The sequence below is a fragment of the Arachis stenosperma genome, chromosome 3 (genome assembly GCF_014773155.1).
Source record: "Arachis stenosperma cultivar V10309 chromosome 3, arast.V10309.gnm1.PFL2, whole genome shotgun sequence".
NCBI classification, from domain to species: domain Eukaryota; kingdom Viridiplantae; phylum Streptophyta; class Magnoliopsida; order Fabales; family Fabaceae; genus Arachis; species Arachis stenosperma.
In genome coordinates, this window is record NC_080379.1 from 95,759,691 (window position 1) to 95,831,779 (window position 72,089).

The window sequence follows — 72,089 nt, forward strand, 5'->3', positions numbered from 1 at the left end:
TATACACCATCTCCATATCCATCAATCCAAGAGCACTATGATCATACTTATGATAGCCGAGCGCAACAAGAATCAAGGGATCGTCTCAAGGAAACAGTGAAAAAATTTCATGCAACCCTTCGCCAACTGGATCAAGCGATAAATCGATTACCTTCCCGACGTTCGGACATTCAAGGAATTCCCATGGCTTCATGTGGAGAATCTACTGAAGAACGTGGCATGAAGGAGAAGTTAGAAACTCCGGTGGACAGTGAGCAGCACAATTTGGTATTGGAACAATTGGAAGAAGCTACGCCTGCCATTGAAGAGGAAGAAGTGGTTGAAGACTTAGGAGATGCGGAACCTCCATGGGAAACTCAAGTCACAGATCCCCCTTCTAAGGAGTTTGAATTTGATGTTGAGGAGGGTGTACAACCTCCAAGGCATATCATGGTTGAAGACTTTGAAGGGGACGATCAAGAGATGGATTCGATCATTGATGAATTCTTATCTACATTTGAATCCTCTCCCATTGGACTTGACATGGAGTCGAAAGAAAAAGCACAACCTCCCATGCCCTTGGTGAACAATGAAGAAGAGATTGAATTGGAAGAAAGCTACCAAGAGGAAGAGGTTGATATTGAAGAAGCTTGCAAAGAGTGGTAGTTGTCAAAGAAGAACACAAAGGAGTGGAGCTTGCATGTTCATTAGAAACCCCTCCCCCTAAGTTGCCATCATCCTTCACAACATTCAAGTGGGTAAAATTCATATCCCGTAGCTTTCTAATTCCACTTGAATATGGGCTACTGGAGATGGATGGTCAACTTAGAGCTCTTTGTGGCATTAAGAGTAAGAAGAAGATAGTCAGTGGTAAGAATTGTCAAGAAAGGTTCAACATGGTTGTGTGCTCAAAGTTTAAAGGTAAAGGTTGGTGTAGCACTCAGCTGAATGGGTCTAGGAAGTTATTTGGCAGCTCCCCTGAGGATTCTAGGAAGTTATTTGACAGCTCCCCTAAGGATTTAGATTGCTTGCTACCTGGATGGAATCATCAGAATCCACTTGAAGACGGGTATAGAAACAAGGTTTGGGATTCTGGAATCTATTCTGACATTCAACACTCCGGGAGCCTTAAAGCCTGTTTGAACTTACTTAAGGGCTTTATATGCCTTGTTTAGGACCCTGGCGACTGTTAGCATTCCAAACATTGGTGGAGATTCTTGGATGAATACAAGCACAAGCCACCATAACAAGGAGCTCACTAAAATGTCCAACTTAAGCACTTTAACTAAAAGTGCTAGGTGCGAGACAACTCACCATGGTATGATCGTTCCTTTTTCAGTTTAAATTTTATTCTGTTTTTGATTTTTGATTGAACCTGGAATTTTGCATAACATTCATTGCATTCTGCATAATGCATCAAAAAAGATTTCGCACGCGACGCGACAGCATCGCCGACTCGTGCGCGTCATAAATAAGTTGGGAAGAAAACAAAATTGAACAAAGAGTCACGTGAAAGCTTGGCTGGAGGCGTGCCTTTGGCACAATTTGACCCATGCGACTGCGTCACTGACGCATCCGCGTCACATGGGAAAAACGCCTCCCATGCGTCTGTGTCACCCACGCGAACGCGTGCCTCAAAATCGACGTAAAAAGGGTGTATGGCCAAAAGTTGAGCTGGAATTGGGCCGAACTCATGCTAGAAGCACAAACCCTACCACGCGAACTCGTGCCCCACGCGTCCGCGCAATTTTTCAAAACAAGGCCAACCACGCGATCGCGTCACCCAAAGTTTTGGCAAAATAAGCTTTTCACCAGAGAGTTGCGCGGCCACGAGGCTGCACTCGCGCTGAAGACACGAATCACTTCACGCGAGCGCGTGACCCACGCGTTCGCGTCACTTCATCGAAGCGCTATCCACGCGAACGCGTCACTCACGCGTCCGCGTCACAAGCGGTGCACAGCTTATCCAAATCAGCGAAATATCTTATCTTTTTCTTCCCCATATCTAAATCTTTTCTTTTCCTCTTATTTCTTTCTTCCTCCTTTCTTACTTTCTTTTTCTTTTTCATTGGTGTTAAAATTCTCTTCTTCAACTATTGCATCTTTTCTTGAATTATTCTGGTGCTTCATGACTTATTTTATTCTAATTGAGTATTATTATTCATAAGTCAATGCTAATTTTTATAATACTGATATTCCTTTTGCATTGATATGCACTTACACTATCTTGCATTACCCACACTTTCTTTTCCATTGTTGCAACTTTTGCACTATTGATATGCCATTGCTTCCACTATTTTCTCACTTGCATGTTGTAGCTACCATGTAATTGAGACCTTTATTATTTGGCATTAACACCCATATATTATTTATGTTCTTATCTTTATTTTTGGGTTGCTTTCCTTCCTTTTTCTCTTCTTTCAGGATGGCCACAACGAAGAGAGAGAAAAAGCTTCTTAATGTGGAGACAGGCAAGTCAATCTGCACGATCTATAGAGAAAGACATCAGTTGGAGCAGCCCATCCACTTGTACATCTTAGCATGCACCGAGAACGGTGCAATCTTTAAGTGTGGGGAGGTCGATACCGATCTCCACGGGTTAGTTATTCTCTTCTCAACACCAATATTATATTTTTTGTTTGTTTATTATTGCATTGCATAATAGATTGCATGTGTAGTTGATTGTTTGCATTTAAATACTACTTGGTTGAAAAATAATAAGTTTCTTTTTAAGACCCTATTTTTGAAAAATTTCACTAATTTAAAATCAAAATTTTTTGTGTTAAACCTGTTTGAAGTTGTATTTAGAACATGGTTTTTGAGCCAAAGAATACACAATCCGTAAGATTTTGAGCTTATTTACATGGTTACACTATTTAAACCACGAATTTTATTCTTGTGTGTTCTCTTCTTTATGATTGCAATCTTTACTTTGTTCCATTCTATATGTCCATTATTTAGTGTATTTACATGCTTGCATATGATTGAGGCCATTATTTGTATTTGTGCTCACTTGTCCCAAATAAACCTACCTTTTATGCCATCCTTGTTAGCCCCCTTGAGTCTTTTGACCCCCTCTTTGGTTCTATAACCACATTACTAGCCTTAAGCAGAAAAACAAAATAAAAATTCCAAGTTGAATCCTTGGTTAGCTTAAGATAGATATTATGTAAAATTTAAGTGCGGGAAATTTTATGGGAACATGTGATGATAGAAAAAAAAGTAGGAAATTAAATTGAATAAGTTATCTCAAAAATTTGGGAGCATGCTCATGTGAAATCAAAATAAATTAAATTACCATGTGCATTGAAAAAAAATTTAAATAAAGGGATACAAAAATTATCCCAATGCAAAATAAAAAGAACCAATGCACATGGGACAAAATTCAAAAATAAATTTGGTGCATGAGCATGTAATACAAAAGTGAAAAAATTTGGGTAACTAGGTAAAGAACCTTGAAATTATATAAAGTATGTATGTTAAGTGAGATCTTAGACTAATTAAGGATTCACATTATTAGCTCACTTAGTCATATATATATATCCTTACCTTTACCTCAGCCCCATTACAACCCTGAAAAGACCTCATGATGTTTACATTGGTATGCTAAATATTTGTTGATTGGTTAGATGAAGAACAAGGTTTAGAAAGCATGACTAGGGAAGAGTAGAGTGATTGACCCTAGACACTTGAGCGATTAGAGTGATATACACTACCAGTGAGGGTTCAATACTTGATTCTATGTTCCCTGCTTTCATGAGCTATCTTCTTACAAGTTTACTTGCTTTTTATTGTACGATTTGAATTAGTGGAATTTGATTTATATTTGTCTTGGAGAACTTATTTACTTTTAACTAAGTAGGTAGAAACATTTTGCATGTAGTTGCATTCACATAGATAGGTTGCATTGCATACTCTCTATCATTCCTCTTCACTCCGTTATAACTTCTCTTGAGCTTAGCATGAGGACATGCTAATGTTTAAGTGTGGAGAGGTTGATAAACCACTATTTTATGGTTTATCTTGTGCTTAATTGAGTGGTTTTTATCAAGCCTTTGCACACTAATTCATACTATTTGCATGGTTTTACAATTCCTTCCCAGAATTTGTTCTATGATTGAAAACTTGCTTCCTAGAGTCTTTAATTTGTGTATTTTAATCATCTCTTGTTACCATTCGATATCTTGATATGTGTGTTAAGTGATTTCAGAGTTTACAGGGCAGAAATGGCTTATAGGATGGAAAGGAAGCATGCAAAACTGAAAGGAATACAAGGAACCGAAGGAACTGCTAAAGCTGTCCAGACTGACCTCTTGGTACTAAATTGACCATAACTTGAGCTACAGAGATCCAAATGACGCGGTTCCAGTTGCGTTGGAAAGCTAACATCCAGGGCTTCGCAACGATAATATAATTTGCCATAACTGCCCCAAAGATAGACGACACGAACGCGTGGATGACGCACCCGCATCGCATTTGCAAATTTCAATCCACGCAAACGCGTGGACGAGGCCTCCACGTCACTTTCCCGCGAGCTGTACGTATCAGAAAATGCTGGGGGCGATTCTGGGCTGTTTCTAACCCAATTTTCGGCCCAAAAAGCACATATTAGAGGCTATAAAATGAAAGAATCCATTCATTCATGAGAGAGATGATACAACATACATTCATACATAATTTTAGGTTTAGATGTAGCTTTAGAGAGAGAGGCTCTCTCCTCTCTCTTAGGATTAGGATTAAGACTCCTCTTAAAGGACTTAGGAATATTTTCATCTTCTTCAATCACAGGTTCAATGTTCTTTTCATTTATTTTCTCTTTTATTTGTTTCTGAACTTTTTATATTAGGATTTTCTTAATTAATATAATTTGAGGTGTTTCAGACTTATGATTGCTTTCTTTTATTTATTATATAAATAATTTGAATTTTTTCCTTTTGGCTTTGGTTGAGTAATTGGTGACACTTGATTTATCAAACTCAGCAGTTGATTAATATTTGAAGTTTGCTGGTTGATTTGGATCCCTCTAAAGCTAGTCTTTCTTTAGGAGTTGACTAGGATTTGAGGAATCAAATTAATTGGTCCACTTGACTTTCCCTTATTTAGTAAGGGTTAACTAAGTGGGAGCAACGGATAATACTCATCACACCTGATAAGGATAACTAGGATAGAATTTCCAATTCTCATACCTTGCCAAGAGATTTTCAAATTATTAATTTATTTTTCTTATCAATTAAATTATTTGTTCAAACCTTTTCAAAACCCCAAAATATACCTTTGCATAACCAATAATAAATTATACTTCCCTGCAATTCCTTGAGAAGACGACCCGAGGTTTAAATACTTCAGTTATGAATTCCAAAGGGGTTTGTTGCTTGTGACAACCAAACGGTTGTACGAAAGAATTTTCTGTTGGTTTAGAAACTATACTTACAATGCGGTCATATTTTTATATTTCTTTACCGATAGAAAATTTCGATCGTCACATGCTCCCCAAACCGAGGTTGGGAGATTTGTTCTCATAAGCAAGGGTCTATCAATTAATTGGAGGCGCTTAATAAGTGATTCTGCTAACCCATTTTGTGTGTGAACATAAGCTACTGGATGTTCAACACTTATTCCATTAGCCATACAATAAGTATCAAAAGCTTGGGAAATAAATTCACTAGCATTATCAAGACGAATTGCTTTGATTGGATTTTCTGGAAATTGTGCTTTTAATCGAATAATTTGAGTCAATAATCTCGCAAACGCCAGGTTGCGAGAAGATAATAAGCACACATGTGACCATCTCGAAGATGCGTCTATCAGGACCATAAAATATCTAAAGATCCACATGGTGGATGAATAGGTCCACACATATCACCTTGAATCCTTTCTAGAAATTCAGGGGACTCAAATCCAATCTTTACTGATGATGGCCTTAAAATTAACTTTTCCTGAAAACATGCAGCACAACAAAATTCACTAGTTTTAAAAATCTTTTGGCTCTTTAGTGAATGTCCATGGGAGTTTTCAATAATTCTCCGCATAATGATTGTTCCCAGATGACCCAATCAATCGTGCCAAGTTATGAATTCATTTGAGTTAGTAAACTTCTGATTTACAATAGCATGTGATTCAATTGTACTAATCTTGGCATAATACAATCCAGATGAAAGTGAGGGTAACTTTTCTAATATAACTTTTTATTTAAATCATGAGTTGTGATATATAAATACTCATGATTTTCCTCGTTCATTGTTTCAATATGATATCCATTTCGGCGAATGTCTTTAAAACTCAACAAGTTCCTCAGAGACTTAGTAGATAATAGTGCATTATTTATTATAAATTTTGTTCCTCCAGGAAACAAAATTATAGCTCTTCCGGAGCCTTCTATCACATTGTCTGAGCCAATAATAGTATTAACATACTCTTCTTTTGGCACAAGATGGGTAAAATATATATCACTTTTAAGAATAGTGTGCGAACTTGCAATATCTGCAAGGCAAATATCTTCAGAATATATCTTTGTCATTTTTCTTCAAAAACAAATGATAATAATAATAAAATGAGTAAAAGTACATGCACAGTAAAATTATTCACATGAATACTTAATAAACACACATATTAAACTATTTTATCATTGATCAAATAGCCAATATTTCCTTCAGAATTCTTAAAGAAATTAGATACATCATAATGAGTGGTGAAATTTTTATCATTTGAAACAAAATTTGTTTCATTTCCTTTGTCATCCTTTTCAAGGACGCTTGATAAAGATCAACTAGGTGCCTTGGGGTATGACAGGTACGCGACCAATGGCCCTTTCCACCACAACGAAACCATTTATCCTCAATTGATTTATATTACCCATTGTTCCTTTCTTTATCCCACTTCTGGTGAAATCCTTTCTTGTGAACATAATTCCTTTTCATTCCATAATTTTTCTTGTTATCAAAATCTTGCCATTTACCTCTTCTAGAGTTATAATTTGCCACATTTACTTCAGGAAATGGAGCGGCACCAGATGGGCGCGCTTCATGATTTCTCAAAAGTAACTTATTGTTGCATTCAGCAACAAAAATGCAAGAAATTAAACTCAGAATATTTTTTAAATTCTTTTTCTCGATACTGCTGCTGCCGGAGCACATTCGAGGTATGAAAAGTCGAGAAAATTTTCTCTAACATATTAGGTTTGAGGAAATATCACCGTCTTTTGATGATTGTACCATTCTTCAAGGTCTTTCCACAGATCTGCAGGATCTTTTAATTTGGGATATTCATTTTTCAATTATACGTCAAGATGACGACGAAGGAAAACTATGGCTTTGACTTTATCCTTCTGGGATGTATTATTTTCAACCTTAATGGTATCTCCAAGATCTATTAAATCAAGATGGATTTTAACATCTAGTATCCATGATAAATAATTATTTTTTAGATATATCAAAAGCATTATATTCAAGATGAAAGAGATTTGACATAATAAAAATTTGTTACCTGAAGTCTTCCTAAAATTTCGTTAGAGCTTCATGCTGCTAACATGTTGTAAAATAAATAAGGAATATGTAATAGATATAAAATAAAGATGTGTAAATGAACAACTTTAATAATAATAATCACCACTTCAATATCTCATACTAATAAAAATATATTAATATTATATATTAATACTTATATACTAACACAGAGAGAGAAAGAAGAAAATAGAATTTATAATATTATAGTGCATGAAAGAAGAGAGATAAGAATGTTTTGTTATTACTTGTGTATATTTTCTTTGCCTCAATACATGTATTTATAAGCACATAAAGTTTACGTTTCAAACTTCTTCATTCTAAGAATTTATTTCTTTTAACATAGGGAAAATGTGCCACTCATAAATGGGCATTCATCATCCTTATCTATCCATATCATAACAATCTTCTCTATTTTTTTTTAATTGTTTGGTAAACTGTAATCTCTCACCTTTCAATATTTTCACTCACGTTTTTTTTTTTTTTTGTCCCACTTGAAAAATTTAAAATGAGAAATCACACTTTATCTAACAATTAAGAGAAAAAAAATTAAGATCTATTCCCTTGAATTTCCAAGCTTATCCACCAAAATACATGTATGTTAGGAGAGGAAGTTAAGAACCAAAAGAAAATCTACACGAAAAAACATACAAGAGTCAGCGTCCATGTCCAAGTATCAGAGACATTGGCTAGGTGATGAATGAGATTAAACAAAGAAAGAAAGACCCCTAATTCATTTTTGTATTATTTTTTACATATTAATGTGTTTTGAAAACAAAACAATGCTTGCGCAAACCGATAAAAAATTGGCCGAGAAAGGTTCTGAGTTGTTTCAGACTAATCATGTATCTCATCTTTCACCGACTCCAGATTGGAGCATTCTCCTAAAACAAAGACAGACAGAAAGAAACAATGCATGTCTAAAGTATAACCAGCAACTATATGAAAATTTACTCATCTTGAATATGCCAAGTTCTCAACTCCTGTGAACCCCCAACTTGGAGCATTAATTTCGACTAAACATTGAATCGAAAAAGCATCACATCTCCTTCTTGTACAATGTAGTCTTTACCTTCGGATCTCAGCTGCAAACAAAGTAATTCCTCAAAAAAAGTAATATTCCCACAAAAAAGAAAAGAAAAGAAAATATTATAGTAATATTCAATAAAAATCTCTCTTGGAACCCTATCATATATCTTTCCAAATCTTTGTAAACCACATGCAATTCTCTTTGTTACCTTTAATATCTATCCATCAATTTCCACAAGTGGTTTGCAGCCATGATTGATTTCTTGTTAATTAATAGTTGATTGCTAAACCACTTGATTTAAGGCATATTGAACAAAAACCAGACTGGTAAATTAATAAATAACATTTGTAATATTGTGCCTTTATAGTAATCAAACAGAATATAATATGGTATGTGCATTTCTTAATAAATCTGAAGTGATGTGCATGTATGTAAATCAAAACCTACTAAAATAAGCAACTCACAAGTCCTTTCTCTCTTGCAGCAGCTAGTGAACCAGCAGCAACAAAATCATCATAAGCCACCTAATTAAAGTAAAAATTATGAAGGTTAATGCAGTACAACAAAATAGAGAAAACTGATTGTTGGTGTGAAATCTAATTTCATATGTGCAATGAATAGATATAATTGGTTGTTGTTTAAAACAATACATACTCACATCCTCATCATACACGAGTTTTCCTCCAACAACAAATTTTAATTGGTCTTCACAATACTGAATTCAGTTCATGTTACATGCGTTTTGAGCCATATAAAAACACTCCTAAATAAAATATGGAAAGGATCTTGCTGTGCATTCTGGACGCAGCAACAAGAATAAAAATGCTAAATGTGTTGCTGATTCTTAACTAATTAGGAGCTCATTCCTCTTATAGTTAATACTGTGTATTCATGGTTAGGTAGACACACTAGACTCACATTTTACTCCATATAGTTAGTATCTGTATGTATGAAATTAGTTATTTACATCAAATTAATACAAACAAGATTACATAGATTAGAGGTTGTTCTGCCTTACATCCAAAGTTCAAAACGGAAAGTTTAGACAATAATTTAAGAATCTTATTATTAAAGTTTGTCAAATTTAATCCATTCAAGTAGCATACTACGTTTTTAGAAAAAGTCTAGGGAGCCAACATTATTTCAGCCAACTAATTTTAAAAATCCGCCAAAAAGAAACGAACATAAAGAAAGGAATTTCCAAAACTAGTCAGGATAAAAACATTCGAAACTCACGTAAAAAAACATTTGAAAGTGAACAAAATAAAACTAATCTAAGGTATAGAATTTAGGAGTTAGGCTAAGAATATAGAATTTAGGGTTTAGGGTTTAAAATGTAAGGATTAGAATTTAGGTTTCCGAATTTAGGATTTAGGATTTAAGGTTTAGAGTTTAGGATTTAGGGTGATCAGAGGCAGTGGCAGCCAGTGGCGGCAGAGGGGCTGCAGCAAAGGTGGTGGTTCTGGGTGATTTTGTGGTGTTGGAAAGGAGAAGAAGTGAGAACGGGTAAAAAAAGAGAAAGAAAAAACAGAAAAGAGTAGCCTAATGTACAAGCATTTTGCGTTAATGCAGGATCAAGGAAGGGCCGCTCCCAAATTTCAAAAAAAAAAGGAGTGTCAATGAGTTGGTTGGTTTGTTTGTTGGTTGAAATTGGTTGATAGGATATTGGCTCCCTAGTTGGATTGTTTTAATATATATATTTTTTAAGCTCAAAATAGTTTCTATGCCAAGTCATATGCTATTATATTATATGAACAGAAGTTAAATATTACATCCTTGATGCTTACTGTTTCTGCTCGAATGAAGCCCTTCTCAAAGTCGGAATGAATTACTCCAGCAGCTTGAGGTGCAGTCATTCCTATTACAACAAAAGCTTAGAACTCAGAACAGACAAATCTAAGTATAATATAGTTGTTTTTTTCTTTCCTTTTTTTTTTACTATTATTGGTCAATCAATCTTACTATGTCACAAATATGGATGGGTCATGAATCTTAAAAAAGAATGGGCATAAACAATAATATGCAGGCATCACACCCGGGAAGACGACATCTGTTCATTACCCATCAAAAGATCAAAAATTCCATGCTAATAATAATAACCTACTTAAGTTAATATACAGCCAATCTCCTAAGCATGTTTTCAGAAAAGGATGAAATCCAATGAGGAAATAATTAACTACTGAACAATGTAAAAGCCAAATTACAGCGAAACTAACCTGCAAGTATTGTCCATGCTTTTGTCTCCTGTATAGGCATCAGATAAACAAGATCATTTTTGACAATAAAATATGATGTGATACGTAATCAAATCTTTCACCGACACTTCATCGAGTGAAGAAAGTTGTTAAACCCTAAACTCCATGTACTATAAATGTTAAGAATGTATAATAGAAATTGTTAGATCAAATCTTGTTAAAGTTCAATTTTTATAAATTTTGGCACAAATAATCTTCATAATATGCAAATATATTAAACCGTAGAAAACTTTGGAATGAAAAATCTATTTATGTAATTATTCAATAGTGTATCTAGTGGATAAGCAGTGGAAAAAGGACGTAGTGGATGTCAAGAGGGTGGAAGATCGGATCATCTCTATCAAATTTGTGGTGGAGGGAGGTGCTTTCCATGTGATTAGCGCCTATGCACCGCAAGTGAGTTCGGACGAACAACACAAGATAAGGTTTTGGAAGGATATAAAGAGTTTGGTTCAAGGCATACCTTTGGAAAATAAGATTTTCTTAGGAGGAGATTTAAATGGCCATGTTGGGAGAGAAGTGACTGGATATGGGAGTATTCACGGAGGCCATGGTTTCGGGGTGATCAATGACGAGGGTAAAAACTATTTTGCACTTTTCTTCAACCTTTGATCTTCTCATCGCAAATACATGTTTTAAAAAGAGAGACGAACATCTTATAATCTTATAATCTATAAGAGTGGCATGACAAGCTCTCAAATCGACTTCTTCTTGTTGAGGAGAGTCGACCGGAAATTTTGCATTAACTGTAAAATTATCCCGGGAGAGAATTTGACAACACAACATAGGGCTCGTAATGGATTTTTGCGTTGAACAAAAGTTGAGGAAAAGACATCATACGGAGAACCCAAGGACGAGGTGGTGGCGGATGAAAGGTGAGGAACAAAGAAGCTTCTTAAGACGGGTAGGAGAAGAAGCAAAGTGGGATGAGAATGGAAGCGCGGAAGAGATGTGGAGGAAGATGGTAGAAGTTATTAGAAGAACAGTAAAAGAAAATTTTGGTGAATCTAAAAGAATAGGACCAAGAGACAAGGAGTCCTGGTGGTGGAATGCGAATATACAAGAAAAGATAAAGATAAAAAAGGAATACTTTAAAGAGTGGTCTTTATGCCGCAATGCAGATAACTGAGAAAAATATAAGGCGGCTAAGAAAGAGACAAAAGTGGCTGTAAGTGAAGCAAGAACAAGAGCATATGAAGGTCTCTACCAGTCTTTGGGCACGAAAGAAGGAAAAAAATGTATATATAGAATCGCAAAGAGTCGGGAAAGAAGAACGAGAGATTTAGATCAGGTTAAGTGCATAAAGGATAAGAATGGAGAGGTGTTGGCTCAAAAAGAGAAGATTAATGAAAGGTGGAAGAGCTACTTCTACGAGTTATTTAATGAGGGACAGAAGACTCTTCCGAGCCTTGGTCGATTATGCACAAGGGAAGAAGATCAAAACTTTGACGACTATCGAAGGATTCGAGACTTCGAGGTATAAGAGGCTCTAAAGCAGATGAAAAATGGCAGGACAGTAGGACCTGATAATATCCCGATTGAAGTTTGGAAGGATCTTGGAGAAAAAGACATCAATTGGTTAACCAAGCTTTTTAATGAGATTTTAAAGTCAAAGAAGATGCCTGATGAGTGAAAAAAGAGCACTTTGGTACCTATCTACAAGAATAAGGGTGGTATACAAAGTTGCGAAAATTATAGAGGAATTAAACTTATGAGTTATACTATGAAGTTATGGGAAAGGGTGATAGAACGGAGGTTGAAAAAAGAGACACAAGTAATAGAGAACCAATTTGGATTTATGCCGGGCAGATCTACCACTGAAGCGATATACCTATTAAAAAGGATGATGGAGATGTATCGTAATAATAAAAGAGATCTACATATGATGTTTATTGATTTGGAAAAAGCGTATGATAGGGTACCAAGGGAGGTCTTATGGAAGGTTTTAGAAAAGAGGAGAGTAAGGATAGCATATATTCGGGCAATTAAAGACATGTATGATGAGGCTACAAATAGTATTAAGACTCAAGATGGTGTGATAGAGAAATTCCCTATTGGTATAGGATTGCACCAGGGATCATCCTTAAGTCCATACCTTTTCACATTAGTCTTGGAAGTACTCAGAGCACATCCAAGAGCCTGTGCCATGGTGCATGCTTTTTGCCGATGATATCGTCCTTATGAGAAAATCAAGGGAAGACCTAAATAAGAAGTTAGAGTTATGGAGAGAAGCTTTAGAAGTGTATGGTCTGCGCATAAGCCGTAGCAAGACGGAATATATGGAATGTAAGTTCAGTTTGAGAAGGGAAAACTCTAATATAGAAGTGAAGATTGGAGAAAATATCCTACAAAAAGTTAAAAGTTTTAAGTATCTTGGGTGCATCATACAGGATAATGGAGAGATCGAACAGGATGTAAATCATAGAATCCAAGCAGGTTGGTCAAAATGGCGGAACGCATCTGGTTTTATATGCGACAAAAAAGTGCCTCTAAAACTTAAAGATAAATTCTATCACACCGCTATAAGACCGACTATGCTGTATGGTACGGAGTGTTTGGCGGCTAAAGAGGAGCACGAACATAAGCTGAGTGTGGCAGAGATGAAAATGTTGAGATGGATGAGTGGTCATACGCAATTGGATAAAATAAGGAATGAAGATATAAAGGAGAGAGTTGGAGTAGCACCCATTGTGGAAAAGATGGTTGAATCGCGTCTCAGGTGGTTTGGACATGTGAGAAGAAGACCGATAGAACATCCAGTCAGAAGGGTGGATGAGATGGAAGATGGACAAAGGACGAAAGGCAGAGGAAGACAAAAAAAAATCATCCATGAGGTGGTCAAACGAGATCTACATGTAAACGGTCTCTTTGTAGACATGATACATGACAGAGCACAATGACGTCGTTTGATTCATGTAGCCGATCCCACTTAGTGGGACAAGGCTTTGTTGTTGTATTCAATAGTGTATCTATATCATGCAGCGCACATGCGCACACACCGATATCATTTACTAGGATAATCAATACTATAATTCTCTTTAAAACTTTTTGACCTTTCCTCGTACCTTTTCACCAGAAGTAAAATAAGTTCGTAACCCCAGCAGACCATAAGTTGCCCTAATTAGGTTCCCAAGACCACTTCCACTAACACCGAGCGAATTCAAATATTCTTGTCTTTCTTCCATTGGTAGTTCAGTCAGCTCGGCCTCAACCTGAAAGAACAAGTAATGTACTTTGGTATATGTGGTGATAACAAGAACAGCAACAACTGTCTTTCAATATAAGGAATTACAACCTACACAAACCACAACTCTAGAAAATGTATATTATACGAAGTCCCATGAAAACCACAAGGAAAGTTGCCTTTCCAAAGGTGTATGTATACCTGTGCCGAAACAGTTACGATTCCCGACTGCAGCTCAGATGCAACTTTTGTGACTTCCTTCACATAATTATTGTCTGCAGCATCAGATAGATCAGATTCTGCAACATTTGCTACATATATAACAGGTTTCATGGTGAGCAAGCAGAGATGCTTTACAGCATCCCTTTCATAATCCGTTAAGGTCACAGATCGTGCAGGTTTTCCATCCAAGAGTGCCTCACGAATCTTTTCCAGTGCAGACTTTTCTGCCTCTTCCTATATCAAGAATTTAAAAATCAGCTAGATTTTACTTCAAGTCTTCAACAGAGAAATAAAACAACTAAGGAGAGATGATAGTACCTTAACTTTAGATTGTGAATCCTTTGCCTTGCCTTTCTTTAGTTTCTCCAATCTTTTATCAATCTGCATTTCTCTCCCCCCCCCCCCCCCCCCCCAAAAAAAAAATCGTTAGTAGACCAGTAAAACAATATGCCTATGTTGGGAGAAAAACAAGGGTGGGGGTACTGTGGGCCAATTTGAGGGTGGGACAGGCTTAACATAAACTGTTAGTCACAAGGTAGTTAGTAGGAAACATAAATAGAAGGGAGACAAAGAAGCAAGGAATTCAATTGGAAAATATTACAGAGTAGTTAGAATCTCTTTTGAGTTTTCCTCAATCATTGTATTCAGGTTATCAGAATCCGGTTGATCTAAGAAACATCCCAAAATACACCATTTCTTATTTTCTTTTGTTTATTTTTCACTATAATCCAAGCCAGTTTCTTCAGGACATCTTAGTTAAATCAGTGGAATCCATCAATTAAATAAATAAAATCCGAAGCAACTGTGCATGGATGAGCATATGAACTGCCAGAAACAAAGCATTGACAATAGCAACCATCCCAAAGGAAAATAATATAATAATTTCATCTAAAAAAAAAGAAGTTATTATGAGAACTCATATTATACGGGACATTGTAACTACATATCCATATCTACCATTGAATAGGATTTAGATGAAGTCCACATTCTATCTGATAGTGGACCATAGATGAGCTGGCATGGTGTTCCATGTTAAATGAGCACAAGGGACATTTCTTCAACAATGTTTAACACAACAAAGCCATTTTCCACTATACTTCAATGTTCTTGTACTACTAACAAAATCAAGATAATAATCCTGAATTGTACCTTCCAAATGCAATGAAAAGGGGAACATATCACAATCAAATATTTTTTTTTATCGAAAAAGGAACACATTCAAAGGAAGGCAGTATAATTGGGCAGAATGATAGCTAGTCAGCTGACCTGGTCCAAATCTGCAAAAACAAGCTCCAAGTTGATAACATCAATATCAGATTTTGGATCAACTTTACCATTCACATGAACTATATCATTGTCTTCAAAACATCGAACAACCTAATGTAACAATCAATAGATCCATGATAATATAAGAAACAAGGGAATCAAGATTGTGATAGCAAGTCTGTAACTACAAATATATATACCAGGGAGGGGACGGGGAATCCTCGTTTCATAACAGTTTCAACAGAAATACAAAGAAACTAGGAGACAGAAATGAGTTTGGAGAAGTAGATACCAAGTTGGAAAAAATGCCTCTAGGGACAAAATTTCCCATTTTCTGTTGACCCAAAAACTAGGGACAGTAGGAATAAGACAGAGAAAACTTCTTTATTTTGTCTATATCTTAGTGTTTCATATATTTTCTTTCTTAAGACACTTACCAAACATGGTATAAGGGATCATACTTCAAATGAAAAGGGCAGCCAGGTAAAAAGCATCACATGATATGCAGGATTTTAGAGGGTTGCAGGATATAGAAAAGGATCGCACCCAAAGTGTGTAGTGCAGGTAGCCTAAACTGATGCAAGCTATTACATACCATGAGATTTTATGTGCACACTTAATCATATGTATTAAATGGTTCAAAGCTTGTATATCATTTTAATTCGTAGAAGCGAAAATCATTGGTTACTATGTAAAGGTTCAACTAATGAGATACCTTTACTGAAGGCAAAAGATTTCTGGGACAATAAGAGCAGAAAGAAATTTTGAAAATGGTGGAGGATTGTGAGATATATTTTCAAAATATATGAAAAGTCATGTTCAAAAAATTGCATCTGTTCATGAGGTTGTAACTCATTAAAAGAGTTGTATTTTCTCAAAGGGATGTTTCTCTTCATGAATATGCATCCGTATTCATACATGTACTTAAGCATATGTGCCTCTAAATAGGACGTCAACATATTTTTTATGCGCAGAGAGAGGAAAAAAATTATCATTCTATAGAATATCATTGGTATAAAGCTTGATTGCATGAGTACCAAAACAAATCAAGTGCTCTTCCTTGTTATCTTGCACGAGTTTGCCAGAAACTCATTTTGCACCCTCGGTTTGGATTGGCGAGAGGTGAATTAAGTCTAAAGAAAAATGTGTGTAATACATGCCTTGAAGAGTTGCATTATTCTCTTACTTAATCTTCCTATTGCAGATTATGTACCACCATTCTCATCTTCAAGGCTCATAGCCGAAGGGTAAAAACTGCCATCAGGTTATGACGGGGTGGTGTTGAAGTAAATGATCTAAATGGCAGATACATTAAAAAACTATAAATTGTATACAAATAAAAACTAAGATAATCTACAAGATATAAATAAAACTACTAAAAATTATATCTAACTACTAACAACTAATACTTTATCAAGAATAATATGAAACTATATATCCACATTATAACAATCAATATTAAAGATTAAAACTACTATCAATTATCAAAATAAGAATGTTAATATAAACGAAGCAGCAGAAACAAATTGAGGATTTAGAATACAGAAAAAAATTGAGCAGTTAGAACAAAAAAAAAAGGAGATTTGAATGGAAAAACAAAAACTTGAGGGGTTCAAAATATAAAGAGAAGGAAGCATCTTGGATATGCAGATTCACGAACAACGTTTAACGTTGTTGCCATCCTGCACAGGTCATGGAGCCATCATCATCAATGTTTCGTGCCACTATTGCGTTCTTTTGCTTCGTCACCATGGTCTTCCTTTTTAGAACACTTGATACATGTTCAAGAGAGCATTTTCGTCATTTTAGAGACAAGGTGCAGAATGATGTTAGAAGAATTACACTAATGCCGGTCTTGAACGTCAAGAAAACCAAGAGTTCGTATAAAAAACAGTGGTGCTGAAATTGCAGCACTCATAAAGCCCATTAGGCTAAGAACAGGTTTCTTAGAGGCCTAATAGGAAAATATTTATCTATCTTTTCGTGTTTCCGTTGTGTCTTTTCTTGTTCATTCATATTCATTCTTATTTTTCTTACAAGTTTCTTAGTTGTTACTTCTCCAATAATCGCCAAATTGACTAAATCCTCATTTGAATAATGGTGAAGTTCAACCTCATCTACAATTTCTTGGTTTAATCCAATCAAAAATCGCCCCATAAGAACTTTGAAACCCTTTTCAAAATTAATCTTGCACATTGAATACAGCAACTCTTTGTGGCACTCCTTTACTGATTTTGAACCTTGTTTCAATTTACAAAACTTTTCAAGAAACTCGTGGTATGATGATGACACAAATTGGTTCCTCATGATTTTCTTCATCTTCTCCCAGGTGCAAATTGGTCTACCATACCTTTTTATAGATCTTCCTAACTCATTCCACTTAGCTTCTACCAATCTAACGTTCTTTTCCTCTGAGAGAATGCAATACGTAAAAATTGACTATATCTTCCTTTCCCATTTGAAATATGTGTCAGCATCATTTTTCCTTTACAAGCAGGGATTTGCATCTTAAAAACCTTTCTCACATATGAGATTCCTTCATCATCACTAATACCATCCTCAGTCCTCATTGATTCTGATTTGGAAACCTATAAAAATAATAATAAAGACCTCACAATACTATTCTCACGTGTATCGTGTTTGCACTTAATCCATGGCTTTGTCCATCATTTGAGCTAACCTCTCGTCTATTTCCACTCTTATATTGCTTTAACAAGTTGTACTTCAGAAATCAAGAAAAAAAAGAGACCAAACTAAGATAATCGTAATGATAAAAACTTTCATTTTGACAAAAAAAAATTCAGATTATGTGACAAACAAATTTGAAAAATACTAGAAAATTTTCTAAACCCAATTGATACCGCAAAAGAATTTGAAACAAATCTGAAATTTGGATACTTGGAAATTGAAAATCAACAACCTTTTAATTGTATGACATTCTTCCCTTCTTTTTTCCTTTTTTTTTGTACTGCACTTTTCATAAACAACACCTCTTCTTTTTTTTTTATTTACGATCTTTTTAATTCTCCTTTTTCTTCCCATGCTTTTTTTCTTTGAATTTTCGAGATTTTTTTCGCTGAATATAACTCTAAAGTAAAATTGCAAAAATAAAAGATAAAATAAAGAAACTAGACACCGACCCTAGAACGTGTAGATAAATAAGATCATAGCTACGCCCTATAACTGATACTAAATGATAATGAACAAATATAAATGAACAAGAAAAGACACAGTGGAAACACAAAAAGATAAATAAAGATTTTTCTATTAGGCCTCTAAAAAACCCGTTCTTAACAACTTAGGTCACCGGAAGGATTTTTTTTCTACTAGACCTTCAAAAAACTTGTTTGACAACCTAGATCAAAGGGCTACAATTGAAAGAACGAACACTAAGAATTACCTTAGAGTGGATCCTTCAAATTTCTTCATGCAACAAGCAAGCAAATCACTCACTTCACTTGATTACACAATGCAAAACGTGCATAACGAACTCAGAAATTTTTATTCATCAAAAGTGATCAGATTGCTTCACAAAAGTGCTTAAATAGATCCCTAGCATATTAACTTAAAAGTGGATCAAATCTTCCTGGAATAAAACAATAAAATCTGAAAAAAAAAATAAAAGATATGACTCCAAAAGTAACTCTACCTAATTTAAATCAGATAAGATCTTATTTGATTAGATCATATTTGATTTAGATATTAAACAATTTTGATTTATGCCATGCAGATCTACCACTGAAGCGATATAACTATTAAGAAGGATGATAGAGAAGTATTGTAGTAATAAAAGAGATCTACATATGGTGTTTATTGATTTAAAAAAAGCATATGATAGAGTACCTTGAGAGGTCTTATGGAAGGTTTTAGAAAAAAGAAGAGTAAGGATCGCATATATTTGTGTAATTAAAGACATGTATGATGAGGCCACAACTAGTGTGAAGACTTAAGATGGTGACAGAGGAATTTATCATTGGTATATGATTACACCAGGAATCATCCTTAAGTCCATACCTTTTAACATCAGTCTTGGAAGTACTCACAGAGCAAATTCAAGAGCCTGTGCCATGGTGCAAGCTTTTTGCCGATGATATCGTCCTTATGGAGAGTCAAGGAAAGACCTAAATAAGAAGTTAGAGTTATGGAGAGAAGCCCTAGAAGTGTATGGTCTACAAATAAGCCGTAACAAGACGGAATATATGGAATGTAAGTTCAGTCTGAGAATGGAAAACCCTAATATAGAGGTGAAGATTGGAAAAAACATCCTACGAAAAGTTAAAAGTTTTAAGTATCTTGGGTGCATCATACAGGATAATGGAGAGATTGAACAGGATGTAAATCATAGGATCCAAGCAGGTTGGTCAAAATGACAGAGTACATCTGATTTTATATGCGACAAAAAAGTACCTTTAAAACTTAAAAGGTAAATTTTATCGTACCGCTATAAGACCGGCTATGCTTTATGGTACGAAGTGTTGGGCGGCTAAAGGGGAGCACGAACATAAGCTGAGTGTGGCAGATATCAAGATGTTGAGATGGATGAGTGGTCATACGCGATTAGATAAAATAAGGAACGAAGATATAAGGGAAAGAGTTGGAGTAGCACACATTGTGGAAAAGATGGTTGAATTGCATCTCAAGTGATTTGGACATGTGAGAAGAAGACCGATAGAACATCCAGTCAGGAGGGTGAATGAAATGTAAGATGGACAAGGGGCGAAAGACAGAGGAAGACCTAAGAAAACCATCCATGAGATGGTCAAACGAAATCTACATGTAAACGGTCTTTCTGTAGACATGACACATGACAGAGCACAATGGCGTCGTTTGATTCATGTAGCCGATCCCACATAATGGGACAAGGCTTTGTTGTTGTTGTTGTATTAAACACCTAATATATGATAATTAATTTAAAGCAGATTTGATATATAAAGATTAGATCAGATTTGATTTAAATTTTAAACACCAAAAATACTACTAAACAAATCAAAACCAAATCAAATCTTTTAACATCCCTAACAATAAATCAAATTTAAATATAACTAGATAATTTCGAATTTAATACCAAGTTTATGCTTCCCAATGAATTTTAAAAGAACTCTTGGGCTTCTTGATGTCTTCATTTAGTCCAATGAGCCTTATGAGTACTGCAATTTCAGCTCCACTGTTTTTGAGACGGACTATTGGTCTCCTTGATATCCAATATCGACATAGTGTTATTTTTCTAGTACTTAGATTCTTGAACATGACAAGATTACCATTCTGCACCTTTGTCACTAAATGACAAAAATACCCTCCTAAACACATATCAACAATTGCATGTTGTCGACAATGATGTTGTTGGCATCACAAGTCTTCGTCTTTCTCAAGCAACAGAGAGGGAGAGTGAAAGTAGAGAGGGTATGAAGAGGGAGAATATGAGCCAAAGAAAACTTTTCTTATAAAGGTTAGGCTTAGGTTTATTAAATGAAAAGACCCGGTAATTTAAAAAAAATCCTAAAAAAAAACCCGCCATACTTGTATTAGACCGTCATGACACCACCACCAATGTGGCCACCATTTGCCAAACACCTTTTCTGCAACACCACATGCTTAAGATGGCAGCTAACCCAAAAACCGCCATGCTGTAACACCATGGCAACAATTTTAAAACCCTACTTGCCGCCTTGTTAACATCAAGATTGGGAACTTAAAGGCTCAACCTGAAGAAGAACTCAGCAAGTTTGCAACAGCCGCATCAAGTGGCAAGATCTTCCAAACTTCAAGAATTTATGGAATTTGTAACATCCAAGAGCTGTTTTCTTAATTCTTCCTTAGGAAAAAGGTGTATTATTTAAATAGTTTGCATTGATAGGAACCTAAAATTGCTTAAGTCTACATTAGGAGGGGAACAGGGAAAGGTCAGGCCCAATGAATTGGTTTTGACGAGACCTAACTAGCGGTTGCTAAGTTGGCAGGAGGAATTGCAAGGAGAGGAGGATTTTGTGGAATCTAGATCATATTTCTATGAGTTTGAAAGAGCAAGGATCTTAAGTGTCAGATAATAAAGCTAAACTGGTGGTGGAACCTTGGCAGTGAGGTACTACAGCTACTAAGCTCAATTGTATTCCACTAACATTAGTCCAACTGTGGTACTACAGCACTATCTTTTTATTGTATTAACTGTTTTGCCTTCTCTAATACCAATTCCTATCAATTTCAATGGAAAGATCCCTTAAGCTGCTTAGGGGAAGCTGCAAGGCAGAAAAATTGTAATTTAGTAGGTTGTGGGGAATTACATAACTTCATTTCCATAAGGTGGTGTATGAACTCAAGTTACAGGTAGTAGAGATGCATCGATTTCAGAAGCAGTCATGAGAGGGAATCAAAGGCAACAGCAGAACCAGTTCAATTAATATATACACTTGGGAATCAAACCGTCCTTTACAACTACCAGCAAGAAAATGAATGATCCGGTCTAGTCAACCTAGAACATAAGTGAGAATACTGTGTACAGCTAACTAACCGTTTCATTAAAAACAGAATATAAAACAAAAATAAAATTACAAAAGTACTGATGTAACAAAATTATGTGAAAAGATGATAGATAAACAAAACTAAGCGAGCAGACAAGAGATAAACACCTGAAGTATAGAGTCGACCTCACGAATATGCGACAGAAACTTATTACCCAGTCCCTGCAACAATTAAAGGTGCAGAAGAAATTAAACAATACAACTGTGTAATGAGGAGAGAGAGAAAGAATAAAAGAGAATGTGTTTACTAGCACCAAAACTAAATAAGAAGAAAAAATATAAATACCTCGCCTTGACTTGCACCCTTTACAAGCCCCGCAATATCCACAAATTCTATAGATGCAGGTACTGCTCGAACAGATTTACTAAGATTAGAAAGTACCTGGAGACGAGAATCTGGAACTGCAACAATCCCTACATTTGGCTCTATTGTACAAAAAGGAAAATTAGCAGCTTGAGCCTTTCCATTTTCAACCTAGACATACAAGAAGGATTGTATATTAAAATTTAAAATCGATATAAACTGACATTATTGCAGCACTAGGAAGTAGAGCTATATGCATGCAAAACATCACCACCACAATCAACCTAACATTAACCATAAATTAGAGAAAATAAAAGAGAAAGACCCAACGATATTTACCAACGATTTTCATCTATAAAAGGCATAGTAATGATGAAGTTATTCCAAAAGTCCTTCTTTTTCAATAAAATGGAAACAAAGAAAAGAAACAGAAACAAGGTAACACAAATAAACATTTCACAAGACATCCGCCAGAAGGAGAGCAGCAGTAGCAGAGGGCTGTTGGAGGGATCTCTAATGGAGTCATTCTATTTGACACCAATCGTAGCCAATCATCAGCCCATATGTTCGTAAATCAAATAAAGCTAGGACAGTTCATATCATTAGGAAAGCCCATCACAGAGTTAACTGTTATTAATCAAAAACCGTCATTCAATTCCTAGAAATGAACACTAAAGAAAATTCATATATGTTCTTTACTTCAACAGAAAAATATCCGTCTCTATCTCTCTCTGTCTATCTGGCTCACGAACGTTATCAAAATGAGAATGTGGCACATAGAGGCTTACAACAGCATTGAATAGAGTGGACTTGCCAACGTTGGGGAGGCCAACGATGCCGGCTCTAAGGCTCATACTTATCCTCGATGAAAAAGACGAGAACCTTCGTTGAGTCCCATAGAAGTGAGCGGTTCGGAGAAGAGTTTGATTTCGCAAGAAGTTTGACTTGAGTGGATGCAATAGAGTGGGAACAAGGTAAAGGTGACTGCAAGCCGCTCTTGCCATTGCTTGCGTTGCAGTTGCCGGAGGGAACGCACATTCAACGGATATGGATGCGGTGGATACATGCGCAGCTTCAACAGATAAATTCCAAGCTGGGACCCGAACAACCCACGAGTTGTGCCTTACCCCAGCAGGCCAGGTTAATAACCGGTTTGGTTTGGGTACAATATAAAGCCGCATTTAACCCGTCATAATTGTTTGGACTTTGGAGTGATGGATAGCCACCCACTAATTCGGGTCATATTTTTTACGTTGCCCGGCCCAACCTGGATCCGGGTCATATTTTGTCGGATTTGTGCCCGTCTATTTTTATTGTTATGTTTCGAGTTGAGTTTGGATCTTGTTTAGCTTTGCCTTTTTTAAATAAAATATATATTTTAGGATAAAGTTATAATAAAATATGATATTTTTATATTTTAATTAATATTTTTATATTCTATAAAATTATTTTTATTTTAAAATAATCTATTTTGATATAAATATGATATAACATATTAACATTTATTAAGTAAAATTTTATTAATTTATTATATAAGATTTATAAAATTAATTGATTTATTTTGGATTAATTTATGGTCAAGTCAAAATAGATTCAATAAAATATTAGAGTCTAGTATCAGTCTAATTAAATCCAACTTATATATATTCTTAAATTTTGTTCATAGTTATTAGGTCTGAATCAATAATCGATTCAGTCAAGATATTGAATTATTGAGTCAATAATTCAATCAGTAGAGTATTAAACCATTTAAATAATAATTAATAAATATAATTATTAAAATATAATTTAATTTTAGATATATTATATATTTAAAAGATTCATATGCTAACAAATCTATTTATAAAATAAAAGAACTAATATTATACTTATAAAAGATAGATTTTAATTGATTGAAATATTCAAACTTTAAAAAATTATTTAAATTTTTTAAACTATTCTTATTATTTTATGTCTCTACTCTCTATTATTTTCTCTCCCCTCTTTTTCTCTCCAACAATTGAAACTGAAAATAGAAAAATAAATAAATATTTTCTCTCCCCTCTTTTCCTCCCCCAATAATTGAAACTGAAAAGAGAAAAATATATAAATAAATAAATAGGACGGATATTATAGTAGTTTCAAGTTATTTGGTAAATCAGTAGTCAGTGACGGACCCAAAAAAAATTTAGTAGTGGGGACAAAAATATAATAAAATTTAGATATAAATATTTTTTTACTTTTCACAATACTCAAAAGTTAAGGACTAATCCATTGTGAATTTGAGTTCTATTTAAAAGTTTACAATTGCTCAGTAATGAGTTACTACACATACAGATACGGAATTCGAACCCCCAATACTTACTTAAATGACCAATTCAAATTAGTTTAGATATATTTAAAATTTTAAATTAGAACTATTTATACATATTAATAAGAACTAAAAATATATACACAATTACTTATTGTAATATTTAAAATAAAAAAATATAATTTCATACACACAGTATAAAATTCAAAATAATGAAAAAAATTATAATGACTTTTTTTTTATTTTTAACATGACTAAATATTATTTTTCTATATATGTTCTTAAACAATTATTTTACTTTTTATTATCTCATATTTAATTGTTAAATTTATTTATTATAATTTTTATAGTATAAATAAATTTTTTAACCAAAATAATTACAGTATATTAAGATATAGATATAATATTTTTTATCTTAAATAATTTTTAAAAAATACTAATAATTTTAAGTTATATTTAATTAGAAAATTAAATTTCAATTTAAAATTATTAATTAATTAACTAATACAATAAAATTAATTATCACTATTTTTTAAGTTTATTTATTTATTTTTATACTAAGTCAAACTTAACAATATAATTATTATTATGTGTTAAGTTTAACAAAATATTTTTTAACAAAATGTAACACCCTACCACACTAAACTTTACGCTTAAGTCGTAAAATAGAGGTGATGTGGTATTACGACCTCTAAAATGAAATGCGTACATATAATAGCAGAAGAATTATAATATGCTAGGAGCCTTGAAGAATAGAGGAAATAAAAAATCGCGACATAAAAGCGTAACACTCAAGAAACAAGTTAACTTGCGTGCTAAGAAAGCTATAGCTGTTAAGTGTAAAGTAACCCAAAACAAGAATAGAGAGTCAAAGATACAAAGTAACAAGTTTCTAACTCAGCCTGCAAAGTCAAAACTGGCCAGAGAAGACACACACACACACACATAAACAAAATTCTGCCTCTCCATAAACTTCTAGGAGGATAAAAAAAAGAATGAGTTATGCGGAGAGAAAGCTAAGTACATATATATACATTTCTGTACAACAAAATAACCCAGTAACCACTTCGCTTCAGGAGCCCAGACGCCTAACGAGATGCCTTTCGACCTGCATCTGAAAAATAACAACATAGTACGGAATGAGAACCGGAGGTTCTCAGTATAGTAAAGGTGCCACACACATAATATATATGGTCCTGCGAATGCCAGAGGCAATCCTAGAACGCCGATACTCAGATTATAGAGCTTAAAGTATTAAACAGAAACCATAAAAGGTAGTTTTCTAAAAGTATCTAAGCTTAACTTAACTTTAAATCTAAGTCCCATACTACCATTCCTCCATACCTCCATCTCCGTCAGCATTTCATAGACAAATAGACAGATAAAGACAAGCACAAGAAGGTTACGAGTACTGCAGGTAACAAGTATACATTTAGCATGGCAAGTACACTTAGGCACACCCAGTTAATGCATAAACAAGTAATTCAAGTAGTATGCATATGATGCATGCAGGTCCTATGGCTGATGAGGCTCATCTGTCAATTATCCAGCCAACCCGACAAGTCCAAAAACCTTAGATTGTCCCTCGACGTGCATCCCCAAAAGTCTATGCATAGCTTTTTCTCAAATAATCAATATTACTTAATATGGGTTAACATTCCCGGGAATTTATAAGTGGCCGGTCACCCTTACGTCGTAGGGTCAACAGAGTATCGAGTTTTCAACCTGGTACACATGGTGGCAAGCCACGGTACTTTACCCAGGGAATCTTGTATCTCAGATCTTTTAATCATTCAAGCCAAGTATCATACATGATCTTGTAACATTTCAGAATCAGTTCATCACTTGTCAGCTTTACTTCACCTCCAAGTTATCCCCATTTCCTATCTTCATCTGATTATCAAGTTTAATACTACTATTTATGACTAAAGGAATGAAAATAGAGGTTTAGAAGTTTGAATTAGGTTTTAAAACTTCAAAAATCATGTTTGCTGGAATAGGTGCCACGCGTACGCATGGGAGTGTAAAAGTGCATCTCGCGCTCGCATCCCTTGTCATGCATGCGCGTGGGTGAAAACTTCCTGTCACGCGTGCGCGCAGGTCATGCGTACGCGTGGACATGCTTGCTAACCCCTTACGCGTGCGCATAGGACCAGTCGCATACGCATCGCCAAAATTCCATGCCATGCGTACACATGGACATGTGTTCTTAAAAAAATGATCAACAGAGAGCTTCACAATCAGGGAAACCACCTGCATATTTACATATTCCTCACCAAATCTTCCGACGGGCATAACTCAAACGTTTTAAATCATTTTTCTTCTGTTCTTCGAACGACATAAACTTTACGAACCTAGTTTTCATTTAAAACAAGTTATAATCAATTTGGGGTTTCATAAGCCAAGTTATAACCCGCCGAAGTTCAGCCCAAAACCAAAATTTTGCAAACAATTTCACACCTCATTTTCATTCAATAATTCCATTCTATTCATTTCCAAACCTATCCATACCAACTCGAAATGCCAACATCAATACTCAATAAACTCTACATCATTTCATCAACCACCATTCCATAACATTACACAATTTCTTATTTCATCAAATCCATCATGCTTTCCTTTATTATACTTGTAACCATATAATCAATAATTCAATAATGTATCCTTCTATCAATCATTTAGCAACAATTTCCACCATATAACCCAATCACCAAACCAAACCAAACATATCCACCAATCAAATTACTAACCATTATATATACACCTGCATTCCAGTTTATCCTATGGTCATCTAGCCTAAGTTTTCACAGAACATTATATATTAAATACAAGAAACCTAAACCATACCTTGGCCGATTTTTCCACGTAGCGACCAAAGCAATTTAATTTAAACCAAGACAGCCCCTTTTAGCTCAATAAACTCTAAGCTCAGCTTCCTCCAAGTTCCAATATTCACAATTTCAAACTCCAATTATTTATTCACAACCTAATACACATTTATAACACATATATACACAATTTAATACTCAAAGCTCAAATTCAATAAAATTAAAATAGAATTAAGGTATCCTCACCTTACCCAGACTTCACATAAGCAAGAGTGAATATTTTTTTCTCAAGCTAATTGGATCCTAAAACATCAGAAATTAAAGAAACTCAACATTCCTATTCAATTTTCAAAAATTTGGGGGAATAAGAGGCTGAGAGTGATTAAACAAGTTACCAATGAAATTGTTCCATAGAAATATAGAGCTCAACACGGTGGATGCATGGTCGTAAACGGTGCGACGATCAGAGCTCGGACGGAGAAGTTACGGCGAGTTGAAGGTTGCCATAAAGGTTTGGCGCTCTTTTCCCTTCCCTGGAGCTGAATGCTTTCAACTTGCTTCAGCTGAAATGAGGAGAAGAAGAAGCTTGGGTCCATTTAAAGCCCGGTTGGAACCACGGCCCGGTTTGGGCTCGGTTCAACCGGTTCGGCCCGTTTGGTCCAATCTTGGGCCGATTTCTTCGAAATTGGTGTCAAAATTCTCGTTTCGATAAGCTCTATCCTAATTTAATATAATATTCACATTTCTAATATTCTTTATTAAAAACTAATTTATTGACAAATTATCTACTAATTTAACGGAATTTACATCCTACCCACCTAACAAAGAATTTTGCCCTCAAAATTCAGATGTAGTTACCTGAAAAGAAATGCGAGTAGTTCTTCCGCATATCTGATTCGAGTTTCCAAGTGTGTTCCTCAAAACCAGCTCGACTCCAGGCTACTTTTACCTGTGATACTTCCTTCCTACGCAATCGTTTAACACTAGTGTCATCAATTCTCACCGAAATTACTGGAAGTGTTAGGCCTTCTCTCACTTGAATCGGTTCCGGTTTTAGGACATGGCTTGCGTTAGGAGTATACTTCCGAAGCTGTGACACATGAAATACGTCGTGTAAGTTCAAAAGATATGGCGGTAAGACAATCCTATAAGCCATCGGCCCAACTCTTCTCAGGATCTCAAACGGTCCAATATAACGGGGATTCCGTTTCTTAGTCTTAATAGCTCTTTCCACTCCAGTATTTGGTGTAACCTTTAGAAAGACATGCTCTCATTCTTAAAATTCCAAAGACTTTCGCCTTTGATCAGCATAACTTTTCTGACGGCTCTGGGCTATAAGCATTCGGTTACGAATCTTCTTTATCTGCTCAGTAGTTTCAGCTATCATCTCAGGCCCTAATAAGTTTTTTTTTAATTTTATACCAACATAGCGAAGATTGGCATTTCATGCCATACAGAGCCTCATATGAAGCCATTCCGATGCTCGCATGGTAGCTATTATTATAAGCGAACTCTACTAATGGCATATACCGGTCCCAGCTCGTCGGCTGGTCCAAAACACAAGCCCTTAACATTCCCTCCAAGGTTTGAATAGTTCTCTCTAATTGACCATCTGTTTGAGAGTGATACGCAGTACTCAAACTCAACTGAATTTTAAAAGCACGCTGAAAAGCTCCATAGAACCTTAATATTAAACAAGGATCTATGCCAGATATAATGGTAGAAGGCACGCCATATAATCTGACAATCTCTTGGATGTACATTCGGTCCAATTCCTCCACTGTACAACTTATTCAGATGGTGAGAAAATAAGCTGATTTTGTCAGTCGGTCCACAACCGCCCAAATAGCATCACATCCAGTCCAGGTCCTAGGCAACCCCATCACAAAATCCATTGTGATACTTTTCCATTTCTATTGTGGAATCTCTAAAGGCTGGAGGGTTCCTGATGATCTCTGATGCTCAGTCTTAACCTTTTGACACGTTAAACATTTAGATATATGCAATATCACATCATTTTTCATCCCTGGCCACCAGAACATCGCTTTCAGATCTTGATACATTTTAGTGCTTCCTGGATGAATTGAAAACACACTCTTATGAGCTCCCGCCAAAATACTTTGTCGCAAATCTCTGACATCTGGTATAATAATCCGGTTATTAAACCTCCACAAACCATCCTTACCTTTTAACACTCTCTATTGTCTTCCATGTTCAATTGCTGGCAATACCTTATGTAATGCTTCACCATCTGGATGAGCCATCAGAAGGTCAGATTTAAAATCACTTGAAATCTGTAACTGACTCAAACACATAATTCCAGATTCTTTTCTAACTCCGAAGTTTAAATCTTGAAATGCCTTTAATAACTCTTCTTCTCACAACATCATCCAAGCTGCATATAAAAACTTCCGATTTAAGGCATCTGTCACAACGTTCGCTTTTCTTGGATGGTAATTTAATTCAAAATCATAGTCCTTTGGAAGCTCTATTCACGTCCTCTGACGCATATTTAACTCTTTACTGCTCAAAGAGATACTTCAAACTATTATGGTCTGAGAAGACATGAAACTTAACGCCATAGAGATAATGCCTCCAGGTTTTCAGAGCAAACACAACGGCAGTAAATTCTAAATCATGAGTCGAATAGTTCATCTCATGCGGTCTTAATTGCCGTGAGGCATATGTTACAACATTTCGGTGCTGCATCAGAGTGCACCCCAAACTCTTTTATGATGGATCATAGTACACTTCAAACGGTTCACTTGGCTAAGGCATTTTCAACATGGGTGCAGTGATCAACCTTTGCTTCAATGCGTGAAAACTCTCTTCGCACTCCGGATTCCAGAAAAAAGGCGTATCCTTCCTAGTCAGCTTAGTTAAAGGTAAGGTGAGCTGTGAAAATCCCTTAATGAATCTCCGATAATACCCCGCCAAACCTAGAAAACTTCTTATCTCTGTCACTAAAGTTGGTCGCTCCCATTTCATCACTGCTTCTACCTTAGCAGGATCCATGGCTATTCCCTACTTGCTCACTATGTGACCGAGAAACTTTACCTCACTCTTCCAAAACTCGCATTTAGATAACTTAGCGTACAACTTCATGTCTTTCAAAATTTGTAGTACAGTTTGCAAGTGATCAGCATGCTCTTCCTTAGTTTTAGAGTAAACAAAAATATCATCAATGAAGACCATGACAAATTTGTCCAGGTACGGCTGGATGATCTTGTTCATATAATCCATGAGTACTATCGGAGCATTGGTCAATCCAAAAGACATCACCGTATACTCATAATAGCCATAACGTGTCCTGAAAGCAGTTTCCGAAATATCTTCATCTCTAACCCTTATCTATTTTAAACCTACATCACTCCAAACCGATCCACCCTTCTAAGTTAACTAAATATTACTCCGTCTTAACAGCTAATAGCCTTCAACCAGTCATCGACTTGGGCTTTACAACTATCAACACGCGTCATATATTACGACTGAATATCATATATTAATGATATACAAGGATGTCCAAAATTAAATTGCCAATTTATGGTTACCTCAGGTCTGAGAATTGGATTCAGTTGCATCCCAGCATTTCCTGTGTGAACAGTCTCGAGCCATATGCCCCGACTTCCCGCACTTGTAGTATTCACCTAGCCCGGCTCTATGCGGCTCATCTAGAGCAGTCTCTCCATAGCCTTCCTGTAGCATCGCCCACTTCATGGAGTAATTTTCTGCGAATTGACTCTTCTTAACCAGTTCAGTGAAATTCGTTAACCTTTGTGGATACACATAGTTAAAGATGTCTCTTCTAAGTCCTTTCTCACACTGGACACACTTTCACTCCTCATAGTCGGTGAGATTTTCCTAACAAACTTTTGAGAGACGGCACAGGTTATCGAATTCACGGGTATAGTCAGCAACAGACATATTCTTTTGCTTCAGTTGCATTAACTCCAACAGAAATATTTCTGATAAAATTTTGTCTTGAATCTATTCCAAGGGACATATGTTAACTCCATTTGTAAGGTATGACATAACTCCTGCTACTATTTCTGAGTATCTCCCTTCAACATGTGGGTCACTATTTCCACTAACTGTACTTCAGGAATGTGTTAAGTGTACGAAAACCTCTCCACGTCTTGAAAGCATCAATCAGCCTCCAATGCATTGGCATTTCCATTAAATTGAGCTGGACCACTCTTGAGAAAATCAGTAAGGGTCATGGACCTATAGTATTGACCTATATTGCTTTTACCAGCACCCGAGGTTCCATCTCGAGGTCCTAGCATCGGTTCGGTCCTAGGATCTTCCCTCTAGGCACCTCGCTCGGATCCGCGAGATGACATTTGGTTCCAATTCACACCAAACAATTGATATTAAGGTGAGCAGTCTCAATATCTCAAGTTTAATGCTTTAAAGTCCAAAATGCATGCTCACGAACATGTATGCTATACATACCATTCTGATATCCTAGGTAGCACATAGTCACACACAGATTATGCACAGAAGCATAATCAGTCCGTCTCTCAGGCTCTATAGGAACGAACTGCTTTGATACCATAATGTAATACCTTACTACACCGAGCTTTACCCTTAAGTCGTAAAACAGAGGTGGTGTGGTATTACGACCTCTAAAATAAAATCCGCACATATAATAGCAGAAGGATTATAATATGCTAGGAGCTTTGAAGAGTAGAGGAAATAAAAAATCGTGACATAAAAGCACAACGCTCAAGAAACGAGCTAACTTACGTACTAAGAAAGCTATAACTGTTAAATGTAAAGTAACCCAAAACAGGAATAGAGAGTCAAAGAAACAAAGTAACAAGCTCCTAACTCAGTAATGCACGGAAACTTGTCTCTCAACAAATTTCCCTTCGGCAAATATACCGAATTATCGTCAAGTAAAAACTCACAATAGAGTGAGGTCGAATCCCACAGGGATTGATTGGTCGAGCAACTTTAATTAGAGGAATGTTCTAGTTGAGCTAAGCAAAGTTGAGTTGAGAATTGCAGAAAATTAAATGGCGGGAAAGATAAATGACAGGGAATGTAAGTGCTAAAAGTAAATGGTGGAATATAAATTGCAAAAAAGTAAATTACAAAATCTTAAATGGGAAGTTGGGGAGATGAGCATCAAAGTAAATAGCAGAAATTAAAGATAATGGGTAAGATTAGAAATGGGAAAATTCATTGGGTTCAGGAGATGTTGCATTCTCCGGATCAAGTTCATTTTCATCTCTTCCTCAATCAATGCATTCATTGATCTCCTTGGCAATCTTAAGTGATTGGATCCCAATTCCTTGGTAACCCAATCTCTCTAAGCTTGAACAATTGTCCAATTCCTTGATTTAATTGCTCATGGGAAGAGATGAAGTATGGTCACTGATTATACCACATGCATTCTCAAATCAAAGTGTTGGTAGGATTATATATCACTATATCCATCCAAATCCCAATTTGGTCCAGCATGAGAAAGTGTTTCTAGCATGATTTCTTCATTCCTCTTCCAAGGTTCCGAGGAGATCCAATTATGGAGAGCTTCTTTTCCAAGATAACTAACCAATTGGATGAAGATCGAAAGCTTTCTAGTAAAATCAAGAGAAAAGAAAGAGGAAGAAGAATGAAAACTACAATTGATCTATCAAATTACAACAGAGCTCCCTAACCCAATGAAAAGGGGTCTAGTTGTTCATAGCTCTGGGAATGGAAAGCAAAAATGAGAAGTGCATTGTAAAGTAAACAAAATTGCAGAGAAAGTAAATATATAGAGTGTTTAAAATTTTGGATCCTCTAGATCCTTCCAATCCCCTTTTAGTTCAAAACTACTCCTATATATACTACTCCTCTAATCTTTTATTAGCTCTGTAAGTCTTGGATATGGGCCTTTGACCTTCAGATGAAGCAGTTACAGACTTTAGTGGGTTTAGCTTTGCTTGCAAAAAGAAGTTGAGTCAGGCATGGTTCACGTTTAGTCAAGGTGTTAGAAGTGTTAACGTTAAGTATAAATCCTGGTTTGAAGACGTTAGTGACACTAACTTTGTCACTAACGTCCCAACCCATTTGAGCTACGTTAACTCACACGTTAGTGGCACTAATGTGACCACTAACGTAGCCTTTCCTATCCTTCGCTAGCGTTATTGGCGCTAACTTTGCCAATAACGTTGCAGCCTTGCCTTTCTCCCACGTTAATGGTCCACGTTAGTGTTACTAACGTGGCTATTAACGTGGGAATGCCATGACATGAAGACATTAGTGACACTAACTTTGTCACTAATGTTACAAAACTTCCTCCCTTCCACGTTAGTGCTCACGTTATTGGCATTAACGTGGGCATATTGGCCATTTCCAATGTTAGTGACAAAGTTAGTGTCACTAACGTTGGCTTCTTATCCTTGCTCCACGTTACCTCCTATGTTAGTGGCACTAACGTGGGTAAACTTGGCTTGTTCCAACGTTAGTGACAAAGTTAGTGTCACTAATGTTGGCGATCCTTTTTGCTCCATGTTAGAGCTCACGTTAGTGGTGTTAACTTGACTCTTAACGTGGTGTTCATGGCCTTTGTAACGTTAGTGGTATTAACTTCACCACTAACGTTGGAGCTTCTTCTTTCTTCCACATTAGTCCCCACGTTAGTGCATCTAACGTGGCAACTAATGTAGGCTAAGTTGGCCTTTGAAGACGTTAGTGGTGTTAACTTTACCACTAACATTGCAAGCTTGCTCCCTTTCCACGTTAGTGACCACTAACATGGTCACTAACGTGGCTACTAACGTGGCTCTTCTATGCTTCATTTGGCCTGAAATCAAACAAACAAATTGCATCAAAGCTTTGTTCTAGATTATGAGATCCTACATCACCTAAATTGACATTCAGTTTGTGCATTATTCTCTTGAAATCATGTAAAGTTCACAATGTTTGTTTGAATCAAGATGTAAGTGTATATTCACTCAAAAACTTGCTTATTACCTAAGAAAATGCATGAAACTACCTAAAATATGTAAAGAAAAGGCTAGTGAAACTGGCCAAGATGTCCTAACATTACAACACCAAACTTAAACCTTGCTTGTCCCCAAGCAAGTACTAAAACATAAGAAGAAAGAATGAATGTACAAGATAAACAAGTCCTTATTTATAGAAGTTAAGTCCTTGGTTCATGGGGTTTCATGCATAGCAACTTAGGTTCATGCCTTTACCGGTTTCTAGGCCCTTAACATGCCCTTGAACACTCACTTGGTTATATTCTATGAGACTCCTATTTACTGATCCCCTCCTTTTTTTGCATTGCTTTCTTAGGCTAAGTGCTCTGTGTTGAGGCAACTCTTTATGATGAGCTTTCAGCCAGCACCCCTGAACCAGTTGGTTCAAGGTACTAGGTGTTGAAGCACCCCTAAGGACCTACTCCCTCAAGTCTCTCCTCCACACATACACACCACAGGCATATGGTTTGTTATTTTCTTCCTTGAGACCTTGGTGTCCAACACCTCTTTGGGTTACTAAATGCTTTGTAGCAAGGTTGCTCTTGATAGTGGACTTTCAGTTGATAATTCCGGGTTAGTTAACCCAAGTTACCAAGTGATGAAGCACTCCTAAGAACTTATTCATCCAAGCAGATCCTTTGCACAAAAACACCACAGACACATGTCTCAAGATTCAAACTCTTGGTGCCTAGCCTTATTTCATGTTCTTTTCTTTCTCTTCTCTTCTTTCTTTCTTTTCCTTTTCATACCTTATCATTTGTTTCTTATTGGGGTCTTGTTATTCAGCTAGTCTCATAGGATGCATTTTCAAGCATATAGTTCAGGACACATAATTGCCCTTGTACCTTATTGATGAACCAACTTAGCAAACTAGTTACCACCACAAACATTGGGACTTTATTCTATAACATGGACTCCACTCTTATTTTTCCTAACATTCTCTTTTATTTAATCCAAGGGACAAGCATACATTTAAGTAAGATAGAGTGGAAGCAGTGAACTGGCTAGTAAAACACCAACTTAAGAAATGAAATTTGAAGACAGAATTAAAAGCCCTAAGCTATCATGGAAGCATATTCTATTTCATACATGATTTTTCTTATTTTAGACTTGCAAAAGAAGAAAAGAAACTCCACCACCTTTTTCTGGTGTGCCCACATCCTCTTGTTCCCTTCTTTTTCTTGGTTTTCTTCTTGATTGCTTGAATCTCCACCTTCCTTGTGTTTTTCAGTCAACTTTTTCCAAAAGCCAGCCTTCTCCACCTTCTTCTTCAATGTTTCCTTTTAATGTCTTACCTTCCCCTTCTCTTGCTCCTTTAGATCCTTGTAGACTGCATTATATCTTGGGATGGTTGAGTGTAAATTATGTAGATGCCCAGCCACATAAGTCAGCTTAGTTTGGGTGTTTACATCATATTCTTCCCTGTTTAATTGCCTTCCTTCATTAAGCACAGTGAACTCATTGAATGCTTTTATTTGAGAGATTTGGCATTGGTTGAGTTCTTGAAGGCTCTTTTCATGACGCTATTGTCTTTCGGATACTTGGTTGATGGATTGAGCAAGCTGGGAGTAATGCTCCTGTTGTTGCTCCATTTGTTGTTTGTGCAACTCCTTCTGGTGATTCAGCAATTGTAACCGGAAGTTCCTTTGTTGCTCTTGCCCCTCTATGTATCTCTTTGTTAGATCCGCAATGGCTCATTGGATGTGACTCATATTCATGTCAACTGGATCATGTTGCTCTTCTTGCTGGTGCTCTACTTGTTGAGGCTCTTCGTATTGAGGCTCTTCTTGTGATATTTTCCTCCTTCTCCGAGGTCTTCTTTGTTGTTGAGCAGGTGCCACATAAGTTATGCGCTGGAGTGTGATTGACCTCCCTGGGTTTAGCCATATTGGATTGCTATCTTCAAAGACCACCTTGGCTCTCATGCATAGTTTTAGGATGGTACTGGGATAGCCAAGCCAAGCGTCTGGATCATTTTTCTCAGTGGTCTCTTGGATTTCTTCGGCGATGATCTCATGCACATTGATGTCTCCATCCTTCATTATGCAGTGTACCATAGTAGCTCGAGTAATGTTGACCTCAGAATTATTGGAAGCTGGGAGGATGGACCTTTTCACGAGCTCAAACCATCCCTTGGCTTCCGGGATGAGGTCTCCCCTCCTAATAAACCATGGCCTCCTGTCCGAGTACCTTACCCAGTCGGATCCTACAACACATATGTCATTCACAATCTCTTCAATTTCTTCAGAGTCGGGGCCATTGCTCATTCTTGATTGATAGTTGGGCTCGTCAAAAGGCCTTGATCTTAATTGAAAAGTTTTCATTATAGCATTGGGGCTGAAATCAACTTCGGTTCCTCTTACATAGCTTTTGAAGATAGGAGTTTTGATAATGTTCTCTCTTGCTACATTAGCATAGAACTCCTTGATAAAATTTACATTTATCTTTGTGATTGGGTTCGTGAGATCTTGCCATCTTCTCCATTCAATCTTCTCTCTAATCTCCGGGCACTCATCATCGTTGAACTGAAATGCAAGCTCTGGCAATATTTTCTTTTGTTCCACCCATCCGAATTGGAACTCATGGAACGCGGTTTTGAACCTCCCTTCATCAAAAGGAATGCTCTCCACCGGTTCCTTACCTTTTCGCCTCTTAGACCTTGATGATGCCATGAGTGATCTTTGTTTTAGGAAGTGTATAGGTATGGACGGTTGTGATGTTGAAAGGTGTAGCTAGAGGAGTGGGTGAGAGTGCTTTTGATGGAGGAAGAAGTGTTGACTGCGTGTTCCGAGATTAAGAAGTGTGAAGGGAAAGGATTTAGAATGTGGAGAGTTATGGAAATAGAGCCACTTATATGGAAGAGTGATGTGTAAATGGAGAGTGTGGATTGATTTTATAGGCTAGGAATGGACGGTTGGGGTTTGAAATGGGATGGGCACAAGGATCACCATTTTTATGATGTGGTTGATTCGGTCTCCAAGGGCATTCTTCCTTCAATGTTGCATGGCGACACTTCCCCAGGATCACCATTTAAGGACATGTGCCTAATCCTCTTTGTGAAGTGGCCGAACCCCTCTTCTTGATTTGTCCCATCAATTCCATCTAATCCCTTCTTCATTTCCTATGCAAGATAATAAAAGAAGAGCAAAAGTTAGGTCTAATTGTGGTGGCAAAAATAAAAACTGGAACTAACTACTTTTTGAATTTTTTATTTTAGACAAACTAAATGCTATTCATGAATTTAAATCAACGGACTCCCTAGGATGCATGTATGCAACATTAGTGACACCAAACTTAGTTTGTGACCATGTAGTGCAAGAAGAGTTGATCAAGGCTCCTAAGATGGGTATGATATGATCTTTACATATATCCTCTTAGTGTGCCTTGAACACCAAACTTGTTGTTCACTATATGTTACATACAAGGATTCACTTTAAGTGTTTGTCAAAATTGAGTTGAAATTCATGAACCTTGCTTTATTACTACTATTAAAGACATGAACAAATTAAAAGAAAGGATGTAAACATGGGTTGCCTCCCATGAAGCGCTTCTTTAACGTCATTAGCTTGACGGTTGGCCTTTATCAGGGTGGTTGGTAATGCCTCACGTCTTTCCCTCCCACAGTAAATCTGTCTCCAATGGCTTCCTTGAGAATCTCCACATGTTCCAAGGAGAGGATTCTACTAATGGTATATACCTGAGGTAGCTGAGATGGAATGGTAGGGAGGTGAGGTGGGATCAGTGGGTGATGAATAGATATCACTTTATCTCCTGGAGAGAAATTCTCTGTTGGTATCTTTTTGTTCCTCCACCTTCTTGGCATATTTTTTCTCCCTTCCTCTGGTGATGCCTTACTCCTGCTGGCTTTTCTTCTAAGGGACACCTCGTTGCTGGTCTCATATAGCTCTTGTGGGTTCATCTCCCCCTAGATTTTCCTTGGCTGTTGTACCATCTGCCTATTCTGTTTTTTAACCAAAGGGGTTCCCATGTGTTCTATTTGTGATTCCTTGCTTGTTTCTTCCAGGAGTGTCTTATTGTGATCATCCCTTAGTTCCTTGTTTTCTTGCTCTGCTTCTTGTGAGGGTCTGAAGACGTGAAAGGTAAGTTGTTCATCGTGTATCCTTAGTATTAACTTTCCTTGCTCAACATCTATGAGCACTCCGGCTGTGGCTAAGAATGGTCTTCCCAAAATAATTGGGTAGAGATAGCTTTCTGCCATTTCAAGGACAACAAAGTCTGTGGGAAGGAAGTAATTTCCAACTTTTACCAGCATGTTTTCGACTACTCCTATTGCTTGTTTTTGAGTTTTGTTAGCCAGTTGCAGGATCACATCTGTTGGTTTTGGCTCATTAATTTGTAGCTTCTTCATGAGGGATAAAGGCATTAAGTTAATGCTAGCTCCCAGGTCAAAAAGCCCCCTATCAATCTTTGTTTCTCCTATGGCACAAGGAATGTGAAAACTCCCTGGGTCCTTCTTCTTTGTAGGAAAATCCTCTTGAATGAGGACACTGCACTCTTTACTCATCACTATTGTTTGTCCCCCCTTCAGTGAATTCTTCTTGGTCAGCAGCTCCTTCATGCACTTGATATATGAAGGCATCTGTTGGAGAGCCTCGATGAATGGTATATTTACATGGAGCGATGCAAACATGTCTAGGAACCTCGAGTATGACTTCCCCTTTACACCACCCCTGAGTCTCTAGGGGAATGGGGCCTTAGGTACATATGGTTCCAAAACCTCCTTCTCCATTGGCTCATTTCCTTGTGTAGAATCAGTTTTTTTATCCTTCTCCTCTTGATTCTCTTTTGGAACGCCTTGAGGGTGTCCTGATAGGTTGTTCACTTCTTTCAAACTTTCCTCATCTCGTATAGTGATCACCTTGCATTCTTTCCATCTTACCTTCTTTGTCTCTCTTCTAGGATTCTTCTCAGTATCACTTGGGAAGCTGTCAGTAGGCTTAGGAATCTGCTGAGAAAGATATCCTACTTGAGATTTAAGCCTCTTGATGGTGTCTCCCTGATTCTTTATATTAGCTCGTACTTCATCTTTGAACACTCTATTGTCCTGAACCTCCTTGCATATGCCTTCCAGCAGAGTCTCAATCCTAGAGAGTCTATCTTCAGATGATGATGGTGAGTTGAGGTTAGAGGGTTGAGAATGGCCGTTTTGGGTCTGATATGGATGTTGAGAAGAGTTGTTGGGTGGATGTTGATATGGCCTTTGAGATGAGTGTTGATAGGCTGCATTGTTGTGTTGGTTGGGGTTGTGACGCCTCTGATCTTGGCCTTGGTCTTGCTGGTTTTCCCACCCAAAATTTGGGTGATTCTTCAAACCAGGGTTGTAAGTCTTGGAGTATGAATCATAAGATTGCCTGGACAAGTTTCCAATATAATTGGCTTCTTCCTAGTCACCTCCTTCCTCTGTATTCACTCCTTCTTGAGCTGGTGGTAGGGTGGTGACTGCTGATAAGCGAAATTTAGCATGCCGATATAGAATTCAATAATGGATATAATCGTGAGTATAGTCTAATCGACATTCAAACTTCGCATCAAACAATCCTACAATCTATAACCGAGAGTACTAGTCTCCCGAGTCATCCTCCCTTGGAATTGCTAGAGAATGCATATTATTGATTAGGAAGCCTTGTTATGATTCTTTTAGAGTTTAGCGAAAGTAGATGACAAACAATCAATATTAGAAGACTTGGCCTAGGGTTGGCATTAGAAATTCTATCATTATAGTTTTCTTCAATGATGATAACAATTAAGCTTTGCTTCACTTAGTTAACCCCTAGGTATAGAGGAAAGTCAAATAAGAGTAACTAACTTGAGTCACAAGTCCTAGTTTTACCCTAGGGAAATCTAGCTTTAGTGCACTCCAAGTCAATTAGCAATTCCTAATTTCCAATCAACAATTGACATTAACTATTCAACTTTTTCTAATGGTCCAAACCCTATGCCAAGTAAGAAACTTTTACTCCATAACTAGTATTGGCATTTTATCAAACAATTGATGAGCAAGGATGAAAGACATAGTAAGAATGAGAAGAAATTAGAATTAAAAGTACTTCAACACAAGAAATTAACAACAATCAACAAAAAACAATAATAGAAATGAACTTTTCAAGGAATTGATAGAATCCAAAACTACAAAGTTGAATCTAGGATCTATGAGAATTGAACAATTACAAGCACTAATTGAGATTAGAGAAGATGATCTATAACATGAACAAAGTAAATTGAGAGTTACACTAGATCTCACCAAGGAATGGTTGAGAATTGAGAAATTGAAGAAGATGAACCCTAATCAGAGGTTGGAATCTCTCTCTCTACCCAAGAGTGTAACTACCACTAGGAAAATATCTAGAACAATGTAAAAATGAGCAAAAGTCCCCTAACCCTTCAACCCTTGGTCTTTTTAAGCTTTTCCGGCAAAGGCACTTTCCCAAAACGGGATCTCCAACTGTCTCCACGCCCAGGTCACGTGACCTTTTAAAAAAATCATATTCGAGCATCGGCGCACACGCGCAGAGTACGCGTGCGCGCCACTGGGGCATCTTGCAATTTGCGCGGAAGCGTGACGTACGCGGATGCGCCCATGAGGGTCATGGCTTAGCCGCTACACGTGCCGGCTCGTAGCTTGGCTCCTGACTTTGGCTTCTGGCTGCGCAATCCATGCGGGTGCGCCAAGTACGCAAACGCGCCCTTGCTGAAGTTTCCAAAGCTCAATTTCTCATGCTCCTTTCCTTTGCACCCACTTTCTTTCTCTCCTCTGGGTCATCCCTGCCCTATATTCTGAAACCACTTAACACACAGGTCACGGCATCGAATGGCACCAAGAGAGGATTAGAAATGTATCTAGTTTAGTGCAAAATAACCATGTTTTCATCCGTGAGGCAAAAATTAGGAAAGGAACAAAAAGTCATGTATTTTCATATGAAAAGCGTGTGGAATCATTGATAAAACCCTTGAAATCAATGCAAGATAAACCCTAAAAGTGGGGTTTAGAATTTTTGATGATTGGATTTTTGACGGTTTAGAATTTCACTAATGAAATCTCGTTGTAAAGTATAGTTTCTAAACCAAACAATAATCCTTTCATACAAAAAGTTGTTTGTCACCAGTACAAACCCCTAAAATTTATAAACCGAAGTATTGGACCTCGGGTCATTCTCCCTAGGAATTACAATAAAGTGTCTTGTTATTGGTTGTGAGTTATTTTGGGGTTTTTGAGATTTTAGACAAGAAATATAAATGGCAAAGAAAATAAACTAACAACTAACAAAGCTCTTGGCAAGATATGAGAACTAGAAGTCCTATCCTAGTTATCCTCCTCAATTGTGATAACAAATTGTCCATTACTCCCACTTAGTTAACCTCTAACCATGGAGGAAAGTCAAGTGGATGAATCAATTTGATTCCTCAAGTCCTAATCAACTCCTAAAGGAAAGACTAGCTTTAGAGGCATTCAAATCAATTAGCAACTTCTAACTATCAATCAACAAAGGAATTAGATAACTCAAGGGTCACTAATTACTCTGCCTAGGCCAAGAGGAACAAAACCTACACTAAAATCCAACCAAGCATTTCATCAAATACTTGGAAGGCACAAAAGAAAAGCATAGTAAATTAACAACAAGAATGTAATCTAACAACAATTATTGAAAGGAATTAACAACAACAATTAAAAGAAACACAATTATTATGAATTATCTCAAATTGCATTATTGAAAGAAAACAAAGAAACAACAATCTATCCATAACAAGATGAAGAATTGCAAGAATTAAAGTACATAACCAGAGAGAGGAAGAGGAGAAGATTAAGACTTGATAAAGGAGAAGTGAATTAAAGCATGAATTAAACCTAGATCTAAGAAGAGAGATTAACCTAAACCTAATCCTAATTTTAGAGAGAAGTGAGAGCTTCTCTCTCTAAAACTACTCTAAACTAAAACTAATGATGCTTAATGATAGATTGATGCCTTCCCCTTCTATCCTTGGTCCTTTTAGTGCATTTTGGCGCTAAAGTTGGTTCAGAAACTCCCCAAGGTCGCCAGGCACGTGCTGCTTTAATGAAGTCATGTGCGGACTTCGACGCGTGCGCGCACGGTACGCGTGCGCGTCCCTGGCCGATTCTGCAATGTGCGCGCGAGCGCCTTGTGCGCATGCGCGTGCTTGGCTGATTTCGCTTCTTTGACTTTTTATGCTTCTCTCCGCTTGTATGCTTCCTTCCTTGCTCCCTTTGATCCATGCCTAGCCTATTTCAATCTTGGAATTACTAGCAAACACATCAAGGCATCTTATGGAATCAAAGAGGAATTAGAATTCATCAAAATAAGGTTTAAAGGGCATGTTTTTACAGTTAAGCACAAATACGGGAGAGATTACAAAACCATGCTAATTCATAGGTTAAATGCGAGAAAAGGATATCAAAATACTCTAAATTCAATACAAGATAAACCCTAAAATTGGGGTTTATCAACCTCCCCACACTTAAACCTTAGCATGTTCTCATGCTAAAATAAGAAGGAACTAAGGGCTATGACATTTATTAAATGCAACTAAACTATATGAGTCCTATTTAGATGCAATTATCTAAAGTGAATGCAAATGCTTAGTTCAAACAAATCAATTCCCAAGAAAACATGTGTAAGCACAAGAACTAGGGCGGTAGGAATCAAGTCCAAACCACAATTGTATTGAAACTATCAAAAGAGATTCAAGCTTGCAAGAATTTAGATAATATGAGTGAACACATGTGATTGAACTTTCGAACCCTTGGTGCACGAAATTGTGATCATCAATGGCGCCATCAACATGGTACGCTCAATTGCAATCTCAACTCTTTATCACAACTTCGCACAACTAACCAGCAAGTGCACTGGGTCGTCCAAGTAATAAACCTTACGCGAGTAAGGGTCGATCCCACGGAGATTGTTGGTATGAAGCAAGCTATGGTCATCTTGTAAATCTCAGTTAGGCAGATTCAAATGGTTATGGATGATTTATGAATAAAGCATAAAATAAAGATATAGATACTTATGTAATTCATTGGTGAGAATTTCAGATAAGCGTATGGAGATGCTTTGTCCCTTCCGTCTCTCTGCTTTCCTACTGTCTTCATCCAATCCTTCTTACTCCTTTCCATGGCAAGCTGTATGTTGGGCATCACCGTTGTCAGTGGCTACAGTCCCGTCCTCTCAGTGAAAATGTTCAACGCGCTCTGTCACAGCACGACTAATCATCTGTCGGTTCTCAATCAGGTTGGAATAGAATCCATTGATTCTTTTGCGTCTGTCACTAACGCCCAGCCTTCAGGAGTTTGAAGCTCGTCACAGTCATTCAATCATTGAATCCTACTCAGAATACCACAGACAAGGTTTAGACCTTCCAGATTCTCTTGAATGCCGCCATCAATTCTAGCTTATACCACGAAGATTCTGATTAAGGAATCCAAGAGATATCCACTCAATCTAAGGTTGAACGGAGGTGGTTGTCAGGCACACGTTCATAGGTGAGAATAATGATGATTGTCACGGATCATCACATTCATCAAGTTGAGGAACAAGTGATATCTTAGAACAAGAACAAGCTGAATTGAATAGAAGAACAATAGTAATTGCATTAATACTCGAGGTACAGCAGAGCTCCACACCTTAATCTATGGTGTGTAGAAACTCCACCATTGAAAATACATAAGAACAAGGTTCAGGCATGGCCGTGAGGCCAGCCCCCAAAACGTGATCTAAGATAGCATAAAACTCTCCAAGATGAGAATACAATAGTAAAAGGTCCTATTTGTAGAGAACTAGTAGCTTAGGATTTACAAAGATGAGTAAATGACATAAAAATCCACTTCCGGGCCCACTTGGTGTGTGCTTGGACTGAGAATTGAAGCTTTCATGTGTAGAGACTTTTCTTGGAGTTAAACGCCAGTGTTTGTGCCAGTTTGGGCGTTTAACTCCCATTCTTGTGCCAGTTCCGGCGTTAAACGCCAGAATTCTTGAGCTGACTTGGAACTCCTGTTTGGGCCATCAAATCTCGGGCAAAGTATGGACTATTATACATTGCTGGAAAGCCCAGGATGTCTACTTTCCAACGCCGTTGAGAGCGCGCCAATTGGGCTTCTGTAGCTTCAGAAAATCTACTTTGAGTGCAGGGAGGTCAGAATCCAACAGCATCTGCAGTCCTTTTCAGTCTCTGAATCAGATTTTTTCTCAGGTCCCTCAATTTCAGCCAGAAAATACCTGAAATCACATAAAAATACACAAACTCATAGTAAAGTCCAGAAAAGTGAATTTTAACTAAAAACTAATAAAAATATACTAAAAACTAACTAAAACATACTAAAAACATACTAAAAATAATGCCAAAAAGCGTATAAATTATCCGCTCATCACAACACCAAACTTAAATTGTTGCTTGTCCCCAAGCAACTGAAAATCAAATAAGATAAAGAGAAGAGAATATGCAATGAATTCCAAAAACATCTATGAAGATCAGTATTAATTAGATGAGCGGGGCTTTTAGCTTTTTGCCTCTGAACAGTTTTGGCATCTCACTTTATCCTTTGAAATTCAGAATGATTGGCTTCTATAGGAACTCAGAATCCAGATAATGTTATTGATTCTCCTAGTTAAGTTTGATGATTCTTGAACACATCTACTTTATGAGTCTTGGCCGTGGCCCAAAGCACTCTGTCTTCCAGTATTACCACCTGATACATACATGCCACAGACACATAACTGTGTGAACCCTTTTCAGATTGTGACTCAGCTTTGCTAGAGTCCCCAATTAGAGGTGTCCAGGGTTCTTAAGCACACTCTTTTTGCCTTGGATCATGACTTTATTTTTTTTCTTTTTTTTCGTTTTTTTTGTATTCACTGCTTTTTCTTGCTTCAAGAATCATTTTTATGATTTTTCATATCTTCAGTAACATGTCTCCTTTTTCATCATTCTTTCAAGAGCCAACATTCATGAACAACAAATTCAAAAGACATATGCACTGTTCAAGCATACATTTAGAAGTCAAAGTATTGCCACCACATCAAAATAATTAATTTGTTATAAAATTCAAAATTCATGCAATTTGTTGTTCATGAATGTTGGCTCTTGAAAGAATGATGAAAAAGGAGACATGTTACTGAGAATCTGAAAAATCATAAAAAAATGATTCTTGAAGCAAGAAAAAGCAGTGAATACAAAAAAAAAAGGAAAGAAAAACGAAAAAAAAGAGAGGAAAAAAGAAAAAGAAAAAGAAAAAAATAAAGTTGTGATCCAAGGCAAAAAGAGTGTGCTTAAGAACCCTGGACACCTCTAATTGGGGACTCTAGCAAAGCTGAGTCACAATCTGAAAAGGTTCACCCAATTATGTGTTTGTGGCATGTGTGTATCCGGTGGTAATACTGGAGGACAGAGTGCTTTGGGCCACGGCCAAGACTCATAAAGTAGCTGTGTTCAAGAATCATCAAACTTAACTAGGAAAATCAATAACATTATCTGGATTCTGAGTTCCTATAGAAGCCAATCATTCTGAATTTCAAAGGATAAAATGAGATGCCAAAACTGTTTAGAGGCAAAAAGCTAAAAGCCCTGCTCATCTAATTAATACTGATCTTCATAGATGTTTTTGGAATTCATTGCATATTCTCTTCTCTTTATCTTATTTGATTTTCAGTTGCTTGGGGACAAGCAACAATTTAAGTTTGGTGTTGTGATGAGCGGATAATTTATACGCTTTTTGGCATTATTTTTAGTATATTTTTAGTATGTTTTAGTTAGTTTTTAGTATATTTTTATTAGTTTTTAGTTAAAATTCACTTTTCTGGACTTTACTATGAGTTTGTGTATTTTTCTGTGATTTCAGGTATTTTCTGGCTGAAATTGATGGACCTGAGCAAAAATCTGATTCAGAGACTAAAAAGGACTGCAGATGCTGTTGGATTCTGACCTCCCTGCACTCGAAGTGGATTTTCTGGAGCTACAGAAGCCCAATTGGCGCGCTCTCAATGGCTTGGAAAGTAGACATCCTGGGCTTTCCAGAAATGTATAATAGTCTATACTTTGCCCAAGATTTGATGGCCCAAACCGGCGTTCCAAATCAGCTCAAAACTGCCCGGCGTTAAACGCCGGAACTAGCACAAGAATGGGAGTTAAACGCCCAAACTGGCATAAAAGCTGGCGTTTAACTCCAAGAAAAGTCTCTACACATGAAAGCTTCAATTCTCAGCCCAAGCACACACCAAGTGGGCCCGGAAGTGGATTTTTATGTCATTTACTCATTTCTGTAAACCCTAGGCTACTAGTTCTCTACAAATAGGACCTTTTGCTATTGTATTTTCATCTTTAGATCTTTGAATCTTTTGATCACGTTTTGGGGGCTGGCCTCACGGCCATGCCTAGACCTTGTTCTTATGTATTTTCAACGGTGGAGTTTCTACACACCATAGATTAAGGTGTGGAGCTCTGCTGAAAATGTTTTAGTAAACATTAAAGGGCTCACATTTCCCACTGATTTCTATATCTTGGAGATGCCCAATAATGACTCAGATAAGCCATCATCAATCCTGCTTGGTAGACCATTCCTGAAGACATCAAGATTCAAATTAGATGCTTTTTCAGGAACATATTCTTTTGAAATAGATGGCCGAATAGTAATCTTCAATTTGAATGGAGTCACAAACAACCCTCCAGAAGATCATTCCATCTTCCAGTGTGATGTCATAGATGAAGCTGTAGCTGAAATTCACCAGGAAGAGCTGGAAGAAAAGTACACAGAACAAAGTCCAAGTGTGAGGACTCTTTTAACTAACAATAAGAACACTTCTGAAGTTTCACAAGCTCCAGACAATCCAGAGCCTGCCCATGACCAGAAGATTGAGTTGAAACCTCTCCCTCCACATCTCAAATACGCTTATCTTGAAGAAGGGCAGAAGTTTCCAGTTATTATTGCACAGGATCTCACTCTTAAACAGGAAGAGCAGCTACTTAATGTGCTGAGGAAGCACAAGAAAGCAATTGGGTGGAGTTTGGCAGACATCGTAAGCATCAACCCTCAAGTATGTGAGCACAGAATCTTTTTAGAGGAAGGAGCAAGACCTGTCCGCCAACCCTAGAGAAGACTGAATCCCACTATTTTGGAAGTTGTCGAAAAGGAAGTGACCAGACTATTGGAAGCAGGTATCATTTATCCCATTTCAGACAGGGAATGGGTTAGCCCAGTACAAGTGGTGCCCAAGAAGTCTGGAGTCACTACAGTGAAGAACATGCATGGAGAGCTCATAGCGACCAGAGTACAGAATGCTTGGAGAGTCTGCATTGATTACAGGCGTCTCAACCAAGCCACTCGCAAGGATCACTACCCTCTTCCATTCATTGATCAATTGCTGGATTGCCTGTCAGGTAAATCACATTATTGCTTTTTAGATGGTTACACAGGTTACTTCCAGATTCATATAGCTCATGAGGATCAGAAAAAGACTACTTTTACATGTCCTTTTGGGACTTATGCTTACAAGAGAATGCCCTTTGGCTTGTGCAATGCACCAGCTACTTTTCAGAGGTGCATGATGAGTCTTGGTGGACGAAATTGTGATCAACAATAATGGCTCTTTGGCATGTGCCTAAAAACTAACTCAGCACTTTCTTTCCACAACTCCGTTCAACTTAACCAGCAAGTGTACTGGGTCATCCAAGTAATACCTTACGTGAGTAAGGGTCGATCCCACAGAGATTGTTGGTATGAAGCAAGCTATGGTCACCTTGTAAATCTCAGTTAGGCAGATTAAATGGTTATGGGTTTCGAAAATTAATAATAAATAGAAAATAAAAAGGGATAGAAATACTTATGTAAATCAATAGTGGGAATTTCAGATAGGCGTGTGGAGATGCTAGAATCCTTTCGAATCTCTACTTTCTTATTGCTTTCATCCAATCCTTCTTACTCCTTTCCATGGCAAGCTGTATGTAGGGCATCACCATCATCAACGGCTACTTTTAATCCTCTCGGGAAAATGGTCCTATGTGCTGTCACTGCACGGCTAATCGTCTGGAGGCATCACCCTTGTTGATAGCTACATCCCATCCTCTCAGTGAAAATGGTCCAAATGCTCTGTCACAGCACGGCTAATCATCTATCGGTTCTCAATCAGGTTGGAGTAGAATCCATTGATTCTTTTGCGTTTGTCATCACGCCCAGCCTTCAGGAGTTTGAAGCTTGTCACAGTCATTCAATACCGGAATCCTACTCGGAATACCACAGACAAGGTTAGACTTTCCGGATTCCCAGGATCCTACTCGAAATACCACAGACAAGGTTAGACTTTCCGAATCCCCATGAATGCCGCCATCTATCTAGCTTATACCACGAAGATTCTGTTGGGGAATCTAAGAGATATGTGCCCGGCCTAAGGTAGAACGGAAGTGGTTGTCAGTCACGCGCGTTCATAGGTGAGAATGATGATGAGTGTCACGGATCATCACATTCATCAAAGTGTTGTGCAACGTATATCTTGGAATAAGAATAAAAGAGAATTGAATAGAAAGTAATAGTAATTGTATTGAAACTTGAGGTACAGCAGAGCTCCACACCCTTAATCTATGGTGTGCAGAAACTCCACCGTTGAAAATACATAAGTGAAAGGTTCAGGCATGGCCGAATGGCCAGCCCCCTAAAACGTGCTCAATGGCCTCCTAAGATGAAGAATAAAACAAAACTGAGACCAAAGATGAAACGTGGTCAAAAGATGACTAATACATTAGTTAAATGTCCTATATATACTAGATTAGCTACTAGGGTTTACATGAGTAAGTAATTGATGCATAAATCCACTTCCGGGGCCCACTTGGTGTATGCATGGGCTGAGCTTGATCTATCCACGAGCTGAGGCTTTTCTTGGTGTTGAACTCCAAGTTATAACGTGTTTTGGGCGTTCAACTCCGGATCATGACGTGTTTCTGGCGTTTAACTCCAGACAGCAGCATGTACTTGGCGTTCAACGCCAATTTACGTTGTCAATTCCCGAATAAAGTATGAACTATTAAATATTGCTGGAAAGCTTTGGATGTCTACTTTCCAACGCCGTTGAGAGCGCGCCATTTGGAGTTCGGTAGCTCCAGAAAATTCATTTCGAGTGCAGGGAGGTCAGATTCCAACAACATCAGCAGTCCTTTTGTCAGCCTTTTTCAGAGTTTTGCTCAAGTCCCTCAATTTCAGTCAGAAATTACCTGAAATCACAGAAAAACACACAAACTCATAGTAAAGTCCAGAAATGTGAATTTAACATAAAAACTAATGAAAACATCCCTAAAAGTAGCTTGAACTTACTAAAAACTACCTAAAAACAATGCCAAAAAGCGTATAAATTATCCGCTCATCACAACACCAAACTTAAGTTGTTGCTTGTCCCCAAGCAACTGAAAATCAAATAGGATAAAAAGAAGAGAATATACTATAAATTCCAGAATATCAATGAATATTAATTCTAATTAGATGAGCGGGACTTGTAGCTTTTTGCTTTTGAATAGTTTTGGCATCTCACTTTTTCCTTTGAAGTTTAGAATGATTGGCTTCTCTAGGAACTTAGAATTTCGGATAGTGTTATTGATTTTCCTAGTTAAGCATTTTGATTTTTGAACACAGCTACTTATGAGTCTTGGCCGTGGCCCTAAGCACTTTGTTTTCCAGTATTACCACGGGATACATAAATGCCACAGACATATAATTGGGTGAACCTTTTCAGATTGTGACTCAGCTTTGCTAGAGCCCCTAGTTAGTGGTGTCCAGAGCTCTTAAGCACACTCTTTTTGCTTTGGATCACGACTTTAACCACTCAGTCTCAAACTTTTCACTTGGACCTTTATGACACAAGCACATGGTTAGGGACAGCTTGATTTAGCCGCTTAGGCCTGGATTTAATTTCCTTGGGCCCTCCTATCCATTGATGCTCAAAGCCTTGGATCCTTTTTACCCTTGCCTTTTGGTTTTAAGGGCTATTTCCTTTTTCTGCTTGCTTTTTCTTTTTTTTTTCTAATTTTTTCGCAAATAATTTTTTTTCTTTCTATTTTTTTCACAAGCTTTTGTTTTTCACTGCTTTTTCTTGCTTCAAGAATCAATTTCATGATTTTTCAGATCATCAATAACATTTCTCTTTGTTTATCATTCTTTCAAGAGCCAACAGTTTTAACATTCATAAACAACAAGAAAAAATTATGCACTGTTCAAGCATTCATTCAGAAGACAAAAAGTATTGTCACCACATCAATATAATTAAATTAAATTCAAGGATAAATTCAAAATTCATGTACTTCTTGTTCTTTTGAATTAAAAACATTTTTCATTTAAGAGAGGTGAAAGATTAATGGATTTTATTCATAGCTTTAAGACATGGTTACTACATACTAATGATCATAAAGTAGAGACACAAAACATAGATAAACACAGCATAAAAACCGAAAAGCAGAAAGAAATAAGAACAAGGAATGAATCCACCTGAGTGAAGGTGGCACCTTCTTGAAGGTCCAATGGTGCTTTTTGAGCTCCTTTATGTCTCTTCCTTGCTTCTGTTGCATGATTCCTAGTAATTTTGGTGTTCCTATCCTTAGTTGCTCTCAATAATTGTGTGAAGGGCAATTTATCCCCTGAGGTATCTCAGGGATCTCTTGATTTGCAGTCAAATGTTCTACCACTGAGCTATAAATCCTTTACATGAGTCTTTCCATCTCCCATGACTCAGAGGTGGAAGCTTTTGTCTTCCCTTTTTTCTCTTCTTCTTTTTTTTTTTGATGTCTCTGGCCTTAGGTGCCATTAATGGTTATGGAAAAGCAAAAAAGCTATGCTTTTACCACACCAAACTTAGAAAATTGCTCGCCCTCGAGCATGAGAAGAAAGAAAAGATGAAGAATAAGAAGAAGATATGGAGGAGATTGAGGGATGTGTGTATTCGGCTATATGGGTGAGATTGGGTGGGAAAGAGAAGTTGAATTGTAAAGGTAGGTGGGGTGTATGGGGAAGAGTGGATAGATGTAGGTGGTGAATGAAAAACAGAAGGGATGACCATGAATGGAGAGAGAGAGGGTGAGGTAGGTGGGGATCCTGTGAGGTCCACAGATCCTGAAGTGTCAAGGAATTCCATCCCTGCACCAAATAGGCATGTAAAATGCCTTTGCACACCATTCTGGCATTTAAGCGCCGAGTGGTGCACATTCTGGGCGTTCAACGCCCATATGTAACATGTTTCTGGCGTTGAACGCCAGTTTCATGCTTGTTACTGGCGTTCAGCGCTAGCTTTTCCTCTAGGCACATTCCTGGCATTCAAACACCAGAATGTTTCTTGTTTCTGGCGTTCAGCGCCAGATTCATGCTCTGTTCTGGTGTTGAACGCCAGCCAGATGCTTCTTACTGGCGTTGAACGCTAGCCTGTGCTTCCTCCAGGGTGTGATTTTTCTTCTGCTATTTTTTGATTCTGTTTTTAATTTTTATATTTTTTTCGTGACTCCACATGATCATGTACCTAATAAAACACAAAATAACAATAAAATAAAATAAAATAAAAATTAGATAAATAAAATTGGGTTGCCTCCCAACAAGCACTTCTTTAATGTCAATAGCTTGACAGTGGGCTCTCATGGAGCCACAAAGGTGATCAGGTCAATGTTGTATAGTCCCAACACCAAACTTAGAGTTTGGATATGGGGTCTTAACACCAAACTTAGAGTTTGGTTGTGGCCTCCCAACACCAAACTTAGAGTTTGACTGTGGGGGCTCTTCTTGACTCTAAACTGAGAGAAGCTCTTCATGCTTACTCTCTTTTGTCACAGAGGGATGGCCACGTGCCTTAAACACAAGGTAGTCCCCATTCAATTGAAGGACTAGTTCACCTCTGTTGACATCTATCACAGCTTCTGCTGTAGCTAGGAAAGGTCTTCCAAGGATGATGCATTCATCCTCTTCCTTCCTAGTGTCTAAGATTATGAAATCAGCAGGATGTAAAGGCCTTCAACCTTTACTAACACGTTCTCCACTATTCCATAAGCTTGTCTAAATGACTTGTCTGCCAATTGTAATGAGAACAAGGCAGGTTGTACCTCAATGATCCCCAGCTTCTCCATTACAGAGAGTGGCATAAGATTTATCCATGACCCCAGATCACACAGAGCTTTTGCAAAGGTCATGGTGCCTATGGTACAAGGTATCAAAAACTTGCCAGGATCTTGTTTCTTTTGAGGTAAAATTTGCTGAATCTAGGTATCCAGTTCACTAATGAGCAAGGGAGGTTCACTTTCCCAAGTCTCATTACCAAACAACTTGGCATTCAGCTTCATGATAGCTCCTAAATATTGAGCAACTTGCTCTCCAGTCACATCTTCATCCTCTTCAGAGGAAGAATAGTCTTCAGAGCTCATGAATGGCAGAAGAAGATTTAATAGAATCTCTATGGTCTCTATATGAGCCTCAGATTCCTTTGGATCCTTAATAGGAAACTCCTTCTTACTTGAGGGACGTCCCAGGAGGTCTTCCTCACTAGGATTTTCGTCCTCCTCCTCCCTTGTGCATTCGGCCATATTGATTATATCAATGGCCTTGCACTCTCCTTTTGGATTCTCTTCTGTATTGCTTGGGAGAATACTGAGAGGAGTTTCAATGACTTTCTTACTCAGCTGGCCTACTTGTGCCTCCAGATTTTTTATGGAGGATCTTGTTTCACTCATGAAACTGAAAGTGGCGTTTGACAGATCAGAGACTAGATTGGCTAAATTAGAAGTGTTTTGTTCAGAATTCTCTGTCTGTTGCTGAGAAGATGATGGAAAAGGCTTGCTATTGCTCAGCCTATTGCGTCCACCATTGTTAAGCCTTGTTGAGGCTTCTGTTGATCCTTCCATGAGAAATTTGGATGATTTCTCCATGATGAGTTATAGGTATTTCCATAAGGTTCACCCATGTAATTAACCTCTGCCATGGCAGGGTTCTCAGGATCATAAGCTTCTTCAGAAGCTGCCTCTTTAGTACTGTTGGATGCATGTTGCCATTCATTCAGATTTTGAGAGATCATGTTGACCTGTTGAGTCAACACTTTGTTCTGAGCCAATATGGCATTCAGAGCATTAATTTCAAGAACTCCTTTCTTCTGAGGTATCCCATTATTCACAGAATTCCTCTCAGAAGTGTACATGAACTGGTTATTTACAACCATGTCAATGAGTTCTTGAGCCTCTTCAGGCGTTTTCTTTAGGTGAATAGATCCACCTGCAGAATGGTCCAATGACATTTTCGAAAATTCAGATAGACCATAATAGAATATATCTAATATGGTCCATTCTGAAAACATGTAAGATGGGCACCTTTTGGTCAGCTGCTTGTATCTTTCCCAAGCTTCATAGAGGGATTCACCATCTTTTTGTTTGAAGGTTTGAACATCCACTCTCAGCTTGCTCAGCTTTTGAGGAGGAAAAAATTTATCCAAGAAGGCAGTGACCAGCTTATCCCAAGAGTCCAGGCTATCCTTAGGTTGTGAATCCAACCATATTCTAGCTTTGTCTCTTACAGCAAAAGGGAAAAGCATGAGTTTGTAGACTTCAGGATCAACTCCATTCGTCTTTACAGTCTCACAAATCTGCAAGAACTCAGTTAAAAATTGGTAAGGATCTTCAGATGGAAGTCCATAAAACTTGCAGTTCTGTTGCATTAAAGCAACTAGTTGAGGCTTAAGCTCAAAATTGTTGGCTCCAATGGCAGGAATGGAGATGCTTCTTCCATCAAATTTGGACGTGGGCTTAATGAAATCACCAAGCATCCTCCTTGCATTATCATTATTGGGTTCGGCTGCCATCTCCTTCTCTTGTTCGAAAATTTCTGAAAGGTTACCTTTAGATTGTTGTAATTTAGCTTCTCTTAGTTTTCTCTTCAGAGTTCTTTCAGGTTCAGGATCAATTTCAACAAGAGTGCCTTTTTCCTTGTTCCTGCTCATATGAAAGAGAAGAAAACAAGAAAAGAAAGAGGAATCCTCTATGTCACAGTATAGAGATTCCTTTCTGTTAGTAGAAAAAGAAAGGGGGGAAGAGTGAAGAAGAATGATTCAGATTTTTAGATGAAGAGAGGTGAAGAGAAGTGTTAGTAAATAAATAATTAAATAGAAGAAGAAAAGAGAAAGAGAATTTCGAAAATAATTTTGAAAAAGGGGTTAGTATTTTCGAAAATTAAAAGATAAGATAGAATTAAAATTAAAACAATTAATTAATTAAAAAGATTTTTTTGAAAAAGAGAGAGGTATTTTCGAAAATTAGAAAGGGATAGGTAGTTAGTTGGTTTTGAAAAAGATAAGAAACAAACAAAAAGTTAATTAGTTAGTTGAAAAAGATTTGAAAATCAACTTTGAAAAGATTAGAAGATAAGAAGTTAGATAAGATATTTTGAAATCAAATTTTGAAAAAGATAAAAAATTTTTTGAAAAAGATAAGATAAAAGATAAAAAGATTTAATTCAAAAATTTTGAAATTACTTACTTCACTAACAAGAAACTACAAGATAAGATTCCAGAACTTAAAGATTGAACCTTTCTTAACAAGAAAGTAACAAACTTCAAATTTTTGAATCAATCACATTAATTGTTAGTAAATTTTCGAAAATAAGATATAAAGATAAGAAAAAAATTTTGAAAATATTTTGAAAAAGATTTTTGAAATTTTCGAAAAATAGAAAAAAATGAAAAAGATATAATTTTTGAAAAAGATTTTGAAAAGATAAGATTTTTAAAATTGAAAACTTGACTTGACTTGTAAGAAACAACTAATTTTAAAAATTTTTGACCAAGTCAACCCAAAATTTTGAAAATTTTGGAGGAAAATAAGGAAAAGATATTTTTTGATTTTTAAATTTTTAATTATGAGAGAGAAAAACACAAACATGACCCAAAACATAAAAATTTTGGATCAAAACACATGATGCAAGCAAGAACACTATGAATGTCAAGATGAACACCAAGAACACTTTGAAGATCATGATGAACATCAAGAACATAATTTTGAAAAATTTTTGATGCAAAGAAAACATGTAAGACACCAAACTTAGAAATCTTTAATGCATGGACTCTAACAAACAAAAAATGCATATGAAAAACAACAAACAACACAAAGCAAGAAAACATCAAGATCAAACAAGAAGACTTGTCAAGAACAACTTGAAGATCATGAAGAACACTATGAATGCATGGAATTTTCGAAAAAAATATGCATAGATTTTAAAAACATGCAATTGACACCAAACTTAAAAATTGACTCAAGACTCAAATAAGAAACACAAAATATTTTTGATTTTTATGATTTTATTAATTTTTTTGGATTTTTATTAATTTTTTCGAAAATAAAGTTTGGAAAAACGAAAAAGAAAAGAAAAAATTTTGAAAAAGTTTTTGAAAAGAAAATTACCTAATCTGAGCAACAAGATGAGCCGTCAGTTGTCCATACTCGAACAATCCCCGGCAACGGCGCCAAAAACTTGGTGGACGAAATTGTGATCAACAATAATGGCTCTTTGGCATGTGCCTAAAAACTAACTCAGCACTTTCTTTCCACAATTCCGTTCAACTTAACCAGCAAGTGTACTGGGTCATCCAAGTAATACCTTACGTGAGTAAGGGTCGATCCCACAGAGATTGTTGGTATGAAGCAAGCTATGGTCACCTTGTAAATCTCAGTTAGGCAGATTAAATGGTTATGGGTTTCGAAAATTAATAATAAATAGAAAATAAAAAGGGATAGAAATACTTATGTAAATCAATAGTGGAAATTTAAGATAGGCGTGTGGAGATGCTAGAATCCTTTCGAATCTCTAGTTTCTTATTGCTTTCATCCAATCATTTTTACTCCTTTCCATGGCGAGCTGTATGTAGGGCATCACAATCATCAACGGCTACTTTTAATCCTCTCGGGAAAATGGTCCTATGCGCTGTCACTGCACGGCTAATCGTCTGGAGGCATCACCCTTGTTGATAGCTACATCCCATCCTCTCAGTGAAAATGGTCCAAATGCTTTGTCACAGCACGGCTAATCATCTGTCGGTTCTCAATCAGGTTGGAGTAGAATCCATTGATTCTTTTGCGTTTGTCATCACGCCCAGCCTTCAGGAGTTTGAAGCTTGTCACAGTCATTCAATACCGGAATCCTACTCGGAATACCACAGACAAGGTTAGACTTTCCGGATTCCCAGGATCCTACTCGGAATACCAGAGACAAGGTTAGACTTTCCGGATCCCCATGAATTCCGCCATCTATCTAGCTTATACCACGAAGATTCTGTTGGGGAATCTAAGAGATATGCGCCCGGCCTAAGGTAGAACGGAAGTGGTTGTCAGTCACGCGCGTTCATAGGTGAGAATGATGATGAGTGTCACGGATCATCACATTCATCAAAGTGTTGTGCAATGTATATCTTGGAATGAGAATAAAAGAGAATTGAATAGAAAGTAATAGTAATTGTATTGAAACTTGAGGTACAGCAGAGCTCCACACCCTTAATCTATGGTGTGCAGAAACTCCACCGTTGAAAATACATAAGTGAAAGGTTCAGGCATGGCCGAATGGCCAGCCCCCTAAAACGTGCTCAATAGCCTCATAAGATGAAGAATAAAACAAAACTGAGACCAAAGATGAAACGTGGTCAAAAGACGACTAATACATTAGTTAAATGTCCTATATATACTAGATTAGCTACTAGGGTTTACATGAGTAAGTAATTGATGCATAAATCCACTTTCGGGGCCCACTTGGTGTATGCTTGGGCTGAGCTTGATCTATCCACGAGCTGAGGCTTTTCTTGGAGTTGAACTCCAAGTTATAACGTGTTTTTGGCGTTCAACTCCGGATCATGACGTGTTTCTGGCGTTTAACTCCAGACAGCAGTATGTACTTGGCATTCAATGCCAATTTACGTCGTCAATTCCCGAATAAAGTATGGACTATTATATATTGCTGGAAAGCTCAGGATGTCTACTTTCCAACGCCGTTGAGAGCACGCCATTTGGAGTTTGGTGGCTCCAGAAAATTCATTTCGAGTGCAGGGAGGTCAGATTCCAATAGCATCAGCAGTCCTTTTGTCAGCCTTTTTCAGAGTTTTGCTCAAGTCCCTCAATTTCAGCCAGAAATTACCTGAAATCACAGAAAAACACACAAACTCATAGTAAAGTCCAGAAATATGAATTTAACATAAAAACTAATGAAAACATCCCTAAAAGTAGCTTGAACTTACTAAAAACTACCTAAAAACAATGCCAAAAAGCGTATAAATTATCCGCTCATCAAGTCTCTTTTCTGATCTCATTGAGGACGGTATGGAAGGTTTTATGGATGATTTTAGCGTTTATGGTGATTCTTTTATCCTGTGCTTAGATGAATTATCTATAGTATTAGATAGATGTGTCAATACAAACCTTGTATTAAATTTTGAAAAATGTCATTTTATGGTTAAGCAAGGGATTGTATTAGGACATGTTGTATCTAATACTGGTATTTCTGTAGACCCAGCAAAGGTGAATGTTATTTCCAGTTTACCTTACCCCTCCTCTGTGAGGGAAGTCCGTCCGTTCATTCCTTGGCCATGCAGGTTTTTACAGGAGATTTATTAAGGACTTCAGTAAGGTAGCACTTCCCTTATCCAGATTGCTATAGAAGGATATTGAGTTCGAGTTCAGTGAGAATTGTAAGCAAGCGTTCGATAAGCTAAAGACCAACCTGACTCAAGCTCCCATTGTGAGAGGACCAAACTGGAGCCAGCCATTTGAAATCATGTGCGATGCTTCCAACCATGCAGTAGGAGCAGCACTGGCTCAGCGTGAAGGTAAGGATCCTTTTGTTATTGCTTATGTGTCTAAAACTTTAGACACTGCCCAGTCCAATTATACTACTACTGAGAAAGAGCTTCTTGCTATTGTTTTTGCTTTGGATAAATTTCGAGCTTATCTACTTGGTACTAGAGTAGTAGTGTATTCGAACCATGCAGCTTTGAAGTATCTATTAGCTAAAAAGGAGTCCAAACCAAGGCTCATACGTTGGATACTGCTTTTAAAAGAATTTGATTTAGAAATAAAGGATAGGAGTGGTAATCAGAATCTAGTGGCAGACCACTTGAGTAGCCTTGAGCACATTAAGGATGATTCTACTCCTATAGATGATAATTTTCCATTTGATAACCTGCAAGCAGTATCTGAGGTAGCACCTTGGTACGCACCTGTAGCTAATTATCTAGTTAGCCGCACATTTCCTCCACATTTTTCTAAGCATCAAAGGGACAAGCTGAAAAGCGAGTCTAAATATTATATATGGGATGACCCATATTTGTGGAGATGTGGTGCTGATAAGGTAATTAGACGTTGTGTACCTCAATCAGATTTCCAGTCCATTTTGGAGGCCTGTCACTCATCTGAGAGTGGAGGACATTTTGGCCCTCAAAGAACAGCTAGAAAAATCTTAGACTGTGGATTCTAGTGGCCTACTCTTTTCAGAGACGCTGCTGAGTTTTGTAGATCTTGTCTTCCATGCCAAAAATTTGGTAATATATCCAGGAGGGATGAGATGCCTCAACAATTTATGCTTTTTTGTGAAATTTTTGATGTTTGGGGCATTGACTTCATGGGTCCGTTCCCAAATTCTAATGGTCAATTTTATATATTGTTAGCTGTGGATTATGTTTCCAAGTGGGTGGAAGCAATTCCCACCCGCACTGATGATGCTAACACTGTTGTTTCCTTTGTGAGAAACCATATTATTTGCCGCTTTGGATCACCACGAGCAATCGTGAGCGATCAAGGCACCCATTTCTGTAACAGGAGACTAACAGGATTAATGAAGAAGCATGGGATAATTCATAAGGTTGCAACAGCATACCATCCTCAGACCAATGGGCAAGCCGAGGTGTCAAACAGAGAGATAAAGTGTATCTTGCAGAAGATAGTCAAACCTCATAGAAAAGACTGGAGCACCAGGCTGCAAGATGCACTATGGGCATACAGGACAGCATACAAAACACCCATTGGAATGAGCCCTTTCCGCTTAGTTTATGGAAAAGCTTGTTATCTCCCAGTTGAAGTAGAGCACAGAGCCTTTTGGGCAGTCAAGGAGTGCAACATGGGAATTGAGCAAGCTGGAGCTGAAAGGAAGTTGCAACTGCAAGAACTGGAGAGCCTTCGTTTAGAAGCTTATGAGAACTCAAGAATATACAAGGAAAAGATGAAGGATGTACATGATCAACACATTAGGAGGAAAGAGTTCCAACCTGGGGATTTAGTCCTCCTTTACAAATCTCGACTGAGACTCATGCCAGGCAAGTTGAGATCGAGATAGGAAGGTCCATACAGAGTAGAGAAGGCCGAACCATACGGAGTTTATCACCTAAGCCACCTTTCACACTCTGAACTTATCAAAGTTAACGGACAACGTCTGAAGCTGTACCATGGAGAGAAGCTGCAGAAAAATAAAGAGCTTGAGATCTTCCTCTTGGAAGATCTCAACAGGCCAGAAGATTGAGCTACTAGAGCGTCCAACTTACGAACGTTAAAGCAAAGTGCTAGGTGGAAGACAACCCACCATGGTATGATCGTTCTTTTCTTTATTTTTAGTTTTTCCTATTCAATAACTCTTCTCTTTATTAGTACTTTCGTGCATTTGCATTTACATGTTTTTATTTTTCATAAAAAAAAAAATCGCTACGCGACGCGATCGCATCAGCGACGCATCCGCGTCGCTTTGAGAGTAATGAAAAATAAAAGTGAACAGAGAGTCACGCTGGAGCGTGGCTGGAGGCGTGCCACTGGCACAAATCGACCCACGCGACCGCGTCCCTGACGCGTTCGCGTCGCATGGGAATCATGGCCCCCCACGCGACCGCGTGCCCTGAGTTTTCGACGTAAAAGGGTGCACAATGAAATATTGTGCGAGAGTGGTGCTGGAAGCACAATCCTTATCATGCGACCGCATCGTCTACGCGACCGCGCCCTCCATTTTCTAAAGCACACTCACGCGATCGCGTGACCCACGCGATCGCGTCACCCTATTTTGGCAAATAAATTAATTTGAACAGAGAGTTGTGCAGCCGCGAGGCTGTACTTGCGCCAGAAGCACAATATGGGTCACACGACCGCGTGACCGACGCGATCGCGTGACAATACTTAAAGCGCATCCACGCGAACGCGTGCCCCACGTGGCCGCGTCGCATGCGCCACACAGCTCAACCAAAAATTGCCACATATCTTATCTTTTTCTCCTCCAAATCCTAATTTTTCTTTTCCCTCCTTATTTCTTCTTTCTCCCTTCTTTCTTCTATCTCACCTATCACTTTCTCTCTCCCACCTCCATTACCAAGGTTCTATTTTCTTCCTCCTTCTTTTCTTTTCTATCATTATTGTTATTTTATATGTTATTTTCTTTTTCTTTTCTTCTTCTTTTCATTATTCTTATTTTCTTTTTTTTCTTCTTTTTCTTTTTACATGGTGTTAGAAATTTATTTGATTCATTATTCCTCATTATATGCTTGTGGATCGTTACAAATTGTTTGACAATTATTGTTATTATTTTTAAGGGATTGCTTGCATGTTCACCTTCCTACTTTCTATATCTTATTTACCATGCATGCCATGTGTTTGTGAAAAAGCCCATATAGCATTATGCACTTTTCTACATTACTTTACTCTACCATTCAATGCTTGCTTTTCACAAATTCTCTTTACTATTGTTTTAATTGAATTTAATTGTCAATACAAACATTTTGGCTTGTTACAACTGATGCTTGGTCTATGCTACTCATGCCCTTTTCCGGCATGCTAATAAACACCTTGCATCCACTTATGTTTTGATGCACTCACTATTTTTCATTGATGGCTTTTCATATGTACTCGAGAGCATGTGTTAATGTCAATTACATCTTCATATGCATCCATCACCACTCTTCCGTTCTCTTTTTCAGGATGGCTACCAAGAAAGGAAAGGAGAAAGCAACTCCTAAACCCCCAGCAAGAAGAGAAACTAAAAGAGCATTAGTGGCAGAGCCCCCTTCAACCGCAATCAAGCCCTCAAAAAAAGAGAGTTAAGAGGATAATAAAGGTTGATGAAAAGGAGAAAGCCTTTCCAATAAAGGACACTGCGCAAAATAAGAATTTGCAATATATAATAGTCCATACTTTATTCGAGATTTGATGACGTGAACTGGCGCTCAACGCCAGCTCTATACTGCATTCTGGAGTCAAACGCCAGAAACACGTCACGAACCAGAGTTGAACACCAAAAACACGTTACAACTTGGCGTTCAACTCCAAGATAAGCCTCAGCTCGTGTAAAGATCAAGCTCAACCCAAGCACACACCAAGTGGCCCCCGAAAGTGGATTTATGCATCAATTACTTACTTCTGTAAACCCTAGTAGCTAGTTTAGTATAAATAGAACTTTTTACCAATGTATTAGACGTCTTTGATTGTAAGGTCTTGGATTGTATTTTTCGATCTTTTGATCACGTTTGGGGGCTGGCCATTCGGCCATGCCTGAACCTTTATCACTTATGTGTTTTCAACGGTGGAGTTTCTACACACCATAGATTAAGGGTGTGGAGCTCTGCTGTACCTCGAGTTTTAATGCAATTACTACTATTTTCTATTCAATTGGACTTATCCTTATTCTAAGATATTCGTTGCACTTCAACATGATGAATGTGATGATCCGTGACACTCATCATCATTCTCACCTATGAACGCATGACTGACAACCACTTCCGTTCTACCTTAGATCGGGCGCATATCTCTTGGATTCCTTAATCAGAATCTTCATGGTATAAGCTAGAATTGATGGCGGCATTCATGGGAATCCGAAAAGTCTTACCTTGTCTGTGGTATTCTGAGTAGGATTCCAGAATTGAATGACTGTGACGAGCTTCAAACTCGCGATTACTGGGCGTGATGACAAACGCAAAAGAATCAAGGGATTCTATTCCAACATGAGCGAGAACCGACAGATGATTAGCCGTGCTGTGACAGAGCCTTTGGACCATTTTCACTGAGAGGAGGGGATGTAGCCATTGACAACGGTGATGCCCTACATACAGCTTGCCATGGAAAGGAATAAGAAGGATTGAAGGAAGGCAGTAGGAAAGCAGAGATCCAACAGGGACAAGCATCTCCAAACACTTATCTGAAATTCCCACCATTGAATTACATGAGTAACTCTATCTTTATTTCCTACTTTATTTACTATTCGAAAACTCCATAACATTTATTATCCGCCTAACTGAGATTTACAAGATGACCATAGCTTGCTTCATACCAACAATCTCCGTGGGATCGATCCTTATCACGTAAGGTATTACTTGGACAACCCAGTGCACTTGCTGGTTAGTTGTGTGAAGTTGTGACTAAGTGTGATTCACGTTGAGAGTGCTACCAAGTTTTTGGCGCCATTGTTGATGATCACAATTTCGTGCACCACTAGCCAATACCAAACCAGGGGGCAATAATAGAAGCCTCATCCAGGCTACATTTCAAGACCACAACAAGGAAGAAAAATAAACCCTCTCCTCAGGGTCGGCGACACCAACTCATAATTCTTCTCCTTATCCCCTATCCCTACAAATTCTATGGAACCTCCTAAGTTGCACACAGTACTCAGGGTCAGCCACAGTAACACGCATTAAAACTATGGAATCTAGTCAATCAGACATGCCGTCTGGGATCTTAGTAGACATCTCAGCAATATTTTTTCAAGAAGACATAGGTCAACCATGGGGTTATTACCAAACAACTCGGACTAATAAGGAAACAACTCGGACAATAACAGCAAAACATCAAATATCAGATACAACAGTAAAAGAGAAACCCGAAGACTCACACGAAAGTCCAGGAGCACCCTTTGGAGGCAACAACAGGGCAAGAACACAGAGAAGAGAAGCCGACAATCTATACCCAAACAGTTCGAACACCTCTCAAACAAAAGGTCAAAACAAAAGCTGGAACTTTTGTACAAAAGGAATCAGGCAACGATGAAAAGAAACAGGAACAGCAACCAAATCCTAAGCAAAGCACACATTCTCCTCAAAGGCAAACGACAAAAGAAAAGTCACAACAAATGATCAAAGACGCAAACTTTTTGCAGAAAGAAACAAAATTCTTCAGATCAAAAGGGAGCTTGGGCTGAAGAGCTCCCACAAGTCCTATGGGCGTATCGGACAACTCCACACTTCACCACGGGGGACTCACCCTTCCGATTGACTCGGGGAGTGGAGGCAATGATCCCAGTAGAGATCGAAGAAGGATTCCCCAGAATGATCCTCTACAATAAAGAGGTCAACTCCCAAATCCAAAGGGAAGAACTCGACCTACTCAGATTAGGGAAGAAGCGTTAAATCGTCAAATGGCCTCAAGATACAATTAGAAGGTAATCCAGCGAAATTTCGCCAACAACTATCTCATCCTATTCCGAAATGACATCGAAACAGGTCGGTCAGGGAAAGGGAAACTAGCAGCCAACTGGAAAGAACCATACCAAGTGTTCAGAGGTACTAGGGAAAGGCTACGACAGAGTATCCGACCTCAAGGGGCAAGAGCTACCAAGGTCATGGCATGCCTGCAATCTAAAAAGGCGCCAGGGCGAGATCCAAAAAGATTGCCCGACCTAGAAGGGTAAGTACTAACATGTACACACTCTTATCTTCATTTTATTGTTTAAAAGATTGCAGATTTCCTAAAACGTTTTCTACCAAGATGCCCGATCACGACAAAGTCGGCAAGATGAAAACCAAATTCATCGTCCGATTTCAAATTGACAGGTCGGCAAGGTGAAAACTAACTTCACCGCCCGACCACGATGAAAACGGAATTCATCGTTTGATTTCGACAAAGGTCGACAAAGTGAAAATCAAATTCACTGCTCAATCAAGCCGCATTATTCTAAAACATTCATCGTCTGATTATAAAGCTACAGATCCACAGAAAGTGAAAATCAAATTCACTGTGCGATCGCGATAAAGGCCAAAGATGAAAACCAAATTCATGAAAAAGTCGACCAAACGAGGGTTAAAACCCAAACTTTACAAAATCGGCAAAGATGAAAACAGAATAATGCAAGAAGTTATAGAAAGTGATCCATAGAAAGGACCTGACGAGGTCCTAATAAAATGGATTGCTATAAAATTGCTTGAAGACTGGCCGGCATAAAGAAGTCGAACCAGCCACAACAACCAAATTTATAAGTAAAGCCCTGGAAAGAGGTCTGGCCAGCCCTATAAAAGAGGATTACTATAACTTAGAAGAGTCTAGCATGTTGAAGTCGGGCTCCTACGATAAAGTTACAAAGGTAATCCCTGAAAGAGACCTGAGCAAGGTCCAAGAAAGAGGATTACCAAGTAACTCGACAGGGCCTGACGTGACAAAGTCGGCCCAAAATATAAAGTTACAAAGGTAATCCCTGAAAGAGACCTGAACAAGGTCCAAGAAAGAGGATTACCAAGTAACTCGATAGGGCCCGATGTGACAAAGTCGACCCAAAATATAAAGTTACGAAGGTAATCCCTGAAAGAGACCTGAACAAGGTCCAAGAAAGAGGATTACCAAGTAACTCGACAGGGCCCGACGTGACAAAGTCGGCCCAAAATATAAAGTTACAAAGGTAATCCCTGAAAGAAACCTGAACAAGGTCCAAGAAAGAGGATTACCAAGTAACTCGACAGGGCCCGACGTGACAAAGTCGGCTCGAAGTATAAAGTTACAAAGGTAATCCCTGAAAGAGACCTGAACAAGGTCCAAGAAAGAGGATTACCAAGTAACTCGACAGGGCCCGACGTGACAAAGTCGGCCCAAAATATAAAGTTACAAAGGTAATCCCTGAAAGAGACTTGAACAAAGTCCAAGAAAGAGGATTACCAAGTAACTTGACAGGGCCCAACATGACGAAAGTCGGCCCACAATATAAAGCTACAAAGGTAATCCCTGAAAGAGACCTGAACAAAAGTCCAAGAAAGAGGATTACAAAGTAACTCGACGCAGCCCGACGAGACGAAGCCAACCCGAAACATAACTCTACAAAAGTAACCCCTAAAAGAGGGTCGCTAACAACTCTTCGAACAAAAACCGACATGAAGAAGTCGGTGACCTCAGCATTATAGTTCCTAATGAAGACCTGCACAAAGTTCAAACAAAATGAATTGCTGAAAAACAGCATCAGGTAAAAGAATCAAGCCGATCATGTCAGACAGAGTTCCAACACTCCCAAAGCCTACGAAGATACTAAGACAAGTGCAGACAGACATGATATAAAAAAAAGTTATAATAATAGCCAGCTTTAGAGGCCACCAAATTCAGCCTACAAAGCCTGGAAATTACTTTGTTTATCAAAATAAAGTTGCTAAACCAGCAACTAAAAAAGTATCAAAAGTCAGCAAAATAAAGAGTTTAAAAGCCCACAAGCCGGGCTATCTACACAAGTAATTACAGAAATCAGTTAAACACCCGAAGGCTTCTCAGCAGCATCAGTACGGGGTGAAGGAGGTCGAGTCTGGAGAGGCACTGCGTCCACTGTCCCGTCATCTCGATTCAATATCTGGCAATCAGGATCTAATCCGGGATGAGCAGGAGCTAAAGAAGCTGACACAACAGAAGCTTTGGCAACATGCTCAGAGGGAGGCTCAATGTCGTCATCATCAGAATTATCGGGGATAATCTTGCCATCCTTCACAACATTATCCAGACTAAATAAAGCAAGGTCGACCTCCGGGGCAAGAACCCGAACCTGTTCCTTCAGGTTCTCATAAGCAGCAGTTACGCTTCCCACAAGGTGACCTTGGAGCTCAGAATAATCAACCCGAACCGACTCTAACTCCCCTCTGAGATGCATCACTTCTCGGTAAGTCGTGACATAGCTGTCTTTGTGCTTCAATGCCATATCCTCAGCCAACTGCATAGAGGCCGCCAAGGCAAGAGAGCTGGCTTTCTCCCCTTCTAGCTCCTTCTTCAATTTAGTCACCTCCGCTTTGAGCTCCTCCTTCAGACCCTTCATCTGATCGAACTCTCGCTTAGCTTCCTCCATAAAAGCTTTGGTAGCATGCAGAGGAAGATTTTGAGCAGTTCGATACAGAGCAGCTCCCATATGAGCCATCTTAACACTGCTTCAAGTTATAAAATCTAGGTGATGAAGGAGAGAAACATCATCCATGGAGAAGGCACCATAAGGAGCGATTTGCTGGTCGACAAAACCAATGGGGTCAAAATCCGGGGCATCCAGATTGAAAGGTTCAACGGTTTGAGGTCTTTTAGGAGGAGGGACGGCCGAAGAAGAAACCACAGCAGTAGTAGAAGATTGTGGGGGATCCACTAAACGAACCCGAGGAGTAGGGATCATTCTTCTCGGGCCAGAAAAACTCGGCATAGACAGCTTCAATGGGACCTGAGAGGACCCTTCCCCATCTAGTCAGGTCGAGGTATTTTGAGCTGCAGTGGCTTTCCTCGCGCTTTTTGAAGGCCTTCATTGCATCATTATTCTTGGCCATCTCTGAAAAATGAAAAACAACAATTTTACATACTGGGAAGAAAGGAGAAAAGCAAAAAACAAGAAATAGTATCCATCAAGTAATACCCAATATATCTCAGACGAGGGAGGGGTCTCCCAAATATTTTTTGGTATCTAAATGAGGAGGTTCCCCCCAAAGATCCTCCAAAACTGTCACAAAGGCCTGTTCGACCTCATCAAGCATCTCCCATGTATAACGGGATACTACTACATTCTACTGCCAGTGTAAAGGAAAGGATGGCTCCCCATTCGCTTCCAGATAAAAGGGACGAGCTCCCTCTACAGCTCGAACCTTGAAAAAATAATTCTTGAAGTCCCTAAAGGACTCGTCATACATGGTATAAACCTTATGTCCTTGTGCAAATCTAAAAGAAACCCACGAGGCTTTCTTTTTTGAAGAAATTCCGGGCTTAGTTAAAACAAACAAATAAAGGAAAAGAGTTTGAGAAGGGATAACATTCAGTTCTTGACAAAGAAGTTGAAAAATCTTAATAAAGCCACAGGAGTTTGGATGAAGCTGGGACGGAGCTATATTACACGACCACAACAAATCGGTCTCGAACGAGGTAAAGGGAAAGGTGATGTTCAACTGGCTGAAGAAATAGTCATAAGCATAAAAGAAAAGGCGTCCCCATGGGTCAGGACAGGGAAGCAAACCCTCTCCTCGGAGTCAGGTGCCACCAACTCATAATTCTTCTCTTGATCTCTACTCTTACATAGACGGTGATGTTTCCTAAGCTCCACACATAATTCAGCATCGACCACAGAAACACACATCAAAACAAGGGAGTCCAACCAATCGGACATACCCTCAGGAACCTTAGAGGACGTCTCTACAATATTTTTATGAGAAGACATAGCCAACTAGTCCTACAAACAAGAAAAGGAGAGTGGATTACTAAAAACATCTTGGACAAAATCAAAATAACTCAGCCAGCACAATCCAGCACAATCCAAACACGACACAAACAGCAAAAAGAAACCCCAGGACCCACACCAAGATGGTCCAGGGGCATCCTTTGGAGGCAATCAGGGAACAAGGATTCAGGAAAATCTACAAGGCTAACGTCCCAACAAAAAACTCGCAGCAAGAACAAAGAGAAACACTTTCCCAGAAAGCAACATCCCAAAAAGAAAAACAAACGCGAAGAAGATCAAACGAGCCACCAAAAGAAAAAGTTCTTTTACAGAGCAATCTCCATCAAAGAAAAGCAATAAATAGGACAAAAGCCATCAAAAGGAGCAACCTTTCTCAAAAACAACAGTTCAGAAATTAGCAGTAGCATACGAAGCCCTAAAAGAGCCAAACCAGGAAAATACACCCAGAAGCATACATAAGGTCAAAAGGAAAACCAGAAAACATCCATCACAGTGATAAACAGAGCGTGATAATATACAAAGATTCAAGCTTTCCAACATGCACTCAGTCAAAATCAAATACAGAGCAGCAAAAATAGACGACGAAAGAAAAAGCAAAACCAACCTGAAGAAGAATGTGGAAGAAGGTTGAAGACGAAGAAGCCAGAAATTGCCGTCGAAAGCAAAAGAAAGCACTTACAATTGCCAAACAAACGTTGCAAGGAGAAACGCCAAAAAATGTAAGTTTTCAGATGAAAACAGAAGGAGAGAAGAAAAAGGGAAGTTACAACAAAAAGCAAGAGAAGAAGAAAAAACGTTTCTTGAGAGTGAAATTCAAAATAAAAGCCAAAAGAAACGGAGCATCAAAAAATAATTAATGAGGGAATTAAAAACCCTCGCGCATTCCCAAGGCCAGGACACTAATGCAAAAGCGCGTGCTTTCAGAGGAAACGGAACAGAAACGTTCCACATTCAAAAAGGGAACTCTACAAAGATAAAATCGACGAAATGCTCGAGTTCGGTTTCCCCAAGAAGGATCGAAGTCCTAAAACTAAAGACTTGATCCTCAAAAGAAAGACCGAGCTCGAGCAGGGGCACTGTTCATACCCTGGGTCGAGCTGTCCGACCCAGGATATTCTACCGACAAAGCGACCGACCTCCTTAGGTCAGGACAATCCGACCTCTTCTCAAAGAGCTCGGCCAACCTGCCAGGAAAGCCTAATAAAGGGCCCAAACAAAGGAACACGACCCAAATCCAAGGGCAGCACAAGCCTATAGAGATAAAGGCGGTTCCCTTAAAGATAAGATGACCTCGCTCGAAGATAAAGATAAGATAAGATAACTAACTTATCTTATCTAAGGAAGGTCTCTCTACACCATTATAAATACATTGGAGCACCCAGGTATAACTCATACTCTGATTCTACTCAATACCTGCTTAATACCCTTGCTAACTTAAGCATCGGAGTCCCTTGCAGGTACCCACCACCCTCCGGGGACGAAGGATCAGTACCGTCACCAGGTCCAGCATAGTCGGACACGCCAGCTCCGACTTGCACAAGAAATCTCGTCCGAGATCGACCTACAGTTTTAGGTAACCCTCGGAATAGTTCTCAAGAAGATCTGAGAAGATACTCATCATGCACCTTTGAAACGTAGCCGGTGCATTACATAAGCCAAAAAGGCATTCTCTTATATGCATACGTTTCCAAAGGGACATGTAAAAGTAGTTTTCTCCTAATCTTCTAGAGCAATATGGATTTGAAAATAACCAGCATAACCATCTAGAAAACAATAGTGCGATTTACCTGATAGGCTATCAAGCATTTGATCGATGAAAGGTAGTGGGTAGTGATCCTTGCGAGTGGCCTGGTTCAAGCGCCTGTAGTCAATGCACACTCTCTAGGAATTCTACACTCTTGTAGCCATGAGTTCCCCATGCTCATTCTTCACTGTTGTGACACTAGACTTCTTCAGAACCACCTGTACTAGACTAACCCATTCACTATTCGAGATTAGATAGATGATGTCAGCTTCAAGTAATAAATAGGCAGGCTATTGATAACTGACTTATTGAGTACCAACTTTTCAGCCTTGCTAAGAACCTTTGCTTTCCACAAGTTGGGTTTCTCTCCCACCTTATCAATCACCGGCTTCCAAGTTTTTACCAACCTTGGATTCGTTTCAAGGCTAATGCCAAGGTACCGCACTGGCAGCGCTGCCTCCTGACAGCCTAGAAGCTGACACATCCGGCTGGCCCACTTCTGGCTGTAGTTAACTAGTATGAAGTTAGACTTCTCAAAGTTGATGTTCAACCCAGACATCATTTCAAAATACCTCAGAAGCCTCTTATAGTTCCTGACAGTTTCCTCCTCTGGTGGACAGAATAAAATAGTGTCATCAGCAAATTGTAGGTGTGATAACTCTATTTTGTCCCTACCGATTAACAGAGGCGATATCCAACTGTTCCTAACCACCTCCCCAATCATCCTGTTTAGCACATCCACCACCAGTACAAACAAACACAGTGATAAAGGGTCTCCTTGACGTAGCCCCCTCTCCATTTTGAATGGTTTCGACTGTGATCCATTAATTATAATAGATACAGATGCTGATGTAACAAACTCCCTCACCCACGCCCTCCATGTTCTTCCGAAGTCCATCTTCTCAAGCACAATATCAACAAAGCTCTATTTTACCCTGTCATAGGCTTTTCGAAAGTCCAACTTGATAATTGCTGATGCTTTCTTCTTCAGTTTTAACCATTGCACAGTTTCACATGCTATTAAAGCTCCATCATGTATCTTTTTTCCCTTCACAAAAGCACTATGAGATTCCCCAACTAAGCCTGGCATAACATCCCTCATTCTCTGTGACAGTATTTTAGAAATAACTTTGCAGACACACCCAACCTTGCTGATAGGTCTTAGGTCTTTTATCTCCTTAGCCCCAACAAATTTTGGAGCCAACGCTACGCACGTGAAATTAGCGCCTGCTGGTGGACTGGTAGTCTCAAAAAAATTTATCACGGCTACAGTAAACTCCGAGCCAATCTCATCCCAACACTTCTTTATAAAATTCATATTATATCCATCACTCCCCGGAGCCTTAGAAGATTCACAGTCCCATACTGCCACCTTCACTTCCTCTACTAATGGGATCGCCTCTAAGCTTTCCGCTTCTTTCCTCTCTAAACGGTTAACCAGTCCATCCCGAAAAGTCACCTTTGGGGATGCTTCCTGGTGGTACAAATGTTTATAAAAGTCCCAGATGGAAATCTTGATTCTTGCTTGATTCCTCATTAGCCTCCCGTTGATTACGAAAGCCTCAATGCGATTATTTCTTCTCCTCGCCGAAGCAATATTATGGAAGTACCTTGTGTTTCTATCCATCTCAGTGGCATATCTAGATCTTGACATTTGCTTCCAGTGCATATCCTGCCTTATATACCACTTCTCACAGCACCTCACTAACGCCCTTCTCCTTGCCTCTATTGTACCATCGTACTGTCCACTACTAACCATATCATCCACCTTATGTATTTCTTCCTCAAACCTCTTTATCCGCTCAGTCATATCCCCAAAATGCTACTTACGCCATAAACATAGAGTTTCTGACAGTGCTTTCATCTTCTCCAGGAATTGTACATCTCCTAATTCTCTCCATTCCTCCTTCACCATTCTCAAGAACCTTTCATGTGTGAATGATGGGTGATAATCAAATTTTACACAAACTCACCGAAAAGTATACCGGGTTGCATCAAGTAGTAATAACTCACAAGAGTGAGGTCGATCCCACAGAGATTGATGGATCAAGCAACTTTAGTGAGGTGAATAGTTTAGTCAAGCTAACAGTTGAGAATTGGGTGAAAATGAAGCGACAAAAAGTAAATTGTAGAGAATGTAAAGTGCAGAATGTAGATTTGCATAAACTTAAAGAGTAAAAAAAGTAAATTGTATCAAATGTAAAGGGAATTGGGTGCTGGGAAATTAAAGAAGACAGTAAATCAGAACTCAGAACAATTGCAGAAGATGTAAATGTGCAGGAAAATAAATCAAGCTCAATGTGAACGAAAATGTGAAATTGCAGAAAGATAAAAGTGTATCAAACTATGCTAAGCTCTCTAATACTCCAAGAGAGATCTGGAGTCTCTAATCTTCCAGCCTGAGGCTTCTATTCTATTCCTACTCCTACTGTGCGCTCCCCTTTGAAATGAAACTGATGCCCTTTATATAGGCTTCCTGAACTACTAAAATGAAATTCAAGTTCAAAACAAATTACATTTAAATGTAAAACTCCTATTCTAGATGATCCTTGTGCCTTTGAGTGATGTTGATTGGGCTTTGCTTGCTTTG

General features: G+C 38.1%; 1 protein-coding gene across 2 annotated transcripts; it reads right to left on the reverse strand.

Annotated features, from left to right (window-relative positions):
• Positions 1-8,092: 8,092 nt before the first annotated feature.
• Positions 8,093-23,381, reverse strand: LOC130969558 (uncharacterized). 2 transcript variants are annotated; one of them, XM_057895337.1, is made up of 11 exons: positions 23,043-23,381; positions 22,333-22,425; positions 22,059-22,112; positions 15,436-15,546; positions 14,488-14,550; positions 14,149-14,403; positions 13,829-13,975; positions 10,725-10,752; positions 10,296-10,366; positions 8,973-9,032; positions 8,093-8,563 (listed from the first exon to the last, which is right to left on the reverse strand). In XM_057895337.1, exons 1-11 carry the CDS (start codon positions 23,256-23,258, stop codon positions 8,495-8,497), a joined length of 1,167 nt encoding a protein of 388 aa, XP_057751320.1. In that variant the 5' UTR covers positions 23,259-23,381; the 3' UTR covers positions 8,093-8,494. The 2 variants fall into 2 exon arrangements, with proteins under 2 accessions (XP_057751320.1, XP_057751319.1); XM_057895336.1 differs by having other exon boundaries at positions 22,237-22,425.
• Positions 23,382-72,089: the final 48,708 nt, after the last annotated feature.

What these genes read in the sequence shown, in the direction of transcription:
- LOC130969558 (XM_057895336.1), bottom strand. Translation starts at nt 23,258, where the DNA reads ATGGCAAGAGCGGCTTGCAGTCACCTTTACCTTGTTCCCACTCTATTG. An exon ending in TTTTTGCAGATTTGGACCAG is followed by an intron (nt 14,551 to 15,435) that starts GTCAGCTGACTA and finishes AGAGAAATGCAG; the next exon opens with ATTGATAAAAGATTGGAGAA. An exon ending in ATTTTACTTCTGGTGAAAAG is followed by an intron (nt 10,753 to 13,828) that starts GTACGAGGAAAG and finishes ATGCCTATACAG; the next exon opens with GAGACAAAAGCATGGACAAT.